Here is a 71,135-nt window from a genome sequence, read left to right as displayed (position 1 = left end):
CTCTATAAACCTATCAAAAACCACCAGGAAATTTCCAAAATAATCAAATATAAATTGGAAACAAGATACTGTGTCTTGTTCCCTTCATATTCTGCCTCTATAATACGTATGACACAACATCCCCCCCCACCCCCCAGGGCCCCTTTCTCTCCTTCCCCTAAACCCAAATTAAAAGAGAAAAGCAAACAGAACAGAGAAAGAGAATGACCATTTATTAAGCATCTACTACTCCAAATCTCATGTTATTAAAGGCTAAACACACTAGCACAAAATTTTGCTAGGTGCAAAGCAAAGTGAAGCTTATTTTCATAGATATGGAGAATGGTCGTATTTGCATGAGAAAGAGTAATTACATCAGATTAAAAAAATGAGAAATCAAAGTTGAGAGAGAGAGAGAGATGTCTAACGCATGCCCCTTTGATCTTTCCAGCTCCAAAGGGATCTCCTTTGGATGTAGCTATATCAAGAAGATTGCCTTTTTGTTTCTCATTACCAATAGATTTCATGAAATATTACAACAATACAGTAACGGTAATATTTAAAAACAATGATTTTATTTAACAATGAATGATCTCAAATTTTTTTTTAATAAAATAATGCGATAGTTCAATGGGGGAGGGGGCCCTGGTTCAATGGTCATTTGTTTGCTAGAATAAAAAAGAAAGTGCCTATAACAATACCTCAAATCCACTCCCCCCCCCCCCCCCAAACCCCCCCTAAAAAAAAGGAAAGAAACGAAGCAAAAACAAAAAAGAAGCTGGCTTACATACATAACTCATTAAAACAATTACAACAATGGTCATGTGGCAGTTGAACAAAAGGCAGAGCAACTTTGATATTTGAGAAAATTATACTTTGGCTTTCTTACCTTGGAACGTTTATCTTTTGCACCAAATGGCTTCATGAGATTGTATGGTGGCCGTTGGTTGGCCCTTAAAATGCCATTTTGAATAGCTGAAAGTGAATAGGTGGACCCACCAACAACATACTTAAAGTCTCCAAACAACTTCCTTCGTTCTAGTGGCCCAGCTGGATGACCCAACACCAGTATCGCATGGATGGCCATCATATTATAGAGATTTATAAAGAAAGCAAGCTTCTCTTCCCTTAGCATATCCTGGACTTCCACTCTTTGGAGCTCCTCAACTATTCTCAAATACCTAGAGAATTATACAGAAGACTTATCAATAAAAACTCAGATATGCCGACTACAATGAGTTTTCCTCAAAAGTTAAAGGCGTCAACAAACCTTGCATATTCTTCACTGCCATGAATACTTCTGTAATCCACGTGCTTTCCATCTTCTGATGTGTAGGCTTCAAGAATTGCATGGGACAAAAATCTCAGCCTTGAAGCAATTTCTATAATAGGCTTTGGCTTCACATCAATTATACCCCTTGGGATGTTGTGGCATTGAGATGACACAATAGGATCATTGTCCAAGAAGCGATACAAGTGGTTACCATCCTCAAACAGATTCTCTCTAGAGCAAAGTAAACATTGAGAACAAACATAAAAGAATGGTCAATTATGGATTTTAAAAATAATAATAATAATTAAAAGAGTGACCCAGAGCCAGATAAAGATCAATGGAACTTCAAGAGACTCACTCAATAACATGTTCAAAAAAGAGTTTGCTTGCAAGTTTTCGTCCAAATTCAATAGCCTGTCCAGAAACACAAGAACAAGAGATAAAAGGTAAAATGTTAACAATGATATAAACAAGCTAGAACATGGATGAACTGAGAAAGCGCCTCTAGTTTCATTTTTAATTATAAGTTATTGGTCAGCTAATATATTCAAGAAGGCCCTTCAATGGGTGATAGATTAAATGGGTTAAAGAAAACCCTCCACAACCTTTTATCCAGGAAAAAAAGGAGAGGGATGAGGAGAAGATGTAATAGTAAATAAATATATTTTCTAGTCCTGTGAAACAATGCAGACATAAAGGCTCAGGATCCACAATATACATAGTCCACATTAAATGCCATATGGATTTCTCATTTACCTAATGTATGGTAAATTTGGTTGATTAAAGGGTACTTTAGATTTTTATAAGTCCAGAAAGAGAGAACATTGTACAATGATGCAAGAGCACAACCAGAACTATTTTAGAATTTATTGTTTTAGATTTTCTTTATTTCATAGGAGATTGAATTATTTTAGACTTTTATTTTTAGTTCAAATAGGGATTAAAATTCATGTCTTTTAGATAGGGATTAGTTCTTGGATGAGTTTCAATTTTTTATAAGATTGTCTTTTGTTCCTGGAAGCTCTATAAAAAGGCTCCTGGTGGTTTTATTGTAGAGGAGAGATGTTTGATGAATAAAATTTCAGATTAGAGATTTTCCAAACTGTTGGGTGCTAATTCCCAACAGCTTAGGTCCTAATTCCTAAGTTTCTTTGGTGTTGATTCCAGGCAACCCCAAAGTGCTGATTCTTAGGGTTATCTTTAAAATTTTTTTTTTTTCTTTTATTTCCCTGTTGAAATTGTCCTGCATCATACAACTGCATGATAAGGCTGGAAATAGGCTACTATATAAGACCACTAAGAAATACAGTCACAATGCTACAAAAAAAAATACTATATTATTTTGCTGTATCCGAACTAATACCAATCCAACCATTTAATAAAATGTGACAAATTAACCAATCAACAAAACTAGTTCCAAATAATATCTTTTTGTTGCATCGAAACATATAAATGTCAATTAATCTGACTAACATTGAACTTGGTAAAATGAAAGATCCACCAACTTTAACTAGTAATCTTTGACCATAATTTGAGTTCTTGAGACGCTGAAACATTACATTAGCTAAAAAGATCAATAATTCTTTGGTGCAACTCCAGAATTATTTAAGATTAGCACAATGAAAGAATAGCACAATTGAAATATGAAGTAAGATAATTTCCCTAAAGAATGCCAAAGAGCCAAGTAACCAACATAGAAACATCTGGGGGCTGCTTATGCTTTGTTTATGTTATAATAACAGATACCAAAATAGTCACAGTATCCATACAGACATATCTGGGTAAAAATCTAACATGAAGAGCATCTGATGGCAATTGTTATCTGATGTGTAGTAAAATTTTGAAAATGGTAGCAGTGCAATAAAGTAAATACATTAGCTACAAGGTAGATCATCAATATGCACATCATTCATAAGTTCAATGGAAGTAACATCTAGCCGTTACCCACCCAAAACCAAGAGCATAACTTCTTGTGCTCAAATTCGTGACCATGGCCTTAAAAATGCATAAATTACAACAACTAACAACTTCCTGGTATATCAGAGTTCAACTTGAAATTAAGGTTTAATAATTATTTTATTTTTGAGTCATCAAAAGTTTACAAAGTTTCATAAGTAAAACATCAATGCTATGTGACTTTGTGTTTGCATGCATGCTTGTTATTTTATACTCAATCTCAACAATATGAAGGGATCAGTCTTTGAGACTCAAAAAAATGCAAAGTGAGATCCATTCTTTTATATTAATAAAATAAATAAATTAGTGATCATTTTTTTTTACAACAAATGCAGTAGAATGAGATTGACAGGGAAGTTAAAGTCTTACAATGGTCTAGGTATGCTTTATGAGTTAAAGACTCAGACTACTAAACTCAGACTGTGAGCCAATACCAGAAAGTAGACTGACTTTCTCCAAAACTCAAAATAAAATTTAACTAACCTCTTCCCTTTCCAAATACTGATCTTCTGATAAGAAATCGACAGCTTCTGAACCTAGGAAACAGTTGGTGATCCTTCGCATTTTATAAAACCGGTCCTTAACAACAATAGATTCTTTCATTTTTCGGACAATTAAAGCTAGTTCATCAATAGCCCCACTACTGGAGAGGTCATCTTCACCAGAAAGAGGCGGTAAAGGAGCTTCAAATGATGGTTCTTCATTGATCAGATAATCAATCTTTTCATTGAGCATTCCAGACTCATTTAAGGCTTTTAGCTCATTCAATCCACCAATAAGGATTTCATTGAAGAACACCTTTGGAACAGCAGAAGACCCAGAAATTTTTTCTAGCTCTAGCTTTCTACTGGGGTAGATATCAATGTTAATTTCAATATAACTAAGCTTTTTCCAGTACAGAAATAACCTAGCCTCTTTGCAATCTTGGCACCCTAACCTTGTGTAAAGTAAAATTCTTCCTTTCATGGCTATAGGTTGTGCAGATTCTTCAACAACTTCTTCCCTCAACTCAGCTTTGTTGTCTGCATCAGCATCACGTGACATCGTTATATAGCTTAATGGATTCCATGCAGATTTCTCAGTTGTTTTCTGAGAGACTTCTTTGGCATCACTGTTCTCGGTGGAATCTGGTGCATCCCTATTTTCATCCTCAAAAACATCCTGTCCATTTTCATCTTTTTTTCCAGAAAGGCGACGCAGAACGCTGGAAACTGCAACTACACCCTTCTCCTTAACAAAATTTTTAAGTGCCACTGCTTTCTCAACTACACCCTGAGTCTCTGGATAAAGATCCAATGAACGGGTAGATGCGCTTCGGCTAGCTTCCATCCCAGGAACCTCTGTTCCATCAAAGACAGGCTCCTGTTCATTCTCCTCACCAAGAACCTCCTCCGTTGTTTGGTCCATAGCCTCTCGAGATTTAGACTCCAAAACCCTATTCTCATCCATCTTGTCAACTAAATTCCTACTCTCATTTATCTTGTCACTAGAGTCATTGTCCAATTTTTGTTCAGTTTTAGACTGCAAATCCCTGCTCCCATCCTTCTTTTCAACCAAATCATTCAGTCCAACATTATCATCTACCTTTTCTTCTTGAGCTTCAGACTGCAAATCCCTACTCACATCCATCTTATCACCCAATCCATCATGCCCATTATCATTTTTTAATTTAGGAGTATCCTCACTGATGTTTAAAGATTCCATCTCCTTTGATAGTTCCCCTTGATCTTCTTTTTGAACAACAAGTTCTCCCTCCAACTTTACAATGGTTAGAGAATTCGTCTATTCTTCCCAGTTGAGTGTTCCTTTTCCGTCAGGCCAGCAAGAAATAAAGTTTGGGATCCAACTCATCAAAATGTGCACTAAAATTTTTATTAATCTTGCACATGTAGATTGTGAGGATTCAAGGAGTTGATGCAGGCTGCACAGCAAGTTCAAAAAAGAGCTTTAAAATATCATTATTTAGCACTCATATCTGAATATTTAAAATAACAAATTACACCACTAAAAGATATAATTGCAAACTCTTAATGCATAAATTGATATTTGCATCCAACCTCATGTGATGTAGCATAATAATGAAAAGAAGGCCTCTAAATATCACACCAGACACTTGAAATGCAGTAACAGGGAGGGGGGAGGAGAAGGACCAAAGACTAATCCATTTTGGGTTCTAGATTGCCATAAGTTTTTTATTAATTAGTGCCTGCCCTCATGCAGTACCAATGCAAATACTTATCTAAGTCACATGTTATAGGCTTATAGCAGCATCTAAAATGAAAAGATGGACGTAAAACTAAGAGACCCTGAATTTCTAAAACAGCTTGACAGCTATTAATAAAGGAGCCATCAGCCATCAAAATCCAAGCAAATTCAAGAACAAATCCTAGGATTCTTGAGATACCCGACAATTGTTTATGTTTTTATAACAGCAACATCGGTAGCGGGCACTCCTAGTCCAAACACAAAGAGGAGATGTTAAATATTATCAAATTACACAAGCACTTATCAAAAAGAAAATATCAAATTACACAAGCTAAAACCAGAAACTAGCAACACACCGTGCCAAAATTCGAATGATATACAGTCAAAATACAACATTTAAAAGCATATGTTCATCCATGATTGAAGTAAGAAACATTTGTACTCGTACCACACCTAGACTCATAATGCATTCATGATACTGTGATTTCTGCAAAAGACCCTCAAACAAGAACACTCTTCAAAAAATTAAACCCAAACATTTTGTTGCACACAGGGCCCACTTATACAATTGTCAACAAATGACCAAATCAATACCTGATATAAACCTAGTCAATATAGTGGATATAAACCTAAGAATACTTCAATCCTATATTCAAATTTGAACAATGAGAATTTTTTTAGATTCAAACTTTGAACTAATGGGTCAAAAAATCAACTACCCCAAAAGTAAAAAAGCAAAACACAGACCAGGACAAATGCGTACAGCAACAAATAAATATATATATATATATATATATATATAAAACTAAAGCCACACGAATTCAAAGATTAGGTGGATATTTATGTTTTATAAAATAAAATTTAAGGAAAAAAAAAAAAAAAACTGTTTTCTTTAAATTTAAATCATCCATTTACAGCTCAAAAAACCCAGAAAACAAAACCTCCCGCCATCTTCAACGAATCAATCAATGATCTCATTATCATTTCCATCTTTCTCAGCAACCAAACAGAGGGCAAATATGAACCACTAATGCCCATTATCCACAAACACAAACAAAATCCAAAAAAAGGAAACAAATTTTCGATTTTCAGGAACTGGGGTGCAGCAATAATATCAAATGAAATAGAAAAAACAAAAACCCATTACAGAGTTTGTGGAAATGAGAATAGAAACCTTACAGATCTGAGAGAAGCTAATCGGTCGTAATGGAAAATGGAGGAGCAGTAAGAAATGGTGAAGAAGATCTAAGAAGTTACAAAAGAAATCTTATCTGGGTATGAATAAATAAATTGAAAGTTACCATTTTTGGTTGACGTTGAGATTGAAATGAAACGTTGAAAGTGGGAAATTTTCAGAGGGAAGAGGAGTCAGAAGCGAGAGAAGCGGGAAATCCGTGGGCATGAGAGAAAAATGAGAAAAAAACATGTGAGTATTTATGTTTATAACAAATTAAATATTATTACTTTAAAAAATAATAGATTGAGGTTTCAAAATCTAACAAAATAAGAATTATTAGTTTGGAGTTTGATTTTTTTTTTTTTTTTTAATCTCAAGGTTTAAATAGTTACTTAAGAGTTATGAGTTTTAATTGCTACTTTGAAACTACATTTTTTTTATTTTATTGTTTAAATGAATTATCCTTCTTCTTCTTCTTCCCCTTTCTTTTTCTTTTTTTTTTTTTTTGTTGTTGTTGTTGTTGTTGATTGGGTAAGAGGAAAGATAGAAAAGTGAAAGAAAATAACATGGAGAATATTTTCCTCCAATCCAGTACATTATAGTTTATGAGATTATTCACATATATTATTTAAATAAATTTTAATGTGTCATGTAACTAACTATATTTGAATTATCTCTTTATTTACCACATAATGAGTTGGAACTTTGGATAAAATTTTCTTCCAAATCTATTTGTAGGTCAAGTTTTTCCTACTAGTTGTAACTTAATTTAGCAGCCTAGCAGGTCATGCTTGTAAATGTGTGTGTGTGTGTGTTTTTTTTTTTTTTGATAACATGCTTGTAAATGTTTTTTTAAATGTTTTTCTTTGAGAGACTTTATTTTTCTGAGAAGTTGTTTTAAGCTGAGTTTGGATGGTGTTTTAGGCCCGGTGTCCAATGTCTGCGTTTCATTTCTGTGGGTCTCGTGCACTGTTCACGGGACCCGCAAATACGGATTTCAACAAATTTTTCTTTAAAATTGGATCCCACAGTACTATTCACACATTTAAAAATTATTTTACTATAATGTTTTCAGTTTTTAGTAATAAGCGGTATCCAAACAGACTCTTGGAGCATTCACAGCAGATGTTGCAAAAAAAATGTCATTTTGCCACACCAAATACCTACTTTATTATTTTACCACATCATTTTACAACATCCCATTTATCAAATTTTTTATCATTCAATTCTATAAATTAAAATAATATTTACTACACATTAAAATAATATAAACAACACAATAAAATAATATATCTAACACAATAAATAACAACCATAACACTGTTGCCGCCGCCACCACCACCACCACCGTGGCAGCCATAATCCATTGCAAAACAAAAAACTAAAAACAAAACCACCACCACAACCACCATCATCAACAACCCACCATAAAACCCATTAAAAACAGAGCAACACCCACTAGCACAACAACTCAAACCCAGAAAACACGACCAAAACCAACTAGCATTGGCAACCCAAACCCACGAAACTACTAGCACCGCCAACCCAAAGCCACGAATCCACTTGCACCAGCAACCAAAACCCACTAGCACCGGCAACCCACGATCAAGATCTCACCTCACCTCAACGTTGATGCCCACGATCGTGACGAACACTCCGATCTCACCTTAACTTCGATGCCCACGTCGATAACGATGACAATGCCCGAAGAGAATGGCGATGACGATGCAAAATGCAACCGGTGAGAGATCCGCGATGATGGATCCGCAATGACGGATCAAGATCAACAATTTATAAGAGAGAAGGAATCGATGAGAGAGAACAAAGGTGAGAGAGAAGAGAAAATAATAAAGTGAAGAGAGAGGAGGGAGAAAAGAGAATAAAAAATGATTAAAACTTATACCATTCTGATTCCGTACCGTTGCAAATTTGTAACGGTACTGTAGCATGTTGCAAAAAATATGGCATTTAGAACATCTGATAAATTGGTCAAATGGTGTTTAGTGTGCATTTGGCACATATCCCACATCTGCTATGGATGCTCTTAGAGACTTAATGCTCCACTACCATGTGTCTCTCTCACTTTATACAGGAGCATATTTGAATTCTAATATAATATTTTTCGGTTATTTTATAAAAAAGAAGAAAAATAGATAAATGAGCTTGTCAAATCACTTATGTGAAATTCTCTCTCTCTCTTTTATTATTATTATTATTTTATAATTTAATAGTTAGAGAATAAAATATTTAAACTTTAAATGCGTCCATTAAAAATAACAGAAGATACCAACTAATTAAATTACTCTGAATTATTTTTTCTTTTCATTTTGGAAGTTTAAAAATGATGGACCAGCGCAAGGAAATAATCATCCCTCTCTTTTTACTTCCTTCCATTTTCTAGTCTACATAATAAATACATTCTCCATGTTCACTCCACCATCCTCCCCCACTTGGAAAATTGTGTTTTGTTTAAGTGTGAGATTATACCTTCACTGGATAAAGATCATAGACAATGATTTTATTTTATTTTATTTTTTCTGTTTTCTTTTCTTTTTTTGGGGCGAAAGCAATTAATTATTAAGGTATTAGGTAAAAAGTAAAAGATTTTACTATAATCCTTCTCCATAAATTATAGGGATATTAAAAATGTGTAATATAGACTACAAAATTTTGCAATCACTCTTTTTTTTTTTTTTTTTTTTTAGAAACAAACACACGTAAGGGTGAGGGAATAAAATTTTACGTTCTAACACAAAATCCACTCAAATTGTAATGTTAATTATCTTAACTTGCAATGGCTCCCTCAAAAAAAAAAAAAAAAAAACTTGCAATGTCTACCCTAATGTCAAAAAACAAAAGCACACCACAAACTCCACTCAAATTACAATTTATTCTGAAAATAATAATAATAATAATAATAAAATAAATAATGTTAACTTGCAATGCCTACCGGTCTATCCTAATGTCAATTGATAATAATAATTTAGTGGATAACTATCCATCCTAAACTATGAGAGTATTTAAATATTTGTATTGTGTAGCATAAATTATTACTTTATAATTTGGGAGTCCTAGGCCATGGCAATTTCAATATGTGACGTATGCTCCACGATGATTGTTTTTAATAATTAGAATTAAATGCCAATTAATTTTTGATATAAGTAATGTGGGTGCCCGAGGATTGAGGATGAAGTTGAAGGGTTGCAGTATTGGTGTGGGGATGCCATGGGCCTGAGAAGGAAGGTCGCTTGAGGAGAGGAAGGGGTGAGTCAAAGGACTCTAGGGCACTCCAAGTGGGAAAAAGAATATAGAGAAAGAGAATCAAATATCATAGGGGAAGTTTCCAATTTGAAGTAACTTGTTGCCTCCGCATTAAATGGTGGACAATAACTTTATCAGCTACATTAATGAGGAAGTGACCTGAACAGTATAAGTCACAGCTAAGCGAACTCCTTCTACCACCTTCTTCAGATGTGAAAAGAGACAAATGCCATGAGGGGAGATATATTAGGAAAAGATGGAAGGTTGAGATGTGAGGAAGATAGGAGTATATAAGAAAAAGAGGATTTACAAATAAAGGGATCGAGACACAAGTATCAAGGGATAGAAAAGAAACCAGAAAAGCACTGAGAGCAGAGAGTGAACAGTAACATTTCTTGTATAATTGTGGCCTCCTCGGGCCAGCTTGTATTGAGAAATCAACTCATCTATTTATTTACATCTTCTTTTTTCTTCCTTATTTTTATCCTCGGGCAGAGCCTCCCTCTTGTTGTTTGTTTCCCTCTCTTACAAATTCATTGTTTTAGGTCGCGGTTGAACTAATCCCACCACTATTCTAAGTGGGTTTGGGCCGCTAGTTTTCCTGGTCCTTACAGGTAAGATTTGAACTCAAATCTTTTACTCAATGACAAGAGAATTAAAAAAATAATAATAATAATAATGTATACCCTTATGAAAGCATTTACAAAATGCACCATTATTTTGGACTTTAATTTGGAAGGTAGATCGTAAATTATCTTTGAAATAGAGTGTTGATTGAAAATTTGCAAGATTGCTATTAAATCGTTTTAAAAAAATGCATAGTCTTCCTCACATGCTTCGCATGGCTTCTCAAAATGAGTGATATCTTAGAAAGAAGGGGAGCAAATTTTTTATTTGGTCGAGTATCATAATATTTTATCAGAAATTCTAGCATGTCATAACTCTTTTTTAATGTCTTGTTAAAGTAACAAGATGCGAGAAATGAATCTATAGTCAATAATAGATACATATGAAAATAATTGTTATTGTCTATCACTCAGAAGTCAAAATTAGGCACTTCAATAAGTTGTGAAATAATTGTAAAATACTGCTGGATTCACTATCGGTATGGAGGCAAAGTGGTTTTTTTTTTTTTTTTTTGGGGGGGGGGGGGGGGGGGGGTGTGGGCGGAGTTATGTCGCCAAAGATGGGCTGCAACTAATTCAGGATAAGGGGATCAAGAATCAGGTTGTAGAATTGGATTCAAGTGTAATGGTTTAGCATAAGGACAGTTCTGGCAACAATAGTACAATATGCAGTGTTGTTGATGATTGCAAGGCTTTAACACGGTTGAAAACAAGCATTGCTTCAGGAAAGCTAAGTGCCTGTTTGGATTGAGGGGTGAGGGAGGAGAAGTGAAGGGGAATAGAGTAGAGTTAGCTGAAAATAAGCTAATTGTGGGCCAATTCTACTCTACTCCCCCTCCCTCCCCCTCAATCCAAATGAACCATAATTGTTGCGTAGATTATATGGCAAAGCACAATAAAGAACTCTTGTAACCTTTTGTGATCTTTTGTAATGCTCCTATGGTTATGTTAAATCTATTTAATTTAATGCATACACAGTTAGCAGTGTTTATTTTCGTACATTTTCATCACAGTGTCTAAACTCAAAACCAAGAATTTTCAGCGAAGGCATGTCAAGTTTGGAAGACCTTCGTAGATACTACACCCCTTTAAATTTTACCCATCAAGATAAGTGTACATTTACAAGACTAGTATACAGTACATGTCTACAACACATTGTTCCAGAGAAACGCCACAGGGGAGGTCACCTGGATTAATGAAGATAATTGGAACAGAAATACCGAACCATTTTTCTTTCTTCCTCACCTACTTCATACCTATAAGAGACACGGGCAGAGTTCAAACTGGAAGTCGGGGGAAAACACTCCTTTCCAAGACATTTTGCCATACAATGATCCAATGTTTATGTTTCCCCTCTCATCGGCTAATATCTGCTCTACGTTACTGGATATATACATGAAATGAACAGTACAGAGTTCAAACTTCGAAATCTCTGTAGGCAAAAGATTAACTAGACAACAAGCTATACTTAGAAGAAGGCTCCATATAAAACTCAACGTCTCCACATGCAGTGAGAACTGTAGAAGAAATGTAATCATCCACCTCAATACCTTCTGCTTTCATCCGATACATAAGCTTCAAAGCCTCTTGGCAGAGCCCATTCTTTGCATAACCCACAATCATAGCCTTCCACGAAACCAAATTCCTTTCTGGCATGCTGTCAAAAACTTGGAACGCCTCTGATACATACCCACATTTTGAATACATATATATTAATGCACTACCCACAAATACATTAGACATGGCTGGGGTCTTGTTTGCATAGGAATGAATCAACTTCCCCTGAAGGATAGAATCCATATTGGCACATGCTTTCAAAGCTGATGAAAAAGTAAACGAGTTAGGATCTACACCTTCCTCCATCATTTCTTTCAAGAACTCAAGAGCTTCAGACTCCTGCCCAAGACGTGCACAACCAGAAATAATTGCAGTCCATGATACAACATCTCTAAGAGGCATCTGCTGGAGGACCTTGAAGGCATGAAGGTACTCTCCACATTTACAGTAGAACCATATTAGAGTGCTTCCCATGTATATACTGGGTTCCAAAGAATTCTTGATTATTTGTGCATGAAGCTCCCTACCCAATAGTGAAGCCTCAATTAAGCCACAAGCCCTGAGGATGCTTACAATTGTCAAGTTGTTAGCATGTATACGCCGTCTCTTCATTACTTGAAACAGTCTAATGGCCTCCTCACCAAGCCCTTTCCGAGCATATCCAGCTATAAGTGATGTCCATGTAACCGTGTTTCTCTTCCTCATTCGATTAAAGACTTTTCTAGAATCTGTCATCTCCCCACATTTTGCATACATATCTACAAGGGAGGTCCCTACAAAAATATCATTCTTATATACTTTCTTCACTATGGCACCGTGTAACTGTCTCCCAAATTTTAATACCTTCTCCTCTCCACAAGCCTTCAGAACACCACATACTGTAAACTCATTAGGCAAAAACCCTTTACTTAACATTCGTGAGAACAGTGAAAATGCCTCCTGTCCACACCCTTGTTGTGAACAGGCAGTGACCATCGTTGTCCAACAAACCACATCCCACTCTGGCATCCGATCAAATACACAAAATGCACTTTGTAACTCCCCACATTGTGCATAGAAGTAAACAACAGCACTATCTACGATCAAGTTCCTCCAACCACCTTTCACAATACAAGCATGAATCTGACTCCCAAGTTCAAAATCCGGTCTCCTACGACACAAATTCAAAACACACACAAACATGTTACCATTCGCTCGAACCCTATTATTAATAGAGTCCTGAAATAACCTTAAAGCCTCATCATCCAAACCAAATTTCAAGTACCCATCAATAATAGCAGTCCAAGTAACCACATTCTTCTTCGGCATTTTATCGAACACTTTACGAGCCTCAGCTAATTTCCCAAAACCCAAGTAAGTACTAATCAAATTATTTCCAACATACGTAGCCGAATCCCACAAACATTTCAAAACAATCGCGTGAATTCTTCTGACCTCTTTCAAACTACGACTGGACCGAAGCCAGACCGCGAGCAAGTCAGGATTTGGCCACTGATTATTATCGGAAAATCCGACATCTGGGTTTTGTTGGGAGCTGGAGATATCAATTGGGTCCTCGCTACAAAAGCAGCAATGGAAATTGGAGGTGGTCCTGTAATAATGGTCATGATTATCATTGTTGTTGTTGCTATTAATATTCCTTGATTTTGAGTTCTTGGTTTGTGTTGAGGATTTGGATTTGGGTTTGGGTTTAGAATTGGATTGCTGAGTAGAGAGAAGTGGAGGTGGTTGTGAAAGGAAGAATCGTGGTAAGAGCAAAGTTGCTGAGAGCATTTGTCTAATTTTGGTTTCGATTTGCCGCGAAGAAATGAAATATAAAGTTCAGTTTGACTTCGGCAGCTGGGCACAGTAGTAAATGTATAGTACCAAATAGGAAATAGCCGTTGTTGTTGGTCTTAATGGCTCGAGAAGCGATCACGAGAGAGCTAGCCATTTCCGGGAAATATTTTATTTATTTTAGGGCAAAATCTTGGACACCGTACCCTTTAAAATCTTTCTATATTTTTTTAATTTTTTTTTTTTTGCTAAAACTATATTTTTTTAATTTGATATGAATTTTATTTTATGTTTTTAATACGTTTGTTAAATTTCATACAAATTGAATATTATTTACTATTCGATTAATTAACTTATTTTTATGCATAGTTTTATATTACAAAAACTTGAAATATAATTATTTAATTGATGACATAGTTATTAATTTTTTATATTCTTGACATTTTACAAGCTCGATATAATAAAATCATATAATCCGATTGTTAGATTTTTCAAAATTCATAACTAATAAAAAGATATAAGAAGTGTTTAGAGATAAAATTTTCCCCTAAACTTTAAGTATATAGAGTTATTTTAGTTCCTAATGTTTAAAATGGTTGTTTTTAGTCCAAAAAACTTAAATGATCAATTTGAATCCTTAAACATCTTAAGTGGTCAATTTTAGTCCTTAACAACTAAGAACAATTGCTATTAGTCTATATGGAGTTATGACGCGTCAGTTCTTAGTTTAACCATATCATCTAAAGAGCTAGAATTGATCATGGACTAAAGTTACTAAACATTAGGAACCAACATCATATGTATTATATTTAAGCCCTTTTTTTATTTAGAGAATTTTTCAGGTTTAATGTACCACATTATTTAAAATTTAAATGATATGGTACTTAGTACATCTTTAAATTTGTAATATTTAATATTTTGAATATTAAAATGGAACCATTTCAAATAAAGAGAATCCTAATATCCAAGGTAGATAAATCTAATCTCTTTTTTTCTCAAGTTTTTGCTAGTAAGTGTCCCAAAGGCACAAGTTAAGATGCATTCAATACTTCGTCAAATAAAATCAAACTATGCACACTTATCAACAAGAGCACAATGAATCAATGCCTCAAACTTAATGAATTATTAGGGTACATTATAGCTCATAATTAAATATTTATTATTATATTTTTATAGAAAATATTTATTATTCTATAACACATACCTATAAAAAATGGTGGTTACATATAAGAGTAATAATGCGGGTATTATAGGCAAGGAGAAACATGCCAACGAAAAATTAAAGGCCAATTATTATTGGAAAATAGTGGAGCTCATACCCATTAGGCTTAAGTTTTTTGGTTAAGTGGTGTCTCTATGATTTATCTTAACTAATCACAGACACACGCGATGTGTGAGAATATACAACTACTTTGTAACGTGATATAATGTATGATTTATTCTATAAAACGTACTGGAGACATTACTTCTAAAATTATTTTTCATCTCTCCATCTCTACAAATATATCATTTTATTATTTTGAGTTAAAAAAAAATAAAAATAAAAACCTTAGGTGCATTTGATTGATATTATTCCATTACTTTAAAAAAAAAAAAAAAAAAAAAAAAAGATAGAAACAGTATTCATTTTTCAAGTGATCTATATTATTCAAACTTTTGTATAGTGTGTTATATATATATATATATTTATTTATTTATTTTACAATTAAAATTTTTAAGTTCCAAAATTAATTATTTGAATTTTTCTTTCTCTTAAGAAAATTATCATGATAACCAAACCTCATCACAAATTTATAATTGATATTACTCAAATAATTTATAGACAATCAAATACATAATCATCTCACTTCTAAAATATCTAAAAATTAACTCAAACCAAAACTATAAGAGGGATAGAGCGTACATGTGACAAATAACTCAAAAAACACACCACCAAAGTGTATCATCCAAAAGTAGAAACACAAAAAAAAAAATTAATAATAAATAAATAAAATCATCAATCCAAAATAGAGTTACAAGAAAGAATATTTAATGTGAGAGAGAGAGAGAGAGGGAGGGCAATCACCTTTTTTGGAAGAGAATGTGAGACAAATGGCAAAATTATATAAAATGTATAGTTGTAAACACCAAATTATCCAAGTAATACTATATAATAGAATAACATTAAATCATTCTTTAATTTCATAGGATAACATGTAACAAACAAAAAATAAATAAAATTAAAAAGATAAAAAAAATTAAAATATAACCAAATCATATCTACCTGAAGTAGAGTTAAACATAAAAATTCATCAATCTAAAGAATTAAACATCCACCAAAAGAAAGAATATATATATATATATATATATATAGAGAGAGAGAGAGAGAGAGAGAGAGAGAGAGAGAGAGTATTCACCTTCTTGTGTGAGCAAAATATGGATTGAATGGAATAAAAAATAACAATTTTTTATAGTAAAAAAATTGGGAAGAAGAAGAGTCAAAATAAAAGGAAGATGAAGGGGTGGAGAAATTGTAAGGTTAAGGTATAGAGTAGTGGGGAGATAAAAAGGTAAAAGCAAGTAAATGTTGAAGAAGGTGTAATTGTAAAATGGCAAATTATAAGGAGAAAAATAATTGAAAAAGAGAGAGAAAATATTAAAAATAAGTTGATGATGTGGCTCAACAGGAGTGCAACAACATTAAACTTTACATTTCAGCTTTTAGATATGAATAATACTAGAGATACAAATTATTTATAACAAATTTTACAAACTACTGATGTAGTGAGTAATTATTAGTAAATGAAAAAAATGATATTAATGGTGGGTCTAGATAAAAACCAATAAGAGGTTGGTTGTATCAACATTTTGTAAAAATACTGTAAAATAGTTTGTGACTGTAGCATTACTCTTTAGATATATATATATATATATATAGATATATAGATTACTCAAGGAGTCTCCCTAATTGACTATTTGAAACAATTAACTCTATGCATATTTTAGTTTATAATAAATCAAACATTTGATTAGGACACAATAAGAAAGAATGACATGATACGAACTTACGAAGTAGAAGCATTGCATGCGTGAAAGTGAAAGATATCAATATGGAGAATGACTTCGGGCTATTACTGGTCAAAAATGGAAGCAGCACCATGGCAAAACAACTAGAAAGGAGTGGTGCTGCAAGTGTGGGTATTTCTCATAGAACGTTACATAACAGGGCATTGATGGAAAAATGGCTAGCAAAATGCATAAATGAGTTCAGGGAAAATATTGGTTACATAAAAGAGTAATAATGTGGGTATTATAGGCAAGTAGAAACATGCCAACGAAAAATTAAAGGCCAGCTATTATGAGAAAATAGTTGAGCTCATATCCATTGGACTTTAAGTCTTTTGGTTATGTGGTGTCTCTATATGTTATATAATTACTCAAGGAGTCTCTCGAAGGTGTTTATCTCCCCTAGCAAGTGGTATCAAAGCCAATGATTTGAGGGAAAGTGTTTGTTAATGGGTCCTACTAGGTAGAACAAGGAAGACCCCATGTTCTTTCACCTATGGTTAAGTGTGGGTTTTACTAGTGGTGAGTCAAGGTGATTGTGTGTTGGTGAATCTCATAGTTGTGCAAAGAAGACTCTCATTTCCACCTCAAGCATAGTTGAGCAAAGGGCACACTATTAGTGCTGATGATGCAGGACATTTGGGTTGTCAAGAAAAAGGTTTTTGTTCAAGGAGGAGACCAACCAAAGTGCTACAAGTGACTTCGTAGGAGGCTTCCACGTGAAGGGGGAGATTTGTTAGAATATTCTCATGTGAGTAGTGTTAGTGTGGTTCATTATATAGTGAAGTCCCACATTAAATACTAATGAAAAGAAATAATAGTTAATATAACATACTTGAGCTCATACCCATTGGGTTTAAACCTTTTGGGTTAAGTAATGTTCTTATTTGTTAGATTAACACTTAAGGAGTCTCCCCAAAGTGTTTCTCTCCCCACAATAAACATAGCACAATTAAAAATACTACCCAAAAATGACATTCAATGATATTGATAGGTTTGGTGAGGTGGGTGCCTAATACCTGTTCACTTGATTACTTAGCCCTTGAAACCTAGTTTTAGGATGTGAATTAGGTTTTTCATGCAATTTTTTTTATTAGTGATTGGAATGTAACTAGGAAATAAAGTATTGTACTTTTCTTATTATAGATAGTAGTCAGGATCAAAGCCCTGTAATTATTCAACCAATTCATATTGTTTTCATTTATTAATGTTATGATTAGTGGCTTGAATAGTGCACGTGAGAGTGCATAGTCCTTGTCTTGGAAGGATTTGTAAACCAAGTCCTAGTTATATTAGGACTTGTATAACCGGCTTTACAATATGCTCTCCAATAATATACCCTAGCCGACTTATACTTTGTATATAATATGTTTGTCATGCGGCAATTGATTGATAAGTGATCAAAGGCAGCCGCATATTATTTAGATCCTTTGGGTGTATTTGGGGTTTGGGTTTTGTGAGAGTGTTCTGGTACCATCTTTGTAATCTCTTTCTTTTGTTAGTGAAACTTTCTCCTTGACGCCGCCCGTGGATGTAGGCCAAAAACCGAACCACGTAAATTTTTGTGTTCCTGTGTGATTGTTTCTTTTGTCGTTCTATTTCTATTTTGCATAAACCCACTGTTATTTGGATACACACACAACAAATAGATATTCATGCTTCTGCTATTCTCAAAAATTGGTATTAAAGCTTCCGCTTTTATAACAATTAATAATGAGAAAGTTATGCCACTAAGCTACTAGGCTCTTGTGAACTTCCTTCTTAAAAATAAGGCTTCTGAGAACTAGCCTCAACTAATGTTTTAATGTAGAAGAAATAAATGTATAAAGATATGTTTATTTATATATTAAGATGACTAATGTTAATCTTGTTATGTTGTGATCATTATTGTTATACAAATATAATTGCAATTGATTATTTACAAAATTAGTTTGATGGTTAAGAAACTCAAAATCAATTATAATATATATATATATATATATATATTTATTTATAAATGCTTTATGCAATTTTATTATGAAAATGATGAAAACTATGTAAATTTGTCCGTGTCTACAATACTTGGTGCCGCCATTGAACAAGAATAAGTGATGAATTTAGGAGGAAAAAAATGGCATTCTCTATCAAACATTTTTTTGTTATTGGGATTTTCTTCGATTTTAATACATCGAAATCCAATTCTAGCACGTAGTAACAATGGGGTAGCCTAGCCCTCCCCTCTTGTAGGCTACTTGAGATGGACAATGAAGAATGGGGAGGCAGTGAATATGTGGATGAATTTTTGGCTGCCTAATGGGAGGTTGAGGGAGCTTATAGAAGGACCCCTTACCCGTGGGGAAGATGAGTTATTTGTCAAGCAATGCTTTGATGAAAACAATGTTTGGAACCTAGCTAGTATCTCCTTTGAGATTCCAAAATGTATACTAAACTCTAGGGTTATTTCTCCCTCAAATCAGTTTACCTCCTTGCTAGGGGATTAAATCCTTTGAACCTGGGCAATATGTCATTCAAGTGGGTTTGGCAAACTGAAACTCCCCCTAAGGTTCAGTTTCTCTTATGGCTTTGTCTCCATGATAGCTTACCCACGACTGAAGTGCTAAGTTCAAGGGGTTTAATTCTTGATCCTATGTGCAAGATGTGCAATAGAGATTATGAAACTATTGAACACCTTCTTAAAGGCTGTGAAGTTACCCACAATTTCTGGCAGCAACTACAAACACCTTACTACACTAGAAATTCCTTTACACTCCCTCTCAAAGAATGGATTGAAGCCAATTGTAAAGATGAATTGAATGCCACTGTCAAAGGCATGCCGTGGAAGATCCTATTTCCTATGGCATTGTGGCAATTGTGGTTGCACAGAAACAACTTTGTGTTTAGGACAGGAACGGTGGACCACCAGTTATGGAAAGAATGTTTGCAGTACAGCACAGAATTCTACTCCATTGGACTTGAAGCAAAGATCAAGCAACCTAAAACAAGTGTTCCATTGGGATGGAAGAAACCACCAAGGGGTTGGATGAAGCTCAACTCAGATGGCTCGGTGTTGAGGAACCTATGAGGGGCAGGTGGGGGTGGCTTAATACGGGATCATGATGGGAGTTAGGTAAAAGGCTATGCCAAAGGGCTCGAGCACACAAACAGTATCATGGTTGAATTGTGGGCCCTAAGGAATGGATTGGTCTTAGCCAAGGAGATGGGATTGAACAATTTAGTTATTGAACTTGATCCATTAAGTGTTGTAATCCTTATGAATAATGGCTCTGAAAATTTGTTGATCGAACCACTCTTAACTAATTGCAGGAACCTCTTAGAGGAGATCCCAAATAAGCACATGATCCACACTTACCGTGAAGCCAATCAATGTGTTGATGCATTGGCTAAGGAGGCGCAGTCCTTAGCTAATTTTGTTGTATTTTGTAACCCACCGCCTATGGTGGAGCCTATTCTAGCTTGGGATAAAACTAATATGTGTTGTAATAGACTTGTGAATTCTTAGTTTAATGTCATCTCATGGTTTACCAAAAAAAAAAAAAAAACAATGGGGTAGCCATGTATATCTACCTTCACTTATCCAGCTTGCATTTTAGAAGAATCTCCAGTTAATATTCGGATAATTCTCATAGGTTTGATGACTAAACGGATGAATGCAAATGTGAGTGTTTTTGTATTTTTTTTCATCAATATCAATTCTAATGTATTAGTACTATTGCAATGACAGTTAAAATCAATTGCAATTATATTATCACTTTTGCAATCTATTCCTTTATAAGACTTTTCCTGGTCAATAGGTTAGACATAAAGCGCAAAATTTTAATATCGTTTTCCTTGCTTGTAATAAGTATTACTCTTTGAAATTCAACAATTTGGTGGCTCTGATATGCAGAAATATTATAGCTACATTATCACCAATTCTATACAATACATACAAATTACTATTCACGATATTGTTAAATGCATTACGGTATTATGTTGATCTACTCATTTGAGCCTTAACATAGAGACGATGTCGTGGATATTCAGTGTGGAAATCCATCCACAATTTTTAATGTATGATTGATAAATGTATAAACTAATTATTTTATAGTACCCCTACTATTTAAAAAAATTTAATGATATTGAGAAACAAGAAAAAAAAAATTAACCTTGTATAATGTTTGAATGTATAATTGATAAATATATAAACATATGTTTATTAATTTGTAAAGAAGAACTAGGATAACCAGCCTCAAGCAGTATTTTAATTTGTGATACTTAAATGCATAAACATATGTTTGTTCATATATTAAGAGAACAAATTTAAATCTTGTCATGTTGAACTGAAATTTTCTATTTTTTCTTCTTTTGTTGTCACGTTACTTCACGCGGTGTCAAAAGCGAGATTGACAAGTTTAATTGGTTGCTTTTTTTCCATTTGATATGGAATCCAGCGCTCTGTTACAGCTATATCATTTATAGAGTTGTACAGCTATCTTATAAGGGTTGTGTTAACGGACACCGTTAAGCACACCTTTTTCTGAAAAAAAAAATTATGTATTCTTTCTCAATTTATGTTACTTTTTCAGTTTATACTTACTATTTTAGGATATTTTTTACTTTTTTTGACAAATATTTTTTGTTTTTTCTGCCCTTAACCAGCACCAAGCGATGTTGGTTAACATTCTCCATCTTATAATATCTCAGTTTAAACTCTGTTTACAATTCAAATTAAAGGCTGAAATATCTATCTACAGCTGCTATACAGATCTGATTTGAATTTGAATTTTATGCAGCTACGCAACACCATTATGCAGGAACATCACAGCTACACTACTGTAGCTTTACACACATCTTTACCAAACGAAGCCAAGTATAGTATACAATTAGTTAAAAGCCAGCTATAATATAAACTAAATAAATGAAATATCCAAAGAGACGCCACAGAAAGTTAATTTGGGACTTGGGAGTAAAAAAGTTACTCTGTTCTGTGAAAAAAACAGAACTGTTTCCCTTTTTTTTTTTTTTTTTTTTGTCACGTTACTCATGCGGTGTCAAAAGCAAGATTGACAGCTTGAATTGGTTGCTTTTTTTCCATTTGATATGGAATCCAGCGCTCTGCTCATGGAGTTGCTTTTGGGTGCATATTTACTCTTTTGTGAAAATCCATTTTGTAGCTACTACCAAGTTTAGTGTAAACGACGAATAAGATTAGGTTAGTATTCACGTTTCTCAAAGAATTGAATACATGTGGTTAGCATGAACTAAAAAGCTTTAGCCCAGTCTTTAGTGAGATTACTTATTTTGGCTGTGATTAGCAAAGACATTTGAGAAGGTCAGCCTCTTGGAGTTCTTCTAAGTTGCAAAGAAATACTAGCAATTGATGTCCTGAATGCAGGTTGGAAAACAAAGGTGCCCATTTTACACACATCTTTTATTTGAATTTCAATATGTAACTAGGTGTGTATAATAGAAATTATATAGCACGTATAATAACTTTAGTTTGTGAATTAATAATATTATGAAAGTCTTTTTGGACAAATGTTGAGTAAGGAGGACTATTCAATTTTATTTCTCTTATTGATTATTGAAACCAACGTTGCGGCACCAATACTGACCTTCTATTACCCAAACCAATGATACCCTAAGACTTAGAGTAAACACGTATTTCCACTTATGTGGTGCATGACTTTGGGTCCATTGATGAAGAACTTACTTTAGTTGAAAAGTTGAATTACAACTAGAGAGTTGCATATGAGACAATCATAGGAGTTATTGATTATAAGGAAATCATGATATTCTTTGTCGATGCGCTGAGGGGAACTGGAAAAGTATTTTTGTTTCATACAATATTGGCAACCTTAAGAAAAGCAGGTTATATTGCAATTGCTATAGCTACATCTGGCATTGCAACAACATTAATTCCTGCGTGGATGAATATCACATTCCATTTTTAAGGTAATTTATCTTTCTAATCATGTTTTTAGTCATGGCCAATTATATGTGGCTTTGTCAAGGGGAGTCTCCCAATCTACCACAAAAATATTGGTGCAAAAAGGAAGAATGCCTCAAGAGGAAGGTATTCACACAAGAAATATTGTATATAAAGATGTTTTGTTCCCTTCATCATAGGTACTAATTAAAAATTTGTAAGAACTATCTTAGATATTGATTTATTTTAATACTTTAGAAATTTTAATGGTTATGGTGTCTTCCTTTTAATATTTCATTTTTTGATATTATTTATGTGTGAAATTAATTAGTAACAAGAAGGATGCACAACTCAAACGTGAAGATTGAGTCCACTATGTTGAATAAGGATGATCAATCAATATCGAACATGAAGACCATTGATAACAAGATATATTTCTTTTTAATGTTATCTTTAACCAACATCCCTATCTATTGTTTTTATCAAAATTAATATAAAAAGGTCATGCCGCGTATGGGCTAAGTTCAAAAATTGCTAATTTATTCACCTAGTTGAGGATTTACTGTTCAGCTTACAAAAAAGAGCTTTGGAAATTAGGGAAACGAGTTTTAGAGTCACAAGAAATGGAAATGTGTGTTATGTTATTTTTTTTAAAGGATAATAACTAATTGATAATCTTAATATACAAACAATTTTTTTTTCTTCATTTTCAAGTTCTAAGAACAAAGACAAACAACAAACTGATGGCGTAGATTAAGATTTCTAACTTAGCTTAAAAAAAAAAAAAAAAAAAAAAAGAAAAAAGAAAAATGATTGTATGATATTTTATGTGTTTTCCTCAAACAATGGAGAGCAAACTTTGGAATGCCTTTAGAAATACATGCATAAACATATTGTAGGGTCACGATTCGTGGCGGACCGTAACAGTGTCGGGTTCGCACGTAAAACGGCCCTAACAATATCATTTGTAGAGCGTGGGTTTGAAAGGCTAGGCCTTGATCGATAGGCGATGGGTTTTTCGTGGTGTTCATACAAGGTTAAACGATCGTCACCCTTAGAGTACTTCTCCTGGAGGTGGGCTGGGAGGCTCTCGTTTTTGGCCCTTTTTCCCAGCCCCCCCCCCTTTAGGTTACTGATTTTTCCTTTTTATCTTCCCCTGTGCCCGCTGTCCTTCATCCACGTATAAGGTCAATCTTTCCAAGGCTGATACTTGTCACATCAGTCCATACCCAAAGTCGTTGGGGGTGGTTGTAAAAGCTGGAGAGTGTGGCTCTGCCAAGTGCAGAGCATTAAATGGCAGTAACAACAGCTTTCCCTGGATATTTTAGATCTTTCTTCCATGTTCCAATCCTATACCGTTTTTACCCTTCCCTTTGGGGGTACTGTGGGTCTGCTGAGGACTGAACTACCCTCGGCGGTACCCAAAGGCTATTTCGTTGAACTTGGGCCATAATCCTCCTCGGCTTGGGCCTTTGGACTCTCCCTGGGTAGATGGGCCTGGCCCATAAATCATTTGCGCCCCACATTAGCCCCTCAAAACCCGGCTGTCCAACCTCTGGGCTGGACAGGGGGGTTTTGGTGACGCCAAACTTCTTCCTACGGCCCAATCCATTCGGCCTATTAAACATGCTGGCGGCTCCTCATATGCCCAAGAGGTGCACCGGTCTACGAGACAGTTTTTAATTCCGCGCTTGATGCGTTCTTATCGCTTGGGGTATCCAAAACGCGCTTTGAATGATCACTATTTACGAGACTACTTTAGTTCGACGGTTTATTTTGATGGGGTGGAGAAACGGAACCGGCATGTTTGTGTTGACAGATCCCTTTGGAGATCTGAACCTATTAAATGCCTCCCGCTCCCCCCTCTGTATAAGAAGGAAGAGAGGAGGTTATTGTTTTTATCAAGAATCCCTTTTCATCTCCCTGAGACTCTGAAATACTTAGCCTCCCTTAGGATTCAGTTTACCCACTGGTTTATCCACTTAATCGTAAAACACTTTACCGTAACAACAAGGGATGCAAAAGCCCCACCCCTCCCAAAAACGCCACGTTCCGATAAAGCTCATCATGGCTCGATCGGGACAAGGATGGCGAAGACTCAAAATCAACCTCATCCTTCTTTCAGTCCAAATCCGAAGCAGGGACTCGTCACGTCAAACTTTCGACGTGACTGAGTCGAGAACACCCAAGATCATTACCATCCGGCTCCTCACGAGTGTACCTAATATGGCACCGGCGTGTTAGGAGTCAGGGCTGAGGCAGGGGCTAAGTGCTTCTGTTTCTCCCTCTTTTGCTCCCTGGTGCCCTCCCCCGCCCTCTCCTTATAGTCTTCCCAGCACCAGTTCCGACCTGGTGCTTTCTCTTCTCCCTCTTTTGCTCCTTTTCTTTCTTTTCATTTCTTCTCTCCTCTTCTCCTCCTTCTTTACTCATGTCTTCCATCTTCTTTATTCATCCCCTCCATCTTCGTCATTGATTTCTTCCTTACTATTTCCTTCTTCTTCATTCATTTTCTTTTTTAAAGTGAGTCCCTCTCTTAGTATGAGCAGCAATGAGGCGGAGATTGGAGAAACTTTGAAGACGAGTTTAAAAGACGCTTGACAGTTTACTTTTTTGTACTACAGATGTAATGGTTGCTTAGGCAGTTCACATTTTGTATAGGCTCGTTTGATCCCCTTTTTGTATGTTGTAGCAATTTTTCATATTAATAAAGATTGTTATCTACCTTATTTCGCATATTATGTCTTTACGTTTTCATAAATTTGCAAGCACTGCTCGGCACAATGATATAGCATCTAAATCAATGACGACTAAAACCAAAATACTTGATAATAAATAGATATCGCCATAACTTTGATAGAAGTGCTTAGCACAATAAGGCCGACCCGTAAAAAATAGTACTTACCCGGAACTAGCCGAGGAGAGAACCGAAGGCTTGATGCCGTGTGAGAAATAACCATCCGAGGACATATCACCTGCCAAATGAATAGCCCTCGTATACGACTGAATGCTGGGGCGTTCCACCACCTTCCTTACACCCTTATTGGCCTTAACCTTCTATGGTGTTTAAGCCGTGGACGAAATGACTTGACGTTTTTATCAAGTAGCCCATCTTACTAAATTCAAACCCCTTTTTTTTTTTATCCAAGTATTTGGTTTCCCCATTGGCTTGGGTCCGAGGACCATACAAGGCCTTGGAACTGTCCAACACTTGTAATTTTTATTTATTTTTATTATTTTTATTATTTATTTATTTATTTATTATTATTATTTTTTTTTATACTTGGTTTCCCCATAGGCTTGAGTCCGAGGACCATGGAAGGCCTTGGCTCTGTCCCTGGGCCCTTGTGCTGAATCGGGCTTGGGCTGCGAATTTATTGGACCCAAAAACTAGAGGGTATTTCCGTAGTCTTAGGTCACGCGGTACTTTCTGGGCGTCCCAGTGTTCGAGGCGCGCCTTCTCGAGACTCCTTTGTCCTCAGAGTTGCAGACGACGTTGGAAATCGAGCCAGAGACATTTTGTCCATAGCGTTCCTTGGGACGCTGCGTGAATTAAATGCCACCACTTTATCTTTTAACATAAATAGGCGAGAAAGTTGCTCTATCCACACACAAATCCTTCAGTTTCCTCCCTTAGTACATCATGCTTGAGGCGAGGGTTGGGAAAAAAGAACTCTCTCCGCCACAGAGGCGCCGTGTCCCTCTGACACTCAGAGTAGTGAGGTACGGGCCAAGGAGGCGCAAATTCAAGGGAGCATTCCGTTTCGTCATAGGGGAGAGGATCTTTTTCCCTCTTTTAGTCAAAATCCGAAGCAGATTCTGGTCATGCCAGACTTTTGGTATGTTCGAAGAAGGAGTTTCCGCTATCAGCGCCGTCTGCCTTGTAGCAGACAAATTTTTGTGAGGGCTTCCCAACCTCAAGCTCCTAGCACCTTTTCTGTAGATGGTGTTAGCCTGAGGTCAGGTTCTTTGGCTGCCTGAGTTATGGGCATGCAGAAGTGTCGAGGAATAGTTTCCTCTCATCTGAGCTGTCCCCACGGCCTTATCTCCACTCGCTTGTATTTTCCATTACTTATGTAGTCAGCTTTAGTGTAAGCTTGTTTCAGCTTTTCATTGTACACTGTACTGTTCCTTTGTCTTAATAAAATATGTGTCTATTTCTCTATACATATCTTTCTTCTCTGTAACAACTACTTTATGCATGAATATTAAATGCAAGCTTGCCCTTAAGGATATTCCAGGCAGAAAAAATGCTTTAACACAGGTTCCTACTAATTTAAACTCACAAATATTATCAAGCATGACAATGGTAACTTTCAATAAATTAAATTCTTGGAACTAACCGGAATAAGCGCTGAGTACTACGCGATGCATGCTAGACCAATGTCCGAGAACGATAATCTCTAAATAATTCGTCTGAAAGGGTGGCTAAGTAGCGAGGGACTTTGATTGTGCTTTTGGGTAATGAATTGCGTCGTACCGGATCAACCCCTTTGACACTAGGGACCCGAGGGCAGACCGTGGAATCCGTGCATTCAAGGTATTAACCCATTTGTGAACTAGGAGTCCTCCTCGGATGGATTTTGAGGTTTACGTGCCATAGTTTTTTTTTTTTTTTTTTAATAGTTGGTTCCTCATCCAAGTAGTTGGTTTTCCCATAGGCTTGAGTCCGAGGACTATGCAATGCCTTGGTTCTGTCCAAAACCTAGTTTTCCACATCCAGGTAGTTGGTTTTCCCATAGGCTTGAGTCCGAGGACTATGCAATGCCTTGGTTCTGTCCAAAACCTAGTTTTCCACATCCAGGTAGTTGGTTTTCCCATAGGCTTGAGTCCGAGGACTATGCAATGCCTTGGTTCTGTCCAAAACCTAGTTTTCCACATCCAGGTAGTTGGTTTTCCCATAGGCTTGAGTCGAGGACCATGCAATGCCTTGGTTCTGTCCAACTAGTTTTCCACATCCAGTAGTTGGTTTCCCCATAGGCTTGAGTCCGAGGACTGCAATGCCTGGTTCTGTCCAAAACCTAGTTTTCCTCATCCAGGTAGTTGGTTTCCCATAGGCTTGAGTCCGAGGACTATGCAATGCCTTGGTTCTGTCCAAAACCTAGTTTTCCTCATCCAGGTAGTTGGTTTCCCCATAGGCTTGAGTCCGAGGACTATGCAATGCCTTGGTTCTGTCCAAAACCTAGTTTTCCACATCCAGGTAGTTGGTTTCCCCATAGGCTTGAGTCCGAGGACTATGCAATGCCTTGGTTCTGTCCAAAACCTAGTTTTCCACATCCAGGTAGTTGGTTTTCCCATAGGCTTGAGTCCGAGGACTATGCAATGCCTTGGTTCTGTCCAAAACCTAGTTTTCCACATCCAGGTAGTTGGTTTTCCCACAGGCTAGGGACCAAGGTACCATAGGCTTGAGTCTGCAATGCCAAAAACCTAGTTTTCCACATCCAGGTAGTTGGTTTCCCATAGGCTTGAGTCCGAGGACATGCAATGCCTTGGTCCAAAACCTAGTTTTCCATCCAGGTAGTTGGTTTTCCCACTTGAGTCCGAGGACTATGCAATGCCTTGGTTCTGTCCAAAACCTAGTTTTCCATCCAGGTAGTCCCCATAGGCTTGAGTTATGCCCTTGGTTCTGTCCAAAACCTAGTTTTCCACATCCAGGTAGTTGGTTTTCCCATAGGCTTGAGTCCGAGGACTATGCAATGCCTTGGTTCTGTCCAAAACCTAGTTTTCCACATCCAGGTAGTTGGTTTTCCCATAGGCTTGAGTCCGAGGACTATGCAATGCCTTGGTTCTGTCCAAAACCTAGTTTTCTCTTCGCACGGGGCCTTGGCTGGCCTTTAGCTCTAGGAGAGTTAGCTACTCAGCCAAGCCCCTTGAGTTTATCTATACGGTTAACGTTACCAAGCGCCTAGTTTGTTCTTTACGAGGAGCTTTAGCTTTTAGGGGAATTAGCTCCTCAGCCAAGCCCCTCGTCAAGAAACGTAGCCCCTAGTGAGATTTTATACCTGAACTCTATAACCAACGGTTAGAAATAACAGAGGAACTGTTTCAACCTACCACTTGCGCCAACACGCAAGCCTTTCCCACAGACGGCGCCAATTGTAGGGTCACGATTCGTGGCGGACCGTAACAGTGTCGGGTTCGCACGTAAAACGGCCCTAACAATATCATTTGTAGAGCGTGGGTTTGAAAGGCTAGGCCTTGATTGATAGGCGATGGGTTTTTCGTGGCGTTCATACAAGGTTAAACGATCGTCACCCCTAGAGTACTTCTCCTGGAGGTGGGCTGGGAGGCTCTCGTTTTTGGCCCTTTTTCCCAGCCCCCCCCCTTTAGGTTACTGATTTTTCCTTTTTATCTTCCCCTGTGCCCGCTGTCCTTCATCCACGTATAAGGTCAATCTTTCCAAGGCTGATACTTGTCACATCAGTCCATACCCAAAGTCGTTGGGGGTGGTTGTAAAAGCTGGAGAGTGTGGCTCTGCCAAGTGCAGAGCATTAAATGGCAGTAACAGCAGCTTTCCCTGGATATTTTAGATCTTTCTTCCATGTTCCAGTCCTATACCGTTTTTACCCTTCCCTTTGGGGGTACTGTGGGTCTGCCGAGGACTGAACTACCCTCGGCGGTACCCAAAGGCTATTTCGTTGAACTTGGGCCATAATCCTCCTCGGCTTGGGCCTTTGGACTGTCCCTGGGTAGATGGGCCTGGCCCATAAATCATTTGCGCCCCACACATATGTTTATTGATATGTTAAGAAAACCAATATTAAACTTGTTATGTTGTGATCGTTATTGATTTAAAAATATAATTGTACTTTATTATTTTCAAAACTATTTTTTGATGGTTAAGAAACTCAAAATCAGTTTTAATTATTTTAGTTTACTTGCAATCAACTCCTTGGTAAACCTTTTCCTTGTCAACAGGTTAGGCAGAAGACACCTAATTATAATATCAATTTCGTATTGGTAAATGTGTCTTGCTTTTCGGAAACCAACAATCTTGTATTAATTGGTATACATAAATAAACATAATACTTTTGTTCATTATGTTACATATGTTCGCTAAAATGTTCTAAACATAGGGTAAGTTGGATGCATTAATGTAGATTATTAAAGTTTTATGAGTGATTTGTTTGACACTCTTGTGTCAAGAAAGTGAGATTCTATTTTTTTAAAAATAATAAATTAGGAACGAACATAATATAATAAAAAACTGTAGGTGAACAATTTGGTAACCCAATCCTTGTCGCTCAAGTCTTGGTCCAAAAGGTCTCACACAATGAATTTTTGTAGAGTATGGGCTAAAGAACTCGTTTTCAGTTAGTTTCAACGGTTTGATGCATGGGTTATGGGAATACACAAACAAGAATGAAAATGCCATTGTAGAAAAGTCTCCAGGAATGATAAGGCTAAAAACTTGATTAATAGATCAATGCAATCAGGCTTCTCTATAGTCTTCTCTCCTCCTTTTTCTTTTTCACCGTCCCCTCTCTTGGGGGACTTTTACATATTATATAAGCCCTTTCATATCATCTGGGCTTTACACTTGTTAATCATCCAAATCCCCACTTGAGCACCTGTCCCATCAGACACCCCTCTAAATTCTGTGAGTTGCGGTAGCCAAGGTAGCACTGTTCAGGGGTCTTTTCCTCATTAATGCGGTCAGGAGAGTAGTTGTAATGCATTTAATGTGGTGGTGGCAGCCTTTGCTGAGATATTTCGGGTTTCCTTCCTTTTTACATATTGGGAAGATGGACTATAGTGGTTAGAATGTACCTTTACTCCGTAATTTGCAGTATCTGAGGAGAAATTACTCCTCGGACATGTTCTCTTTGCCCCAGTGGGCCTGAATAAGGATTGCTTGGGCCACGCCGACTCCTCGGACGGGCTGGGTCCTCAAACGGGCCTAAGGCCCAGCCAGCTTGTTATTTTGGGCCGGTCCCACAAAAACATTATGCAAAAATCTCACAAATGAATAATAAAATTTTCACAAATAGTTATAAAATAAAAAAGATAAAAAACTCACAAATGAACAATAAATTCATTAAAAAATGCATCTAAACAAATTAGAAGGATAAATTTTTAGTAAAAAAATGTAATTTAATTAAATTTTAATATATATAGGCCCCAATTTAAATGTTGTCTGACCCTGAGAAATAAAGAAATATAATTGCCATGAAGTTGAACATTATGAAAAACCTACGCTGGCTATTTTCTGCCAATATCAATGTTAATAAAAATAATAAACAAATAAGAAACATTAAACACAAATTTCAAATTTAATAACCAGACAATGTGAAACTTCCACACGGGCTTAGTATTGTACATTCACCCAAATATGGTCAAGCTCTTTTAATCTTATTAAAAAAAAATTCATAGTCAAACCACAAGACAAACATTTTATCAAACATGTAAAAGACTCACAGGTGATTTGCGAAATCAATTAAACCAAACAAAAATTTAGAAAAAATTATAATACTAAAGAGTCATAAATTTGTTAAATATTAAACTAAATTCCAAAATCAACCCCAAATTGAACACCCAAATTAGTGTGTGTGGAAACAGGTGACATAGATCATGGGGAAATTAAGTTAGACAGTTACCTCAAGCTATCCCATTAAAAGAAGGGCATGTGAGTGGCATTAGGGGGATAGTAGTTGCTGTAATGGATACAATTCAAGTCATCACTAAAGAAAAATGTGGGGAGTAGAACGTGGATACCTCGAGCAATAACAAGAGGTTACCAAATCCTCACAAATATGGGACACATGGCATGGTAAACACACCAAAGAAAGACGTGGCATAATAATCGTCAATACTTCAAGTACAAACAGAGGTCTTAATCAACATAAGAGGACCACCACGAACCAAAGAACTTAATTAGATTCTTAAGAAGCAGTCTATAGCTTGGTACCAAGTAGTTCTTTAGCCATGTACAAAGATCTTCATTGTCTTATGCTTATAAATTTATGTCTCCTTGTATATGTACTTGTGGTTTCAATCATATATTTTAGTTTGATGTAATTTGTTATTGTTAATCTTGGTTCAATATGATTTATTGTTCAACTCGAAGTAATTTAGTGTTAGTACAATCCAATAGGCTTGAATCAAATTAACTTTGCTTAATTCAATTTCAATCAAGATGAATTGTTAAAGCATGCTTTAAATCAAGGTAGCTTATGTCACAATATTCTATTTCAAACACTCATTAACTTAATCATCTTAGGAGTTAGGTCACTTAGGATTTCACTCTATCTCTCTCTTTTTTTTTTTTTTTTAGTTGTTAACTTGTGGATATTTCAAAAGTCCTATTAAGTTAGGCGTTTTCAATCCCCATACCCTAATCCACAAAGTCATATAATCATTTCAATCTAACACCAGAAGCATAATAGGAACGTGTAAGCAACAAAATTTAATTTTTGGTTCAATCATTATGTCACAATATTCTATTTCAAACACTCATTAACTTAATCATCTTAGGAGTTAGGTCACTTAGGATTTCACTCTATCTCTCTCTCTCTCTTTTTTTTTTTTTTTTTTTTAGTTGTTAACTTGTGGATATTTCAAAAGTCCTATTAAGTTAGGCGTTTTCAATCCCCATACCCTAATCCACAAAGTCATATAATCATTTCAAGCTAACACCAGAAGCATAATAGGAACGTGTAAGCAACAAAATTTAATTTTTGGTTCAATCATTATCAAAAGCTCTGAAAAAATTGTTCCCTCGTTTGGGGAAAAAAAAAGCATTGTAAAACTGTTGTTTGAACACAATAATGTTAATACCACACACTTTCACACTCTTTGTCATAGTTGTGCTATGTGGAAGACTGTGATTAATTGTCTATTATTATCACATGAACCCATCATCCAATTAGCCTTTCTATAGTCATCTATGAATGATTCTATAGCCATAAAATTTTCCCAACTTATGCATTTTTTTCATCATCTTCTACAAATTCCATTTCTATTATCGTTCATAGATGACTATAGTACATAAAAACACACACACACACACACAAACCTAGTTGCTAAAATTTATGGTCATGGATACTGAGATGAGGAGGAGAGGATTTACGGTGATTTGTGGCGAAACACTTCAGGCAAGGAGAGCAAAAGGAGGAGGAGACACCATCTCCACTGATCGCCGTTGAAGATGGTGGATTTGGGGTGGGTGGGCAAAGGACCCATCCAAGAAAGCATAATAGCAGATTGCCCAACCCTATTCAGAACTCAGAAGACCAACAAACATTTTTTTTGAAGAGTTTTTATATTCCTAAATTTTTTAAGGACCCGCCATTCATGTCTAAATTTTGAAAAAAATTGAATCTGATTAATTTAATGGGGTTAACAAATGTTATGAAGGGACCGATTTATTGGGTTGACTTGGCAGGAATGATAATGTATTCTCATTTTAATGACATGACTTACTCTTATTGCCTTGGACTACAAGGAATGATGATGCATCACTTTTGCATTCCATTCCTTTATAAGGCTTTTCCTGGTCAATAGGTTAGACATTAAGGGCAAAATTCTAATATCGTTTTCCTTGCTAGTAATAAGTATTACTCTTTGAAATTCAACAATTTGGTGGCTCTGATATGCAAAAATATTATGGTCACATTACCATCAGTTTTATACAATACCTACACATTACTAGTCACGACCTTATTAAATTCATTACGGTTTTATGTTGATCTACTTGTTTGAGTCCTAGCATAGAGATGGTGTCATAGATATTTAATGTGGAAATCCATCCACAGTTTTTAATGTATGATTGATAAATGTATAAATTAATTGTTTTATGGTACCACTGCTATTAAAAAAAAATTAATAATACTGAGAAACAAGAAAAAAAAAATAGCCTCAAGTAATATTTGAATGTATGATTGATAAATGTTTAAACATATGTTTATTAATTTGATAAGAACTAGGATAACTAGCCTCAAGTAATATTTTAACTTGTAAGATTTAAATGCATAAAGATATGTTTGTTCATATATTAAGAGAACAAATATTAATCTTGTTATGTTGTGAAATCCATTTTATAGCTTCTACCAAGTTTAGTGCAAAAGACGAAAGCTTAGTTTGGTATTCACATTTCTTAGAGAGTTGAATATGTGTGATTAGCACAAACTACAAAACTATAGCCTAGTCCTTAGTGAGATTACTTATTTTGGTTGTGATTAGCCAATTTTTGGGGAGTCGGTTGATGAAAAAGATTTACAGTTTAAAGGAAAAACACATTGATTCTTTCCATTTTTTTTATGATGTCTAGGGCACTGATATACGGTTGGATAAGTGATAAATTTGGTTGTCATTTAATAAGGACTTTTATTTTTGGTCTTACGCTACAGAAAGAGAAATTTACACAAAAGCTTTTTTGTAAGTTGGATACCTTATAATAGATTTGTTTTATTTTTATTTTTTAAGTAACAGAAAATTGGTGAATTATTTTGTGCTTCACTACAATACTACTATTTTGCAAAATGGTTAATTACATAAAATTCTATTAGAATCCCCCAAATGGTTCGCACATCAAGTAAAGTTCTTTTTTTTAAAAGAAAAAACAAATCATGTGATTCTTACTCAACAATTGAAATAAACAGTTTATGCTTATTTTAATTTGAAAATGAGGTGGGGGAGGGAGGATCATAGGTTCAAACTCCACGGGAAGCATTATAGGGTAGATGGGGTATATTAGGATTTCTAACTTAGTTAAAAAAAAGAAAAAAGAAAATGATTACATGATATTGTATGTGTTTTCCTTAATGGAGAGCCAATTTTGGAATGCCTTTAGAAATACATGCATAAACATATGTTTATTGATATGTTTTACCATTATTAATCTTGTTATGTTGTGATTATTATTGATTTAAAAATATTATTGCACTTGATTATTTTTAAAACTATTGTTTGATGGTTAAGAAATTCAAAATCAATTCTAATATATTAGTGCTCTTGCATTGACACTTAAAAATCAATTATAATCATATTAGTGTACTTGCAATCAACTTCTTGGTAAGCCTCTTCCTAGTCAATAGGTTAGGCAGAAGACACCTAATCCTAATATCAATTTCGTATTGGTAAATGTGTCTTGCTCTTTGGAATCTAGCAATCTTGTATTAATTGGCATACAAAAATAAACGTAATGCTTTTGTTTATTGAGAGGTGCTACGTCCACAATATTTTTACAACAAATCATAGGTGGTTGGTTGTTATTAGTTCAAATTTAAACCTAACACTAAGATTATTTTTTTGCTCAACAATAACAACTAGTAATAACCTGAGACTTAGGATTTGTTGTAAAAATGTTGTAAAAACGTTGTGGATATATCATTTCTCTTTGTTCATTATGTTACATATGTTCACTAAAGTGTTCTAAACATGGGGTAAGTTCGAAGCATTAATGTAGGTTATTAGAGTTCTATTAGTGGTTCGTTTGACACTCTTGTATCAAGAAAGTGAGATTCTATTTTTTTAATAATAAATTAGCAACAAACATAATATAATAAAAAAATTAGGCAAAAATCTCACAAATGAATAATAAAATTTTCACAAATAGTAATAAAAAAATGGATAAACAGCTCACAAATGAACAATAAATTCATAAAAAAAAATGCATTTAACAAATTAGAAGGATAAATTTTAAGTTGTTTAATTAAAGTTTAATATATATATAGGCCCCATTTTATATGTCATCCGACCCGGAGAAATAAAAAGCCCATGCTGGCTATTTTCTACCAACATCAATATCAATAAAAGTAATAAAAAAAAAAACATTAAACACAAATTTCATATTTAAATACCAGACAATGTGAGACTTGGTTATAATAAGCCACATGGGGCTTAGCATTGTATAACCACCTAAATATGGTCAAACTCTTTTGATCTTATTACAAAAAAATAAAAATAAAAATAAATTCATAGTCAAACCACAAGAAAAATATTTCATCAAACATGTAAAAGACTCACAGGTGATTTGCAAAATTAATTAAACCAAATAGAAATTTAGAGAAAATTATAATACTAAAAAGTCATAAATTTGTTGAATATTAAACTAAATTCCAAAACAACCCCAAATTGAACACTAAAATTAGTGAGTGTGGAAATAAGGTGACATAGATCATGGGAAATTTAAGTTAGATAGTTACCTCAAGCTATCTCATTAAAATAAGGGCATGTGAGTGGCTCAAGGGGGATAACAATTGCTATAATGGTTACAATTCAAGTCATCACTAAAGAAAAACGGGGGAGTAGAACGTGGATACCTTGAGCAATAACAAGAGGTTAACAAATCCTCACAAACATGGGACACGTGGCATAGTAAACACACCAAAGAAAGATGTGGCATAATAACCGTCAATATTTCAAGTACAAACAGAGGTCTTAATCAACATAAAAGACCATCACAAATATGACAAACAAACCAGAGAACTTATTAAGACCACAAACATAGGACTTTCAGAGATCACTAGTTGGATTCTTAAGAAGTAGTCTATAACTTGGGATTAAGTAGTTCTTTAGGCGTGTACAAGATCTTCACTATCTTATGCTTATAAATTTATATCTCCTTGTACATGCACTTGAGGTTTGTATCATATATTTTAGTTTTATGCAATCTGTTATTGTTAATCTTGGGTCGATATGATTTATTTTTCAACTCGAAGTAATTTAGTGTTAGTACAATCCAATAGGCGTGAATCAAATAACTTTGCTTAATTCTTTTTCAATCAAGATGAATTGTTACAGTTGGCCTTAAATCGAGGTAGCTTATGTCACAATATTCTATTTCAAGATATAACATGTTGACTCAAATAAACTTTAAGTAGGCATTTAGTTTAACTTAATTGCTTATGTCACAATATTCTATTTCAAGATATAACTTGTTGACTCAATAAACTTTAAGTAGGCATTTGGTTTAACTTAATCATCTTAGGACACTGGCGGCTCTACTTGTATGTGAGGGTGGTCCTAGGACCCCTCTCACTTGTCAAAAAAAAAAAAAAAAAAAAAATTATACATGCAAATTTTTTTATATAAATAAAAAATTAAAATTAATATGTTATGTGACCACCCTGACTTGAAAAAAATGTGTATATATATATATACTTAAAAAAAAATATTATATACTAAATTAACCTATTTTGACCTCCTAATAAAAATATTAAACACCTTTACTTGAGAATCATAAGAATTTGAGTTCAATAAATTTAAGAGTAATTCTACATTCACAACATTTTCACAATAATATCACAATAAATCTTATATGGTAAGCTGTTACTAATTCTAATTTGGATTCAATATTGACATGTTGTACCCACCAATGATAGGCTAACAACTTGTTGCATAAGATTTGTTATGAAATTGTTGTGGTCACTTTATTATTCTCATATCAGCATTTTCAATTTATCTTTTATTAGTCTATTTTTTTTTTCTTATTCTCTTTGTTAGTACAAAAAAAATTGTAATATTTCATGTATTTGCGTGTTTTTTTGTTTGTTACGTTGATATATTCAAATTGTCTTTTTATTAAATTTTGTATAATTTAAGCTTAGTGACCATCCTAAAAAATATTCCTAGTCGCCACTGTCTTAGGAGTTAGGTTACTTAGAATTTTTCATTCTCTTCAACTGTTAACTTGTGGATATTTCAAAAATCCTATTAAGTTAGGCATTTCTAATCCCCATACCCCAATACACGAAGTCATATAATCATTTCGAGCTAACACCAGAAGCATAATAATAAAATGTAAGCACATAATTTATTTTTTACTTCAATCATTATCAAAAGCGCTTACACTATTCCCTTGTTTGCAAAAATAATCTGCATTATAAAACCATCTTTAGAACACAATAACATCAGTATCACATAGTTTATCACAATTGTTCTATGTGGTAGATTGTAATTAGCTGTCTGTTATCATCACACGGAATCATGATTTTTTTCTGTATGACAGTTGTGGTAAAATTTGTGTGAAAGTTTATGGAACTAAAATTGCCTTGCAACATCACCACCCCACCCTTTGTGACTAACACTGTGTTTGGTTGGGGTGAATTTAGAGAGGATGCAAAACATAGGAAGGAAAATAGGGAGGAAGGAAAACCCGGGAGAAAATTTTCTCTCCCGGGCCCACAAAATTCATCCTCTCAAATCAGGAGGAAAATGCTGAAGAGAAAAGTGCTCTCATAGCACTTTTACAAAAATACCCCGTTCTGGAATCAAGGAAAAAAAAAAAAAAATAGAGAGAGCGCTGGAGAAAATGCTAGAGAGAATGAGAGCTGGAGTTGCGCCTAGAACTTTCTTGAATGAGGAAGACAAAGAAAATAAAAGAAGGGTGATGGAGATAAGGAGAAAGTGTGTGGAAAAAAAAAGTATGGATGAAATGATGGTCAAGAAAGGAGAAATAATATAATAAATAAAAAATCCTAATTGAGAAATGTTATTGTAATATTTTTATAATAAATTTTAAGTAATAGATTGTTATTAGTTAATATTGGTAAGTAAAAAAAATAATTTCAGTAGTGGGTTCAAATTAGAACTAATAATAACTTTCTATATAAATTTTGTTGTGAAAGTATTGCGAAAAATATTGTGGACGTAACACTTCTCATTAAAAAATATAATTATTGGTAAATTTTATATTATTTAATGAGTATAAATAAACCTATTTCTTATCTATTATGTAACAAGGATATAATAGTCAATTTATATAAACTATATTTTCTATCCTCCCACTTTTATTTTCAACTAAATAAAAGAGTTTTTCACCCTCTCACTTTTCCATCTCTCCAACCAAATACATACGAGAAAAAACTAAATATTTTTCATCCTCCTATTAATTTTTCATCCTCTCACTTTCTCACTCCTCCATCCAAACATACCCTAACTATTCCTACAATTGAACCGTCTAGTTGATTATTTGAAACCCTAAACCCCACCCAAAAACCCCAGATAATTTTCACAGCAAAATTTTGAATAATATCAATGGAATTCTGTTCTACGACTCTCCAAGCCCAACCCTCTTGCTCTTTCCCAGTAAGAACTTCTATCATCACCTCCAAAACCCCATCTCTCTCTTCCACCGTCACATATTCTCCAATTTCTTCTTCCAGATTCAACAGTAAGAAACTCTACCTCAGAACTTTCTTACCATTTTTTTTTTGCGACGAAACCAGAGGGTAGAGTGTTTGTGTAATTAACGTTGCAATTTGCTTTTTTATGCTTTGCCCAGGTTGTCGTTTTTCGATTAATCCGCTAAGGCGGCGTCATCGGTGGCTAAGTCCCACTCTTGCTGCTGCTGTTAGTGAAGAAGAGTTATCAGTTTCTGATTCGTCGTTGATTAACGACGAGTCTGGAAGGAATGGTGAGGAGGAGGATGGTGTTGTTGAGGGCTTGGATGACAACAAAATGGTCCGAGTATGCGATAAGCTTATCGATGTTTTCTTGGTTGACAAGCCCACCCCAACTGACTGGAGAAGGTTGTTAGCTTTCAGCAAGGAATGGGACAATATACGGCCTCATTTCTATAAACGGTGTCAGGATCGAGCTGATAGCGAGGATGCTGATCCTGGTATGAAGCACAAGCTACTCAGGCTTGCAAGGAAGCTCAAGGAGGTATATCATTGATTTTAATTAACATTTATTGTGTGTTAGTAAATATAATATATGTGGTCTGACTATGATTAATCTGTTGAGAATTCATAGCTGGCCGCGTTGTTGATGATACTATGATTAGTGGGTTTGAGTTTTATGTGTTATGTGGGAATTTTATTGGAAATTTTTTTTTTTTGTATAGGTTGATGAGGATGTGCAGAGGCACAATGAACTTCTTGAAGTGATTAGAGGTTCACCATCGGAGATTAGTGAAGTTGTTGCTAGGCGTCGTAAAGACTTCACAAAAGAATTTTTTGTGCATCTTCACACAGTAGCTGAATCCTATTATGACAACCCAACCGAGCAAAATGGTGAGGATAAACGAATTCTATTTCTATGAATTCTATTTTTTGTTTGGTTTACAGATGAAGAAATGTAGGGATAACTACTAGAATTTCTTTGTCCTCTTCTTTGGTTCTGATCAGATGTTATTTATGGCAGTCTTATCTGGAACACCCATTTGGCTTAATATGCATAATAGATTATATTACCCAATGCATATTTCAATGCTTAGTAAGTTCGGGACTGTTACTTGTATGATGATTAGCCCAGGCAATTGCCTTATGTAGCCACCTACTCAACCATGTCATAATGTCCTATCCTCTGATTAATGAGACTGTCACATCCCTTATTTTTTCTTATACTATTGCTAATTCAAGTCGCATAATGTACATATTTATTTTCTCTGTAATTTAGCATAAATAAACTTGAGTTATGTGACTGGACTGTGGGCTAGTCTAGCAGGCCAGACCCAGAACTTTCGATCTTAGATATATGTTTACCACATTGTGGACGGCACTGATGGTGTTTATTTATTTCTGTATGACTAGCTCTTGCAAAGCTTGGTAACACCTGCTTGGCTGCTGTACAAGCCTGTGACTCTGCAACTGAAAGCATTGAAGCACTACATGCTGCAGAGTTGAAATTCCAAGATATTATCAACTCTCCTACTATAGATGCTGCTTGCAGGAAGATAGACAATTTGGCTGAGAAAAATGAACTTGATTCAACATTGGTGATGATGATCACAAAAGCTTGGTCTGCCGCCAAGGAATCAAACATGACTAAAGATGAGGTGAAGTGATACTGGTTTCAGAAAATGGTTATCGCTGTTTATATTCTTGCTCTAATCTGGTACATATAGTGATGCCTTTATGATGCTTGGAACATAAAAAGATCCCAATCTAGTCAAACTGTTTAATTATAGCTTTTTTCAGCCTTCTATTAGAATATGGCAAAATTGAAAAAAGCTGATAGACCAAAGGGATTTTTATCTTTGTTCTTGTGTTCAAGACAAGTGACAGAGGACAAGATATCACATTGTATAGGGAAGAGATTATTGTTCTCTGCTTATGGGGACTTGGGAGAAAGTGAGAAGAAAAGATCAATTTTGTTCTTGTCCTTGTCCAAATGTCTGTTGAAATCCAGCACACACACATATATTTCACAAAAGAAGAAAAGAAAGATGGTATCAAATTAAGCAAATATAGCCTTTGGAAAGAATAATTTTATACAAATACCAAAAAGACTTTTTAACTCTACATTTTAATTTCCTGAAAAAGAGCTCTACATTTTAATTGCTACTTTAAACAACAGACATGCTTTTGTTTGTGTGGTGTCAAAATGCTGCTTAGTATGAATGAATTATTATTTTTTCCTTCATTGCAGGTAAAAGATATATTGTATCATTTGTATGTGACTGCCAGAGGTAATCTTCAGAGACTTATGCCTAAAGAGATTCGGATAGTTAAGTATCTTCTCTCTATTGAGGACCCTGATGAGCGGCTGTGTGCCCTAAATGATGCCTTTACCCCAGGAGAAGAACTTGAAGGAAAGGATGTGGACTGCTTGTACACGTATGCATTTGAAACTTAATTGCTTTAATTAGTTTTCGTTCGAACTTTAGAGATTGTTCAGCTAGATTATAGTTCACTGACTTTCCATGGTTGCCTCATGCCCCTTTGTTGCTCTTTTTAAACTTTTTCTCAGAACACCAGAGAAGCTGCATGACTGGATAAAGACTGTGGTGGATGCTTATCATTTAAGCAGGGAAGGAACTCTCATCAGGGAAGCTAGGGACCTAATGAATCCAAGGATTATTGAAAAAATGGAGGTCATTATGAAGATAGTTAAAGATAAATTCATGTGACTAAGAGCCTGAATTATTCTTCTCAGAAGCTTTTTCCTTATGTTCCATACTCTAGCTAATTTGAAGCATGAAATCCAAACCTCAATTTCGGGTTACTTTTAGCTTTGCTAGCATATCCTAGACATTATACGTTGGGGTTAACAGTTAGAGATCAATAGCATGTGAATCTGAAAGTGTGACGTTTATTGCATAGAAATTTAGGAAAAATCACAGAGTGGCTACTATGAAGCTTCAGATACCGGACAGGAATTCATGATCATTTGTTAGGTTGATTGTGCTGTAGTTTTCCTTTGTGTAATTCTGTGTTCTAATGTATAGTGGGACACTCCAGTGTAGACCAAATTTTGTAAATTATTTTTGTTACGAGTGGTGATGTTCATTGATGACGAGTCTTTTACTTAGAAACCTCTCTCTAAATGGAGGAAGTTTCCTATTTTGTAAATTTGCGGCTACTTAGAAATCTCTCTCCAAATGGAGGAAGTTTAACTTAGAAAACTTACAACTATCATTGTACATTGTTAACTCCTAGAATTTGACCAATGGAATATAGCCACAGTTCTGGAGAACTGATATTTCACTTTCAAGCTTTGTATGTAAGTCGCTTTCCCAGAATTTGAATCCATATATTGAAGTGATAATTGTGATTAATGAAACATTATTTTTATATGGAGTTATTACTAACACAATTTTTATTATATACCATTCACAATATACCACCTCAATATTTGTACAAAATTTTCGTATTTCCAGATTTATTGGAAAGATATACCTACATCCTCGTTCACATGGGCACGATAATCTTATCTTTACATGTTCTATAACTTTTGTTATTGAAATAAATCTAGATCTAACTTCACTGGTTTGCACAAAAGCATCTGCTGTGTAATCATGCCATTATTTTTATATTGAAATAATTTATACTAAAACAACTCATTTATTTTGATTTCTTTCTATGATAAGTAAATTTAAAGTGACCCATCAAATATGATCCAAGTTCATTTCAAAGGAATCCTCTGAGGGTATTTTCAGGATGATGGTGCGGATTGGCCATTGCACGGTGCAATCCGTCCAAACAAAACTTTAACTTTTTCAAAAGCTTTAACTTTTATAAACTCTTTTAACTTTTTCAACTTTTTTTAATCCAATAGCTCATATCAAAAGCAAACTTTTTAAAATTCCCTTGTCCTTATATGCTTAAATTGGTCAAATCGTTCATACTTGAGAACAATAATTTTTTATCTGATGTCGGCTTTTAGATGATTTCTATTTAGCATCAAGATATTGGTATATATATATATATATATATTTTGGTGTAGATAGGATTCAATATATATTATTTATTTGATGACAAAAATCTTTATTTTATTGAAATCATAAACAATATTTTGTAATCAAGACAAAGTGAAACTATATAGACTTTTTAGTTGGTTATTGAAATGAAACCCGATCCTTGTTATCTTTATTATTCCTGTTCTTTTTCTTCTATTTATTATTTAATTTGACATAACTTATTTTTTAAGATTCTTATATCAAATTAATGGAGGATATGGTTATGAGTTATATTTTGCTTGTTGTTGTTGGGTGCATGAGAAGTATTTAAAAAATAAAGAAAAAAAAATCGACAATGATATTGAAACGTATCCAAAGTAACTTTGTTTGAAACCGTCCTTAATATATTAATGTTAAATCTAAATACTAAAATTAATAGTCTAAATAAAGAGTAGAATCCTTCTTTAAAAATAAAATAAACAGTAGAATGAATACTAATTATAAGAGATTAGTCTACTAGTTCGGAAAGCTACATGAGATCATGTGTTAAAGCAGGCTTAACAGGAGTCTCCTAAAAAACTCTTCCCTATAACTATCTGTGTGTATGGGATAGAGACTACACGTACAAGATCTCAAGCTCAAAGAGCTCTCGATACTTTCATCATTTAAAAATAAATAAATTTAATTAGTAATCTATATTTTACAATTTACCTCCTTCAAGTATCTAAAATAATAGGGTAAATTACGTACTTGGTCCATATCTTATACACCATATTTCAATTTGATTCTTAACCTTTCAATTGTGTCAATTTCACCCCTAACCTTTCAATATTGTATCAATTTAGTTTTTACCGTTATCTTTTGGATGAAAATTAATGATGTAAGGACTCGATTTCGTAACGAACCGTAACAGTTTGGGGTCGCACGTAAAAATGCCCAAACAATATCATTTGTAGAGCGTGGGTTTGAAAGGCTAGACCTTGGTCACCAGATGGTGGGTTTTTCATGGTGTTCATACAAGGTTAAGTTTTCTTCACCCCTGGAGTCCTTCTCCTGGAGGTGGGCTGGGAGGCTCTGGTTTTTGGCCATTTTTCCCTTTTATATTGGCCTGTGTTCGCTGTCCTTCGTCCACGTGTAGGGTCTAACTTTCCAAGACTGATACTTGTCCCATCAGCCCATACCCAAAGTCATTGGGGGTGGTTGTAAAAGCCAAAGAATGCGGCTATGTCAGGTGCAGAGCATTGAATGGCAGTAAGGGCAGCTTTCCCCGGATATTTTAGATTTTCTTTCAAATTTAGTCCTATACCGTTTTTGCCCCTCCCTTCGGTGGGACTTTGGGTTTGCCGAGGACTGAGCGGTCCTCGGCAATATCTTAAGGCTATCCTATGCTTTACGTTATTGGGCTTGGGCCATAACTCTCTTCGGCTTGGGCCTTTGGACTCCCTACGAGTAAACGGGCCTGGCCCATAAACTATTGGGCCCCACAAATGATATGTCTATTGGCCAAAATAAAAAAATTAGCTTTCGTTGATGTGACAATAAACTAAAATTTTATTTTGGTCAATTGCCATGTCAACAATTTTCATCTAATATATAATGGCATGGACTAAATTGACGTGATACTAAAACGTTAAGGACTAAATTGATACAATTGAAAAGTTAGGGACCAAATTGAAATATGGTGTAAAATATAGGGACCAAATATGTCCAAAATAATATTAACTCTTAACATTTTGCAAAAATTACTCTCTTTCTTACATACAATAAACACATTAGATATAATGAAATTCTTATTTTGTCCTTGAGTTACCTTATTTATGTGAACTAAAATACTTTGATTAAAGGAAATCTATATATCTAAATATATAATAATAGATGAAACTGAGAGAAACTCAAATTATAATTTCAAATTATAGTTCCAATTTTATGCCATGTGTCCTAAATTATTTATTCTTAAAGAGTTTTATTTCTTAATTTTATAATCAAATATGAGATCACATCATAAATATTCATCCAAATGAGTTATTAAGTACAAAAACCAAAGAATCTATAATAAATGAATCGTAAAAAAAAAAAAAAAAAAAGTGCTTCACAATAATAAATAAATAAATAAGTATGGACAATTTATATTTTATACCTAATAATATCCTTACAAATTTTTTAAAGAGTTAACAAAATATAAAAATGACTATCAATAGTATTTAAATTTTATATATATAAATATATATATATATATATTTTTGAGAAGCCAACCTAAAAGTTCAGCAAGGAACTTTATTAGACAAACAAAATTTAAGGAACATCAGAAGCAACTAGAGGGGCAATGTCTCTAGATATGTCTTCTAACCAGACCTTAAAATCTTCCCCCTCTTTTGCTTTATTTGCCAAAGCATCAGCAACCTTATTACAAGAACAATTAACAAAACAAAAATCACACCAATTCAATTGAGAAGACGAATGGTAAATATTATCAATGATATGACTGAAAGAAGAATGTTCAATCGTTCCAGGCTTGATAGCATTGATAACCCCAACAGCATCACCTTCGAAAACCACCTCATGAAGACTCAATTCCAAAGCGAAAATAACTGCCCTGCGGCATGCAAGGATTTCGACCTCAGCTACTATTTGTGGGAGGGAAATACGCATTGACAGAGCACCAATGACAGCACCTCACCAGTCTCGTATCACCACGCCAAGACTTGCAAAATTTGTGCTCTGGAAAACTGCACCATCAAAGTTAGCTTTATACTAATTTGGCTCAGGAGGGCACCACTGAACTAAAGTCAGCAGCTGGGTGGAAATTGGATTCGAATCCTAGGTATTGAGGAAGTCCTGTAAGAGACCACCAGCTTTTTGTACAATCTGATTCAGGGGAATGGATTGGAGGCCGAATCGGATGCAATTACGCCTGTTCCACAAAAGCCAAGAGATGATTATAAAAACTTCTGCTTTAAGATCATCAGATACCTGTAAAAAATGAGCAAACATATTAGAAAAATCCCCTGGGGGGATTGCAATTGAGCTACGGTCCCAACTTAGTTGGCTCCACACATTCTCCAGTGCCTCGCATCCCCACACAGCATGGAGAATATCTTTGGGTTGGGCATTACAGATCGTGCATCTGTCAGTATCAGCTATAAGGCAACGGAACAAGTTAACCATGGTGGGTAAAGCCTCATTGCAAGCACGCCACGCAAAATGCTTCATCTTGGGAAGGATCTATAGCATCCATAAGCCTCTCCAAAATGACTTCTAGGGGTTAGGATTTGAGCTATTAGTGTTGTTGGCTGAAGCATCACAAGCCCGCAACTTATATATAGGAATTATATCATGCATCTTATTGTATATTTTTAAGTGTATTCATGCATATACATAGGGTTACAAGCTAGTATTTCTTAATTTGTTATTAGCTTATTAATTAATGAAAAAAAAAAAAAAAGACTCAATTTTAGCGTTATCCAATTAAAAAAAAGTTTAATGGGATAATTAAATGGCAAACAAAATAAAGAATATTGTAATTTTCTCTAATTATTGTAATTCTAATTTAACACGACTTTCAAAAATTTGGCTTCAAATAAAAACAAAACTTTCAAATAATGCTTTCCACCGAAGCTAGCTGCCATACAAAATGTCAGCAGTTAGCTTCGTTCCCATAAAAACAAAACAAAACAGAACAAAAGTGAGCTCCGTTCCGCGGGACCCTTATTAAGCCAATGCCCAATATATATGAACATTCCTCAACATCTTAAATTCCTCAAAATCCTTCCGTCTTGAAAATTTCAAAATTTATTGCGCGCACATATTAATCAAAAAAAAGAAAAACCCTAAGCCTAGATTTTCAAGTTTTCCGACGAGATTGATTTTCCGGCGACTCTCCGATCGTCGTTGTCGATTTCTGGTGAGCGTTTTTTTTTCTTTCTCGAATTAGATTCGAATATCATATGCTGGTGTGCTTTAATTTGCTCGATTCTGGATGAAAATTTCAGATGTGTATATATAGAATTTATACCTGGTTTTTGGTTTTGCCGAGATGGCGATGGATAACTGAATTTTAAAAAGAAATTAATTATTTTCTCAGCAACCAAACACTGTGCATTAAGAATTTTTGTTTTGTTGGTACCAGATGACGACCAGAAAAACCAGTAGCTGCTGCGCTATTTGTGAGAATTCAAATCAAGCTTCTATTTGCGCCGTTTGTGTCAATTTCAGGTCTGATCTCTAAAATTACGAATTATTATTGTGGAATTTTATATTGTATTTAAATATTTGTAATCTGATCTTTATGTAGGAAACTTTATATGGTTTTTTCTTTATTTCAGATATGTAATATGAGATTTGTGTACGAATATAATATGAGAAAATTTGTATGTTGGGCTATTCTTTGTAGGTTAAATGAGTACCACAATTTGTTAAAGTTGCAGAAGAGTCGCCGGGATTATTTGTATGCAAGATTGAGTGAAGTGGTTGTGGCAAAGGTTTGATTTTTATGTCTTGTGAATGCTCTTTCCGTTCCCTTGTTTTGTTTTATTTTTGCTTGAATGTCAATTGTTTATATTTTACACCTCACCCTTAAGCAAATAAGCTAACAAAACATAAGCCTCTCCAAATGCATACTTTAAAAGGATTTGGTGATTGGGGAGCATGGAAAATTTTTATTTATGCGAGAGCTGTACCGCCCGAGAAATGCATATGGGTGACAGTGACACTATCAAGGCAACAAACCTAGGACCTTAAAAACTATAACAATCTCTACGGACCATCTTTATTACAGAAGTATCCATCCTGAGATTACAAGAATTAATTTTTGGTGTGGTAATGGCTGAAGACTGTGATTCTGCAACCGTGTATGAAAAGACATCTAATCTTGGATTGGATTCATATTTAAAACAAATTCAGTTATAGATCCTTATGACATATGTTGTCTCCATGAGACACTGCATTATGGGTCCTGGAGAATAAACCTGAAAAGGCCAAAATTCTAAGTTACACACAACAGCAGTGAAACCTATTTCTACATGCTTGTGTTGTAAAAGCTTCAAAATAATGAAGCTGAGGAGCTATGAATGGAAAGATGGTTAACAGTGCTATGTAAAGTTGCATCATTCGGACAGGGTAATTGGTTATACAAGGTGGAATAATGGAATAACCATAATTGTGACCAGAGTAATGCTAATAAAAAAAAAAAATTGCTTGTTAAAATCATAGAATAGCGTATCTCAAATGCATATTGGGAAAGCAAATAGATTGGTTTCTATGTTGTTGAATTATTTCCAATTATTGTAAAAATTTGATGGATGATCCAATTTCACTTATAATGTACATATGTGGCTGCCGTTTCTATTGTTCTGTTCTGTCACCCATTATTTTCTTGATTCATTCTCTTTTATGTTTCTTCTGTATTTGCATAATTTGACATCTACTGTTTGTATTATATACCATTGTTAGTATTTTGTAAAAGTGATCAAACTTGGCGTTTGAATCATCTCAGGCCATTTCTTAATTTATTGTATGTAATATTTACTAGGGAAAGGCAGACGATCAAACAAATTGGAGAGTGCTTCACAATGACAAGCGCTCAAAGTTGAAGGAGAAGCTCCGTAGTAATAAACGACATCTTGAGCAAGGTTGGTTGCCCCTTAATGATTTTCAAATGCAATTTAGGTTGAAAATTGTACACATTTCTGTTTAGAAACCTCTTGGCTAATACTTACATTTACAGGGAAGGTTAGGATTGAGAGGATGTCTGATGATTTAAAAGATAAATATGGTGTGCTCGAATCAGCCCTTTCTATGGTATTACAGATTATTTATTTATTTATTTATAAATTAATTAATTTTTTTAGTTATCATGCTTTAAGTTTTGGTTTTAGTCACTTTTACTAGTTATATTGTGATTTTCTGAAAGTATAAATGAATATGTATCATGCATTGGTTTTAATCTCTGCAGTTGGAAAAGTATCGTGTGGAACAACTGGGAAAGTACTATCCTAACCTAATTTCCACTCAGACCTTAGGGCATGTGAGTGGTATTTTACTTATTCAGTTATTCCTTTTGATTTTTGATACTTGTTTTGTGCCTAAATTCCGTATATTTGTCTCAACAGAGTGACAAATGAATATACTTATAATGGGCTGAGTTTAAGTTACACTACTCAAAATCTCTACATTAAGTTAATTTTTTTTCAATGCCATTTTTAGATCACATGTTCTTCCTTAAAAAAAAAAAATTTTCTGTTTAATTTCATATTCGAATGTTGTTTACTATTCAATGCATAAATTGCATTTATTATATTCTAAAATAGCAAATGCTCCTCTAACTTCAAATAAAAAAAGTACATTTAAAATGATAAAAAAAAATTAAAATTTTGAACAATTTAGAGATGAGATGGTTTTTAATCTCTAATTACGAGGAAAACATATAATCTAATGGTGGACTTAAAGAAACACATAGCCAATCTTTGCTATGCCTTGCTAATGTAGCCAATATATTGGAGAAGCTTCAATAGGATTTCTTGTGGGAAGGATTGGGAGAGGAGTAGATTCATCTTGTAGAATGGAGCATTGTTAGTATGTCTTTACATTTAGGAAGGTTGTGGGTTTGGAATTTGGCCACATTTAATTAAGTGAACGTTTGGATCCCACGTCCAGCGTCCATGTTTTGCGTTTTTTTTTTTTTTTTTTGACCAGTGCCTCTTGCTCTGTTCATGGGACATGAACAATGCATTAAGGCAAATGAACAGTGTTTTGTGTGCGTGAACACTAACCGGAAATTATTATTTTTTATTGTTTTTAGTTTTTAGCAAAATATGTAGTATCCAAACGCACCCTAAGTGTTATTGGGGAAGTGCTTTTGGCGTTTTAGTTAGGAGCATGATTCTTTATGAGGGAGCTGGGGGTTTTTGTTGTTGTGAGGCTAGTGGTGGTAAAATATGTTGAGTTAGCGGGGGGTTGGACTTCACAGCCGCGATGATTCTCTTGGTTGTGGTCTTTGGAAGGCAATTGGAGCAAGATGGGATTATTTCTCTAGATTTGTGGGCTTTGGTTTTGGTGATGGTAGAAAAATTAGATTTTGGGAGGATGTGTGGCTCTCCAACAGGAGATTAGCATCTTTATATCTTGTGTTGTTTCAGTTAGCTCTTAATAAAGAGGCAATAGTGTCAGATTGCTTGGAGTGTAGAAATGGAGTGTAATCCATTGAAATCCTACATTTGTGCAATCTGCTCATGATTGGGAGTTAGAAATGTTTGCTTGTTTCTTCCAATCTCTCCATTCAATCTGGTCCAAACAGAGTATACATTGTTTTGGAGTTTGAGGAAGAATGGATGTTTTTGTGGCAATCCCTTCTATGGCCGTTGGGAGGTACTAGCAGCTTGGAGTTTTGTTGGAAGGCTATATGGCAGGTGAAAATCCTTACTTAGTGAAAGAGGTATGATGTTGGTAAATCAGTGTGACAAGTGTACACATAGTGAGGAAACTGTTGATTACTTGCCACTTCATTTTCCAGTGGCAATGGAGTTGTGGAACTTTATAATTGTAGTTTTTGGAGTTAGCTAGGTGATGCCTAGGACGATTAAAGGAATGATGTGAGGATGGCGACAAAGACCTATTTCTTTCAGAAATAGAGTATTGAATGCAGTTCCTAGGTGTTTAATGTGTCATATTTGAAGGGAGAGGAATAGGAAGATCTTTGAAGATCAAGGAGTTTCTACCTTGGGGTAAAATCACATTTTGTAGGCACATTATTCAATTTTTTTTGGATCCAAGTAGACCTTCTTTGCTTTTTGATTTTATCGAGGACTTGGCTATGTAATTTTGTAAAGAATCTTAGGGTATATACCTTAGATTCTTCCCTTTTAAAGCTGTTTTATTTCAAATGAGACATTTTTCCTTATATAAAAATGAATAAAAATTGAAGAGAAAAGAAAAGATATTGGGTGGTGTAACATTAATAAAAATTTATAACATGTGTAACTTGAACTAATCATATTTATAAGTTGGTTTATTTTGTATTTATATATTACAATGCTTGAGGGTAAAAATATAGGTGTTGTGTATTTTTGTTCCTCTCTTCTATATGAATATATATTTTTCATCTAAACACTGATGTTGATTTGTTAAATGACAGATGGCAATCACTGCTGAACGTCTTCATAAGCAGTCCGTGGTCATAAAACAAATATGCAAATTGTTCCCCCTACGTCAGGTAAGCTCTTAAAAAATATCTTGATTTCTGCAAGTTAGTAAGTGTTGTAAATTTTGGTTTACTAATTTACTGAACATATTTTGTTGATAACTTATGATCAACATGTTGTTTGCATATCTGTTTATTATTTATCCAAAAAAAAAAGTATGTTATTTGCATATGACTTTTAATTGCATTTTAAATATATGTACAATGTGGGATGCCTTATTTTTTTTAAAAAGAGTCCTTTTTAGTTCAAATACTCGACTACAGTCTTCCTGGCAAGAACTATATATTTCAAAATCAATTAGCATTTGTAATATCTTAACAGAAATGTTTAGGCTGGTGACTCAAAAATTTATTTTGCAATTCCAAGCTTCCAATCTCATGAAAAAGAAAAAGAAAACATTTTTAAGCTTCTAATCTATTATGAATCAAATTGAGTATTGGAGCTTATATTGCGTATGGTTAAAGATGCATGATTATCATATAATCACAAATTAGCTAGAATGAAGGCTGCATGAAACTGATTGAACATGGTTTTCAAATAACATGTTTTTCAAATGAACAACTTCAAGGAGCCTTAGATTTCAACTACTTGTTGGCAGTAGTCATTATTATATAGTAGGAAACATGATATTGTTGAAATAAAGATAAAAACTAGTGTTAGGTCACAAGAGGCATACAGTCAAAAGGTGTACATTTTCAGAAGCCTTGGCTTGTGGGTCATGTGCCTTGTAAATATATCACTTCTAATTTTTAATCCTCAAGTCATTTTGTAACTGGCTTGCCCCTGAAGCCTGCAAAAAAAGAAAAGAAAAGAAAAAAGAAATAAAGATATTCTGAGTTTGCACTTATTGTTAATGTGTGTGTCCTTTGCACAGCCTTCAGCTTTCTTACTTGTTATTTAAAAACATCAGTTAGAAGTACTGATTTTTAAGCAATTTACATTGGAATTAGAAGGTTAATGTAGATACAAATGTAAAATCCTTGGGGATTTGATTAGAATTTTTTGATCCAATCGTTCCCGGCAATGGAAAATTAATTTTTCTCATTGGAATATGGGATTTTGATATTTTGCCACTATAGTACATTTCCAGTGTACTTGGGTTGGCTATTTATTTTAATAAAAGTTGTTATGTTACCTTTTAAAAAAAAAAAATTTATGACCCAATTGAACAAATTAGGAGAAAAATATCCCACTGAAAACATGAAAAGGATAAGAGAAAATAAAAGAAAGTAATACTTGTTTGTTTTCTTGGTCCATTTTTGGTCCAAAATGATATAATTTCCCAAAAGTAGCTTTTCAATGAAACATGAGATGATGTTTTGGTTTATAATTATTTTCATCAAATATGTGGTAAAATATGAGCTCCACATTGCCTTTGGTGTTTTCTCAACTCCAGGCATATTCTTTTTATGTTTTAGGTGATTGTAGATGGTGAAAGAAAAGATGGGTCTACAGTTCAATATGATCAAATTTGCAATGCACGCTTACCAAGAGGACTTGATCCTCACTCTGTTCCATCAGAAGAGCTTGCTGCATCTTTGGGGTAAATTTTTCTCTTGAGGCTATATTTGCATGCATATTTAGAAGCAGATTTTTGCAGTGGTATTGCATATCTTATGATCACCATATAATGCTGCTATTCTTTTATGTACTCATATTTTGGGGTTAATTTATATGTATCCTGCTAATACAGTTATTCGTATTGTTAAAGGAGTCTGTTCAGTTGGATTTTGCATAGCTAAATTGTTATTGTCTTTTACACTAATTAGTAATTACCATGGTTGTTAAACAGATACATGGTGCAACTTCTAAATCTTGTTGCTCAGAACTTGGCATCTCCTGTGCTTCATAACTCTGGTTTTGCAGTAAGCACTGTTACCCTTCATATGATAGTTTTAAATTGTTTTACATACAAACTGTGATTTTGGGTTCTTTTTTTCTCTATGTTTTTTGTGGAGATGGAGCTTTACTTTTGAACATAGATGACATGGCTATCTTGAAGTTGAACTCAGTTGAAGTGTTTTGTAAAATATTTATGAGGTTTTCTAAGTTTAGGATTAACATTCTTTCATTATTGTTTCTGTGAGGTTTGGTTGATTTATATAGCTTACATTTTAGGGATAGTTTGCAATTTGCTGAAAATATCGGGTTTAAAGCTTTACATTTTTTTAGTTGAAATTGGAAACTCCTTATATATGCCTCTGTCAACTAGCTTCCATGCTCCCTATTCTAGCCTATAATTATTGTTAATGGAAATATTTTTAGATTCCTTATATATGTTTTTTCTTAGATCCAAGATAAAAACAATTCTGGCTTTGTACTCTTGAAGTTCCAGCATTTTCCTATCGGTCACCAATGTACCCTCTATAATGTGCTTTTTCTTTAGATGGGACATATGAAGCTTCAAAAAGCCAATGAATATGATTTTTCATGTTGTATATTTGGATTCTTTTACATATATTATTTGTTGCTATGTGTATTATAAATTTATTTCAGGGTTCTTGCTCTAGAATATGGCAACGAGCTTCTTATTGGGATGCACGTCCATCATCTCGAAGGTACTTGTCTGGCAAAATTATTGACTTGTCTTACTTGGGTTTATCAGCATGTTGAACTGAATATACTTTCTGATGTGCAGCAATGAATACCCCCTTTTTATACCACGCCAAAATTATTGCTCCACTAGCGGGGAAAATTCATGGTCTGATAGAAGCTCATGTAATTTTGGCGTTGCTTCAATGGAATCTGAGAGGAAGCCACGCCTGGAATCTTCTGGAAGTAGTAGCTTTAATTTTTCTTCTGCTTCTCTACATTCTGTTGAAACACACAAGGACTTGCAGAAAGGGATTTCACTTCTCAAGAAAAGTGTGGCATGCATAACTGCATACTATTTTAACTCGCTATGTTTGGATGTCCCTTCCGAGGCATCTACTTTTGAAGCATTTGCAAAGTTATTGGCCAAACTATCTTCGTCCAAGGAAGTTCGATCTGTTTTCTCTGTGAGAATGGCTTGTTCAAGGTATGTTGTCCCATGTTTCCCCATATTACATGATTTATGTTTTGGGCATCATCATTTCTGTTTTATCATGTATAAATGAAGAAGAATTGTCTTGATATATTTTTGGACAATGCGTTCTCAAGGAGTATAACAAAATAAATAATTGTGAAATTTGTTAGTAATACATCCTAATTGTAGCATCTGACTAAGGCAGTACTTATTTCAGAGTTGGGCTTACAAATGAGCCCTCTGGCTTGCTACAATGAGTAGAGGATTATGCATTGGAATGGTTCAGGTGTTATATTATTTGTCTTTCCAACGAAAGGTCTCTCCTTTATGCAATTTATTAGTCAACCTATCTGTTATGTTAAGCCAAACTTTCAGAAAATGCTTTTATGATTATGAGTGAATTCACAATTATTTCAAACAAAATTCCTCGATGGAAAACATTAGGGTTCCCTGCAACCAAGAAATGAAAATGAGGGATTGATGGACAGAGATAGGTGTATGCCTAATGTACTTGTATTTTGAAAATGTTAATATTGGAAAATTTTTGAAGTAGGAGGGATCAAGTCCTAGAATCTGGATCATGAAGAAAGTGTAATAACATTTCCTTAGATCATGGAGCTTTTGAGATGGTGGATCAATGCAGTCTGTTGTGTAGATCTTTGATACGATGTTTGGTGAGTTTGGTCTAGGTTTAAATGGAAATTTCCTTTATATATATATTTAGCAGAAATTATTTGAGTGCATGTTTCTTTTTGTCACTTCTATATGAATCAATATTTCTTTCAACAATTGAAATTTTCCAAAAGAACAGGCCTATAAAATCCTCTGTGCTGGGGTCAAAGAATGATTTTGTACAAAAATTTGTTACGAAGGTTGGTTATGCCAAAAACTTTAACAATTGCCTATTGGAGAACTGTATTTACTAACATGTCATCAATGACCCAAAGTCATTAGCAATATTGTATTTGTAATACCAAGTATAGATAAAACTTTTTTCTCTATTGTGCATGACATTTGCTCTTAATCTTCAGGTCAAGTAAACAAGTTGAGCAAATGAACAAATCTGTATGGAATGTGGATTCTGCCATGTCGTCAATCACTCTACTGGAAAGTGCACATGCATTGCCTACAATGGTATAAGTCAGGGAGTCAAACGTTGTTTTAGTAGAATTTTTGAATGATCAACTGAAGACTTTTTTGCTTCATTACATTTGGCATTTGTTTGTGCTTTCTTGGCTGTGGCTTACCAAAAGACCTACTTTTTTGTTGTTGAAACTATTCATAACCATCATATTATAATTTTATTTTATTTTAGAGGTGGGGCCTTGGCGCAATGACAAGTGCCTTCCACCGAAAACGACAAGTCAAGAGTTTGGGAATTAGCCTCTCCAAAAAATTGGGGGTAAGGCTACCTACCATGACCTCTCCCAAACCCTACAAAGGTGGGAGCTTTTTACATTGGGTACAGCCTTTTTTATTCCTTGTCCCCCCCCCCTCCCAAAACCAGGAAAAAAAAAAAAAAAAAACCCTCCCATTCTGCCTGTCCACACATCCAAGAGGGGTTGGATCACTAGGAATGGAAAACTCAGGAAGCTATGATTGTGAAATCTCATTTCTCACCTGTTTCTTTTTTCTTTTTCTTAATTATTATTATTATTATTATTATTATTATTATTTTGCTGTAATTTTCTCCGCTGTTGCTATGTGCGGAAAGATGGAGTTGTCAAGAGCATCGTAGCTCAACCGACACCTTCTAGTGTCTCTAACGGAGACATCCAGGGTTCAAAACCCCCCTCCCTCATTGTAATTATCGAATCATCAAAAAGAATATGAGGAAAGATTGAGTGAATAACAATTACATAATATGGTGCTCGAGACAGGGACCTTAAAACAAAATCTATTGTGAGTGGGTTGGATCATCTGGAATGGGAAACTGAGGTAGCAATGGCTGTGAAACATCATTTCTCACTCGTTTTTGTTTTTATTTTTTATTTTTTTGGGGGTGGGGTGGGGTTAAGTTTCTCCGCTGTTGCTATGTGCGGAAAGATGGAGTGAATAACAATTAAATGATTTGGTGCTCTAGACGGGAACCTTAAAACAAAATCAATCTTGGCTCTTCGACACACATGTTGGTTCCTTAAGCATATAGTGTACATATGGGACATAACATGGCTAGGAAGGGACATTTAGCATAGCTCTTATGTTACTTTGTCAAGAGGGATCTGGTGGGGAGAGAAATTGTATTTCCATTTATGCCTTTTTTTTCTAAAGAAGCCAATGAGCTTTAGCTCAAATGGCACTCCGCCCTGTAAGAGTTGGGATGAGGGCTAGGTCATGGGGTCAAAACCCACATGCATGTATAATTGCTGACAAATCATTAAAGAACTAAACATTATGGCTACTTTGGGATATTGTATTTTTCTGTAGGTATATTGTATTTGATGTTCATCTATTTTCTTTTGCCTTCCAGAAAAACATTTGTGAGAACCTTCGAAATTCTGCTCCCAGTTTTCTTTATGCCACTGAATTGTCTGATAATGGAAAGAATGAATGCATCATTGAAGGATGGGATATTGTGGAGCATCCCACTTTTCCTCCTCCCCCATCACAATCGGAGGATGTTGAGCATTGGACTCGAGCCATGTTCATTGATGCCACAAAGAAATGATCTTGTGAGTCTTATACTTTTTCCATTCAGTAGTTGTTCATCTTGACAGTTGTTCATCTTGACAGTTGTTTAGCACTTGTGATTTCACCTTTGTCTAAAATCTTTCTTAACATGGTTAGGATCCACTCCATTTACCTTAAAACTGACGAAAGCTAATCCTATGTTAAGATTTAAATTAGACAAATCTAAGATGTAAATGTTGCCACATTATTTAAAATCTCATACCAGCAAATACATTGTTTAAAGGGATGGTAACTGATTTTAAATAATGTGGTGCTTTGCGCACCTTAAAATTTTTCAAAATTAAATCTTTGATGTGAATTGGCATCAGTCCATTTCAAAAGAAAATGGAAAAGGATCCTTATCTGTCGGACATCTACGCAAAAGTGAACCTTAATCGCTTTAAATGTATACTGAAGAACTTTGTTAGAATAAGTTTTTGAATCTATTTTGCTCTTAAGTTTTACATGCTGTGGTTGTTTTACACATGCATAGACATATCTTTCTATGTTTGAAGTTGGCCATCTATGTAAACATCAATACATCATGCCCATGTTTATGTCCAGAAATTGAGGTTTAATGCCAAAAAAAAGCCAATACAAAAATCTGTTCCTAACTATTGCTTCTCTAAGATGTGATTCTTCTCAATTACTTATACGGATGGAACATGTTTTGGAGATTGGAAAGAGTGAATTTCCTCGTATGTTTATGTATAATCTGCATCAGGAAGTCAATGGTGTATGGTAACATGCAGTATAAGCTTAAAAAGATTTTGTTTCTTTTGGTTTGAATTGTTATGTCTGTAGTGTCTATGAATTTCTTTTTTCCAATCATGACTCCTGATAATTTAGATGCCTTATCAGAGTATAACATTTGAATGGAGATATGGCTGTGTACTTGATTCACATGTTTCAAATTTGTTATTAAGGTATCAAGGCCTTTTCTGTTCTTACTAATTGATTTCTTTTTGTTCCTGTTTTATTTGATAGGCTCATGGAAGAAGGCACTTAACAAGAGATAAAGATTGCATGGAGGATTAACATGTTTGGCCTTTACCTCTTACTTGTATATAGAGATGATATCAAAAGGTGTGCAATTGCGCATAACTGTATGTACATATCTGTAAAGATAGTAGTTTTAGGATTTTTATTCCCCCAATCATAGCTTTTCTTTTTAGATACAAGCAATATTTAGATTCATCATTCGTCCAAGAAAGAAGATACACATCTGTTGCCAACAATACTTTGCATTGATTTTAAGGAGAAATATATAGCTTTAATTTTATATGTTCATCAAGTTCTCTTTAATTAGAGATATTCTGAAGATGAATCTATTTATATTATGTACTTCCTAATATGAATTGATTCATTAATTTTTCATCCTTCAAAAGTGGAAAGAATAGGGTCCTAACGTATTGAGAGCTTCTCTTGGGAGAAAGGAATCCTCCCAATTTGACGGAGTGAGACAGATTTTATGCAAGGGAAGCCAAGTGTGCAGTGCAATGTTACACACAGGTTTAGGAGCTTCTCTTTCTTCAGCCCTCTAACTGATACAAAGTTACGGGATTTCTCAATGAAATAATGGTACATAAACTTGTGCCACAACCTTGAAGTTAGTTTTTAGGTTCAACCATAGCTACAAATGCTGAGAGTTGCTGCATCTGGCTTCTCTCACCATACAGTAAACTATTTCTAAATGAATAACGCACCTTGCATACCCGATTTAGGCCTAGACAAATTTGTCAACGGGGATATTGGAGAGCTTCATTTTCTGAAGGATTGGTGAGATTGACGGATTCAAATATCTAGAATCTGGATGAGTTTAGCTGTGTTGTTGTCTTATAATAGGCAGCCAAATATTATTTTCAGACTTCTGAAACCCTCACAGTAACTTCTCGTCCACTTTGATATAGTTGTTCATATTGGATTTCAAATCAAGACAGCTGATTGAAAAATTTTCCTTTGCAGACACATTTAGAACATCTCTCAATAGCTTGTTACAATAAGCTTATGTTAAATGGGATTGTACTGGGTCTAGTGCTGTTTGTGAGAAAACATCTCCACAAGTTGTGAGAAAAGCTCTCAACAAAATTTGATATAAATCACAGGAGTAATTCACTAATTAAGAGTTTGGTAAAAAGAAAATTATTTGGTTGTGCCCTCAAAATTAAAACAACTTTTTTAATAGTTAGACGTCAATATTGTGGCATAAAATGGAAATATGATTAATCTAGTTGACATCCAACATGAGAATTAACTTAAAAAAAAAGATATGAGATCAAACAAGGCCACAATATCCTCAATTCAAATTAGTCTTTTAAAAACTAACCTAATAACTACCCCCATTTCCCCATTGAAGATTCGCCCTTACTTTGGAGAGCTATGTGGCATAGTTGTGCAACTACATAAAACCTTGAACTTCTTACTTCTTCCTCTTCTTTGGGGGTGGAAGGGCCTCTTCTTCATCCTCTTCAGCATCCTCTGGCTCCTCTTCCTCAACAGTTTCTTCCTCATCCTCGCCCCCAGCTTCATCATCATCATTGTCTTCATCTTCTTCATTATCGTCATTGTTGTCGTCGTCGTCGTCATCATCGTCATCATTATGTTCATTGTCATTCCCCTCGTCCTCCCCTTCTGCATTCTCTTCCCCAGCTCCACCAGCCTGTCCTTCAGACCCCTTCTTAGAATTGCTCCCATTGTTGTTGGGACTTTTTCCATAACCCCCTCCCTCTTCAGAAGACAGCTCTTCTTCACCTTCTCCGAAGCCACCATCCCCATCATCATTGTCATTGCCTTCACCACCATCTTCCTCACCATCAACTACTTCCGGGTGACACTTACTGTCATAGTTGCCCTCACTTTTGGGTCTAGTACTAAGTAACATCCCAAAAGGATCCTGAAATGGTTATAATTAAAAAAGTAATGAAGTCAATGAATACTGGAAATGAACTTGCAGAGTTGTAGTAGGAACAAAGCTACAAAGCAATCAAACCCATGAACCAACACGGTTCTATTGATCACCATCTCCAACCCCTTTTTGGAGAGGCAATCTGTGGATCACCAAGTCCATAATAATTGAAGTAAAATGGCAATGAAAATTCACAAAGGCCAAGGTACGTTGGTGATTTTACATTGAAATTCGAAGGGTGATAAACTTCGCTTAAATGGGTGTCGATTTAGATTGTTATAATGCTTTATATTACTAGGTATGGCATGGATCCACACGGTCATCAGAATCCCGGAAATTATCATATGCATCTAGCGCAACCAATGCACAAAATACTGCCTTCAGTATGAGGGTCACTATGTGCTGTGAGAGTCACACAGTATGAATGATCATTTTTCTTCCAAATGACCAACCTATGCCTATTTCCACATAATTTTATGAACATGTCGCTAGCGAAAGTGTAATTAAAATAGTGCCATACTATGGTGAAGTTTAGAAAGGTATATTTATTTACATTTTACAATGCCAGAGATGTCATTTTTCATCAAACCAGCACCTAATTTTCGATTAGAGGGTGGGCCTAAATGCTACGGGCAATTAAAAGCCCAAACAAGAATTGTATTTGTACCCTAAGGTACTGAGAGGCCTGACAGTCCATAACAAAATTTGTCATTTTTAAAAAAAAGATTTTTATGGAAAAGAAGACTTTATTGAAAAGAGAAACAAAATTGGAGCATATCAAAATCAATAACTTCACCGTCAAAAAAAAAAAAAAAAAAAATCAATAACTTCTCTAAGACACTAACGAACAAAATTGCAACGAATATTCGAATATTTTACCTACCTCAAATAAATAAATCTTACTAAATTAATTGCCAGTCACAGACGAGCCCAAAAAAGGAATAGATTTTTTGAGCTTTGACTTTAAAATTACTTTATTTTTGAATTTCGATATTCGTTAGAAAAGAGGACCACAGTAAGAAATAACCGGAACCCAGTGACTTTATAGTTTATACAACAAAAATCTAGGGTTTCCCTTTCAGTTCCGGACAATATTTTCTATTTTGAAAGATCAGAAACTGCACCCAAGCCCTATCAAAAAAAAAAAAAAAACCTGTACCAAAGGGCCTACCTTAGCCAAAAAGCCCATACCATAAAGGTTAATTTTTAGAATAATAATAATAATAAAAACAAACAACAAGAAACTCATCTTGGAAAATCAAATTTACCACAAAAAAGAGAGTAGATTTATCTTTCTTTCTATTTTTTATAAAAATTTATAAGAAATCACAGGTTTAACTTTGATTTACATGAAAAACAAAAACAAAAACATAGGAGAAGCGAACTGACTTGAGAGATTAGATGAGTCGTAAGCAAAGCTGAGGTAAGCAGAGTAGCTACAGTTCCCAAAGCGCACGTTAGCAACGAACCCTCCTCGTTAACAAACTTGACGTCAACGAAACCCTTTTTACTCTCCATTTGTCTGTGCTGTGCACTGTCTGAACAACAACATAAAAACCGTCAGATCTGTTTTCAAGGTCAGGACCCACCGTCCGATCCCCGCATAAACTTACAATTATCCAAACAGAACAGAACCCAAAAAAAAAGACAACAAAAGTACAGAACTTTCTCACAGAAAATTGAGGAAACAGCACAAAGAAGGTGCAAAGATATTAATTTTAGTCAATACCCAGATCTGAGAATTGAACAAAATTAACAAATAAACAAACTTTTTTCATAAATGAGCAGAAAATAAAAAAATGAAGGAGAATAAGACAAAAGATTATATACAAGAAGAAGAAGAAGAAGAAGAAGAAGAAGAAAGAAAGAGGCGTTGGGAAAGTTACCTGAAAAGGAAAAGGGCTATTATGGTTTAGATGTGGAAGGAAACTGAGAATTAAAAGTGGGGAATTGAAAGGTACAGAAAAACAAGCATGGAAATTTGAAGGTGTTGTTGTGTTGTCTTGTTGTTGTTGCAAATTATATGAAAAAAAAAAAAAAAAAACTAAAAAGAAAAAGAAAGAAAGTTCAAAAGGTTAAAACAAAAGGAATCGAATTCAAATTATGTGTGGTGGAGGTGGAGCAAAAGCTAACTAGCTAGCGTACCTGAGTTTTTGAGAGAGAAAGAGATAGTGCCCGTAAAGTTTCGGTCAGTGTTTGGATGTCCAATGCGCAGCTTGGGCAGTCACAGTACCATGCTAATTCGGCTGCCCAAGATATATTAGTAATACTACTATAGAAGAGAGAGAGAGAGAGAGAGAGACAGAGAGGTGTTGGAATAGTCTTGGTCTGTGTGCGTATATAGTATGTATGTATGGGCTGTTAATGCACTCTACAGTCTACACATACAAATTAGGTGCAGTGTGTTCAGTGCATCCGTTGCATTGAACTAGGCTGCCGACACACGTGTGCACTAAGAACACAAGTCGTGTTTCAAAAAAAATACTCACAGACCAATTCAGTAATGACAATAAAAGTTGGATATGGTTTTTGATTAGTTACTTTTAGTTTTTTGGAATGGTTACTTTGAGTTAAGCATGCATGGAAATGACATTGGAATCGATTGCGGAGAATAGAGACTTTTACCAATTTAATAATTAATTAACTACTTCAATTTTTTAAGCATTATTTGACCATTCAAACCCAAACCAATAACTTGGTTATATCTTACTCCTGTTCTAGTTGATCACAGCTGTTTCTACTCTCAACAATATTTTTAATTTTAGTTGGGTGTTGTTAATAGATATGGTTTGGACATTTATTAATAGATTATTTGAAATTTGAGAAAAGTTTTAATACTATTTTATGATAAATATAAAAGTAGTAAAAAAAATCATTTATCTTTTTCTTTTTTCAAAAGAAGTTTCTAAAAATATTTTACGTGAAGTTGACCAATTCGTTCTCCCAATATTGTAAGTTAAGTAATGTTAAGGTTATTATAAATTTCACACAAAAGAATCAAATAGTAATTTATTATGTTATATAAGTGATATCAAGCATATTTTGTTACATCAATTTGTAAGTATTTTGTAGAAAAATATATTGTAATAGTGAACTAGTAATTTTAACATTTTTCTTAAAAGTTTAATTCGATTTTTTTACAAATAAAATAATATAAAAATTTATTTCCATTAAATAATTAAATTAAATTATTTGATTTATTCACTAATGCAAATCACATAATTAATTAATAACTTAGTTTTATCTAATCCGATCACCTATGGTCATCAAGTTGTCTTCAAACTTCTCCCTTAAGTTTGAGGATGGATGTTAAAGATTTCAAGTCAAATTCTACCTGAGGCCAAAGTTAGTTGTCCATCCTACTTTGTGTGCAATCAAAGAAATACTAATTGTTCCCATCAAAAAAGAAAAAGAAATACTAATTGTAGTGCACATTTTTTAATTTGATTAGTTTAAAGTTTGGCCCACTATAAATGCTCTACAATAGGTTTATTGTAATACAAAAAATTTCGCAGCAAAGATGTAGCCATCAAGAGTTTTCATCCGTAAACATAATCAATCAGGTTGAACCACATATTTCTCTCTCTTAATTCCACTTTGTCTCTTTAAATCCTTTTATTTTCTTCTTTCTTTTTTCACATAACAAAAGCTTTCATTGCTGAAAACATATTCACATGGGAAACCGTTTTCTAATTTTTTTTGGGGCTATTGGGAGGTCTTAAATGGGAGAATAGAACTCAAATTCAGAACTTACATAAAAAAATTAAGTAGGAAAACAGCTAATTTAACTATTTGAGTAAAAAAAAAAAATCATTTAAAAAAAGTCAACAATTGGTCAACTGTCATCAAAGGTTAATCTATTAAATAAAGTAAGCATAGAGATAGAAGTTACCACCCCGCTCCCCTTGTGTGTGTATTAAAATAGTATTAAAATACTTAGTATTCTAAAAAAGAAAAAAAGAAAAAAAAAAGGATAGAAGTTACCATTGGAAATTTTTGTGTGGTGTGAAGTTACATTCTAGAAAACACTTTTTGTTTTTAAATTTCAAAATCCTTTTCTTTTTCTACAAAACATGTTTTCCGTTGAACACTAAAAACATTTCCTTTTGATTTGCATATTTTGCTGTATTAAACACCAGAAAATAATAAAAATAAATTACATATATATAAAAAGATTTCCATCTAACCAAGCGTAATTATGTGTGTATCAATGTTGAATGACAGAACTTCACTATGTTTGATAGTTTAATGATTTGGTTTTTATTGAATTTCTTGGCACTGAGACCATGTTTTAAAAAGAGTATAGGAAATTAAGAATGTTGACCCAAATGCTCCTTTGATTATTTCTCTCCACCAAAAAAAAAAAAAAAAAAAAATGCTTTGATTATTTGGATGGTTGTCACAGTGAACATATAAACTTTGATACCTTTACGGTTTCATGTTTAGTTGTTTTGAAATCATTTGAAATAGACAATTATGAAAACCATTTCAAGCTTTCAACATGCTATAATAGTGATTTAGGTGCATTTCCTATTAATTTTAGTGTCAACTGTCAATGTCAGGACCTTTTGCAATTGATGTTTTTCATTTCTTTCTTTGGTTTGATTGTTTCTTCCCAAGCAATAGCATTAATTAAGAAAAACAAGAAAGAAAGAAAAAAAAAAGGGTTAGGAATATATCCTGTGCTGCCTAGGCATATATACATAAAATATAAGAAGTGTCAAAATTCGACAGCATTTGTTCTAAAGGCACCATAACTAAATGTTATGATTCGTTCTTTGGCTCCACCACTAATGCGTCACATATAATGACATAATCTACACCTTTGCTTGTTGTGATCAACAATCATCTACAAGCTTCGTACATATTCTTCAGAAATATTATACTCCTGGTTTTCTTGTAAACAAGAGAGAGAGAGAGAGAGAGAGAGAGACTTGTAAGTTTAAAAACAATCTGTACCACTTGACGGTAAATTAATTCTGACAGAAAAGCATAACATGACCCAGGTTATTCTCCAGCAGGATCAAATTTATAATACATTATTAAAGTTTAAAGAATATTATATATAAAAAAGAGTCAAAAGAACATTAATAGTGACATGATTAGAATTTTTTTAGAGTTATTAAGGTTAATAACACCGTGTACGTAGTTCTTAACCTCCAATACAATTTCATGATGTGCAAAACTTGAGATTAGTTTCATCATATTGTGCCAAAAAAAGAGAGTAAATGAATCTTTTATTTTTTTGGCTAACTAACTTTAAGATAAGAAGAGTAGACGAGTCCTTTAATAGGATAAGCCTCAAAGATTAATGGAGCATACATCTAACACCATGGTGCAATTTAATTGAAGCTGCAATCACAGCTGCACCAGTACTTCTCTTGGAGTTAAATGTAGTGAGTCCTTATTTAAGAGTAGGTTTGAATCAGCCAATCAACACTTGGGGTAGGTTTCAATTGTCCAGTGTTGCAGTCTAGATGTGGGGGTGAGGGAGGCTTCCATCCACCGCACAGGAGAACTTGATAAGACACCATATTGATAAATGATTATTTTAAGACACATGTTGTATCTGTATGGCTTTCAACGCATAGAAGTACTAGAAAAAATTCAAACCTTATATACCATATGTTCTTACATTTATTTTGGTTTTTTAGATGAGAATGACTTTAATTAATTTGTTAAAAATACATAACCAACTCCGCAAATTTTAGAATTAAGACTAGATATTATTCTTCAAATTCTTATTTTCCTGCTCTTCTTAATATGGTGATGCATGCTTACAGCTACTCAATATAGTGACACGTTGATGATTAATTAATTAGGGAATCTTAACCAGGCCAATTAATTACCTGATCTGAGCAATGGCTGTGGGAGTCAAGTCAGCTGACAGACATAATATATTAGAGTCTCTAGCTTATCTGCAGGACTGATTAAGTTTTGTAGAATAATAGATTTGAGTTTGAATGTTGAACTGATTAAATTTCCCAAGAATGCCGGAGGATCATTCTTGGTGCCCAAAAGTTTCAAAAATGTTTTTTTTTTTTTTTCATTGGTAACGTGAAAATTATTGATGTGTGGTTTTCTTCAAAACTCAAAAGCCTATACACCAACTAATAAGTTCCTCCTTATGAAACATCAAACCAGTCTCAACAATGCAAATGAAAATTTATAGGCTGGATAATGAATGAATAGAATGTGCATATAGAAAAGATGCTAGAATTAAACCGAGCTAGTCCGTCGCAATTGGTATTTGGGCATGGGAGTTGAAATTGAAGATAAGAGTATATCCACTTCCTGCAACAAAAACATTAATAAGATAGAAGACCAACAATAATTAGCAAACTCTTTTTGTTGAAATCATGGTTCCTAACAAATTTCTAAGATAAATATTTCTATTAGAATGAGAAGTATTGACCTACTAATATAAGAACTCATGGCAAATGTTTCTTTTTGCCAACTTATTTTTACTACTATTCATTACTATTCAGGAGTCTCATTGCACTTTTGATATTATTTATGGGTCTTACTGTACTATTTCAGCTAACTTTTACCTTTATTATTTATAATACTTTCAGAAAAAAGTTTTCAATTTCAGCAAAATAAACGGATCTCAAACAGACACTAAATATGAGTTATTATGTACTTGCACAAGGAGCATCATCTATGGCCAAGAAAGAAAAGTTGTCAACCAAGAATAATGACCCTGATCAAATACAGAAAAAAAATAAATAAATAAATACATGGCTCTTGGACATTAGCTTTAGACTTTTAGTTCATTGCTTCAAATTCCAAGGAGATTTTAAGGAACAATATATTATGGACTAGAATTCACCATTGAATGGCATTCAAAGAGATGATTGAGCTGCAATGAAATTTTATTAGTGTCATAAAAAAAAATTATAATTACTACAAATTTTACTATATAAATCTTATCAATAATATAATAATGAGTGTAATATGTAGATTTTAATTAACTAATAAATAAATATTTAAACGCTTTTTATTAAAATTTGCAGTATCCTCCATTAAAAAAAAAAAAAAAACTTTTGGGGCAGATGGGCAACCAAGTCCCGCATGCCTATCTCCTATACCTTCTCTACCAAAAAATACTTTTTCAATTTTTTTTTTTTTTGAGAAACCAAATACTTTTTCAATTGATTGTGTCGGCTAACGTGTCCTATAATGGAGACAAACTTGAATATGGTTTTTCCTATCTTGCCTTTGGTGACTGAGGTACCTACTCCGGTAAATAATGCTACCCCTAGGACAGTCTTAACGTGTCCCCTGGTGAACCCAGCTAATTTCACAGCAACATTGAAGAATGCTACCCCTAGGACAGTCTTAGGACATAACCATAGCAGAGCCAAACTATTCCACTAGGATACTCACACTGCAAAAAACAATGGCTTCCCTACAGTTCAGAAACTGAGTTCTGGTTTTAGAAAGATCCTCTCCACTGAAACCTAATAACTTCTTGCATTCATGTTGGTTGGATATTTTGGGCCCTGTCCTTGGCCTGCTCTTAACTACCCTAGGCTGGGTACTTCCATTTTTGGGCTATCTTTAGTCTCGTAATAAGTGTTATAATTTATAGAAAACCACAAGAACAATACAGACCAATCTTTGCAAAAGAAAGTTACATCCTTTCATCTTTGAATGTTACCTGCCAATCAATTAGCAAAAGAATTGATGCTGTTCAGATTTATTTTTTTTGTAAAATCTCAGCAAAGGGGGGCTACCCAACATTTTAAAGCAAAAGGGATCCAAACCCGTAGATTTATGTCAGAATGTGATTAAGCAAACTCTATCCTATCTTTAGTAGAAATCTCATGATTTAAGGTACAACATTTGTCCCTACTTTCTAGAACATTAACACACATGCACATGTCCACACAAAAAGACTAGGGCACACATGTATGAATATACATATATATGTATCAAGTTGGGATGACAACAAGGTGGAGCAAGACCGGATCATGGGTGCTCCGCCCTCCCTGACATGGTTATTGCCCTGCCTTGCAAGACCGACTTTGTGTGAACGTGCTCTGCCCCACATCTATTATAATAATATAAAATTATTCTTAAATTTGAAATTAAATTAATCACACCAAATCAAATTATTTTTTATTAATGAACTATATAATATAAACCAAAGTTTTTAACAACTATAAAAAAAGTCTAAACCCAAGAAGCTTGCCCTCAAACCTCTCGAACCTAATACTGAATGAACAATTTCATTGCTTTTTTTTTTTTTTTTTTTTTTTTTTTTTTTTTTTTTTTTTTTTTCTTTCTCCCCCTGGTTTTATTTCCCCAAAAATTGTATTAAAGCTCAGGTTCACTACCTAAGCTTTTGAATTTGTTTATTAGAGTCAAGGTTCACTACCTAGGCATTTGGATTTGTTCTTCAAAACCCAGGTGCACTACCTAGACGTTTGAATTTGTTCTTCAAAGCCCAAGTTTGCTACATAGGCGTTTAAATTTGTTCTCTTTCAAGATTTTGTTGATTGGTTCGTGGATCTTAGTATTGGGAGAGAAGGATGCCACGGATAGACTTGGAGAAGATCAATAGACAAACTTTTGGCACCATCTTTAGGAGATTTGGCATCTATTAGCACAATTGGAGGTAGCTTGGGGTGATATGCACTTTTTTTTTTTGTTGGGCATGACACATTTGTTACTTGAGAGGAGATTTATTGAAAATCTGTATTTGGTGGTTTGTCATGCTAAGGTAGACAGGATTTTTTTTTTTTGATAAATAAGGTAGAGAGGAATTTGATTAAATTGGTGCTTTGGAAATTTTGCCAAGGTGGAGAATTGTTGTAGAGTTTGGTTTAATTTGTGATTTTTGCCTTTTGGATGATGATCCTAATTTGATTTGGTTTGGAAAATTTTTTGATGGAATTTGAGTCAAGGTGGAGATTTATTAGATATTGTCTCAAATTCCTATTTCAACTTGTGTAGATTTTGTTTTGTATGGAAGAAAAATCTATTTCTTTTTAAATAAGTAATAAGACTCATTGTCTACGAAATGTATACATTGGCCATCAAGAAAACTATTCTATATCCATCAAATGGTATGTATTCAAGTCTAATAAATAGGCAATAGCACAAAGGGTTTGGGGGCTTTAGCCCATAGGTCCTTTCATATGGAGAGAGGTTTGCATTAGTTTGAGAGAGCTTTAGTGTTTGAGTGTCTTTGAGTGCCTAAACACTTTGTAATCTCTCTTTATTATAATGAATTCATTCATTGCTATTCGTGAGCGTAGGCTATTGCTAAAACCACGTAAATCTTATGTTTTTTTGTAGTTGTGTCTATTTTTTTTCAAGAATTCTTCATTCCTATTATTTGCTTTTGAGATTTTTCTGAAGTTCATATAATATCTCACAATCAATCTTCGTATTTGAGCTTCTATTATAGCAGCGAATTAGTATTAAAGCTTCTGTTCTTACAGCATCAATTCATCATGTCTCAGGTGAACTATAGTTTTTAAAAATGTAAATACAACCTTGGAAACTCGTATTTGACAAATATCTACCGAGAAACAAAGTTTAAACAAGATAGAAGAGAATGCATGTGCCTATGAATTCAGTTAAACACTCTTGGTAAACATTGGTATAGTTGAAACTACTGCAATTCATGCAATGATTAATGTGTGCATTGCCAGTTTTAGTAGAAATATGAAAATGAATTTAATTGGTATAAATATTTACCTTTCGCTTTTTGATCAAGCTATTTGTTTCCCTTAGGTTAACCACAGCAGTCTCCAACTCAATGGTATAAGCCTTGGATCACCAAAACAAAAAGCATACTCATAACCATAGATTCTAATTGATGCTAAAATCAAGAAAATCATAAATCCTCTCCACTAAGACAATCAGAAAATGTATATAATCTCCAATATTAACCTGCTTCCTTGCCCTTGACCTAGCAGCCGACTCACGGTTCTTGATCATCCTCTTCTGTCTCCTCTCAATAGCCTTTTCCATCATCTCATTTGAACATCTTCGCTTCCTTTCAGCAGCTACATGAGAATCTGAAGATGCTGATGATATTGCTGGCATTGGCATCGACAAAGCCAATTGGTTCTCAGAGTAACCAACATCCACAACTGGGTTCTCATACACTGATTCAGAAACATTAAAACTTGAATCCAGAACTGTCATCTGTTGCTGCTGCTGCTGCTGATGATGATGTTGTTGCTGCACAGCTGCCATTTGAAATTGCAACCAGTCTGCTTGCTGAGACACCATAACCATTGGATCGATTGCCATTATTGGCTGAGGAATAATAACACCAGCACGAATTAGAAACTCCTCGAGAGTTGTTTCTCCAAGAGTTGATTGTTCCTTTTCCATCTCATTCACATGCTGTTTGTGAACAATTTCCTTCCATAACTCATCGACCGTCTTCTTCCTCAAAGTTCCATTCAAATTTAAATTCTTAAGAAACAAAAATGCGGACGATGAGGAAGAAGTGTTTTGCACTAGCTGGCCTTCTTCCACTGACATCACATTCCTTAGTAACTCATCCAAATTCATAGTATTCAAAGGTTTACATATGTTATTTCCCAGATGGCTCTGAACCTCATCAAAAGTGAGATTATACAGAGACCCCTGACCTCTATTTGGAGACACCACCATTGTTCTATCACCCATGTAGGAGATTCCAATGGAAACACTACTCCCAAGATCAAATTTTCACAATGCAAGCTATCAGGGTAGCTAAATTTAGAGCTAACCCAATACAGTGAAATTTTATTCAAAGTAGAAAACTTTGTTAAAAAAGTAAATATCTAAGGTATTAAGAAAATAAACCTTATTGAATGATGGGTATCAAGGAAAAAGGTTGGAGGAAAAGAAGTCACATTGTAGAGAGTGAAACGCTGAGAGCAAATAGGTGAAGACTGAAGACTGAATTGTTAAGGAATTTTCTCAAAAGCTAGGAACCCACAAAAAACGATCTGGCAGGTGCTGAATGGTTGAAAACAATCCTATCTCTGAGAGAGAGAGAGAGAGTTGTACATCTCAACAGCCACTCCTGATTGTCATGCTATTTTGTTGGGATATAGAGCTGATTTTCATGACCAACAACCAAACAATATGAAACGGCCCTACTCATCTGTAAATGTGCATGTGTGTGTCTGTCATTGTAGCAGTTTCTCGCTTCCTCTTGATTTGGTTTTGGATTTCATGATCTTACAGTCACTTTCAGTTCCACATGATATGAGAGAGGAAAAATAGGACAGAAGAACTGACCGTTGAGACAGTTCTTTCTGGTATTTCCTGGCGGGTGTGGATCCTAGGGTCGGAGCTATAGCATGGCTTGGGGGCCATGGCCCCCCAAAATTTTAAAAAATTATTTTATATTATGTATAAATATTAAAACTTTAAATATTTAGTTATAAAAAAATCAAAAATAGAACTTGGCCGCCAAATGTTTGAGTTAGTATAATTGTGCTCTTAAAAACCAATAGAATTTGTCAATTGGTCAAGTAATTATAGAAACAAAATAGTTTTTGTTTTTTCTAATTCG

The 71,135-nt window shown here is 34.5% G+C and overlaps 6 protein-coding genes across 12 annotated transcripts in view; 2 read left to right on the top strand and 4 right to left on the bottom strand.

Moving 5' to 3' along the window:
• Positions 1–6,815, bottom strand: part of LOC115971393 — an 8,292-nt gene extending 1,477 nt beyond the window's left edge. The window contains exons 1-5 of one of the 3 annotated variants that reach the window (XM_031091289.1): positions 6,715–6,815; positions 3,692–5,129; positions 1,611–1,666; positions 1,250–1,483; positions 869–1,160 (exon numbers count right to left, since the gene is read on the bottom strand). In XM_031091289.1, coding sequence (XP_030947149.1) covers positions 869–1,160; positions 1,250–1,483; positions 1,611–1,666; positions 3,692–4,912 — 1,803 coding nt within the window. In that variant the 5' untranslated portion in view covers positions 4,913–5,129; positions 6,715–6,815. Of the gene's footprint in view, positions 1–868; positions 1,161–1,249; positions 1,484–1,610; positions 1,667–3,691; positions 5,130–6,587 lie in introns of all 3 variants that reach the window. The other 2 variants (XM_031091288.1, XM_031091287.1) reach the window with 2 other exon arrangements.
• A 4,719-nt stretch (positions 6,816–11,534) lies between these two features.
• Positions 11,535–13,925, bottom strand: LOC115972604 (pentatricopeptide repeat-containing protein At4g18520, chloroplastic). The gene has a single exon (XM_031092935.1). It carries the CDS (start codon positions 13,805–13,807, stop codon positions 11,924–11,926), a length of 1,884 nt encoding a protein of 627 aa, XP_030948795.1. The 5' UTR covers positions 13,808–13,925; the 3' UTR covers positions 11,535–11,923.
• A 24,686-nt stretch (positions 13,926–38,611) lies between these two features.
• On the top strand, positions 38,612–42,119 carry LOC115972382 (uncharacterized protein At4g37920). The gene is made up of 6 exons (XM_031092652.1): positions 38,612–38,874; positions 38,986–39,368; positions 39,550–39,718; positions 40,238–40,482; positions 41,076–41,263; positions 41,397–42,119. The coding sequence occupies exons 1-6, from the start codon at positions 38,739–38,741 to the stop codon at positions 41,554–41,556; spliced, it is 1,281 nt and encodes a 426-aa protein (XP_030948512.1). The 5' UTR covers positions 38,612–38,738; the 3' UTR covers positions 41,557–42,119.
• Positions 42,120–46,446: 4,327 nt separating this feature from the next.
• LOC115971459 lies at positions 46,447–57,986 on the top strand. 3 transcript variants are annotated; one of them, XM_031091389.1, is made up of 14 exons: positions 46,447–46,726; positions 46,952–47,037; positions 47,216–47,303; positions 48,353–48,452; positions 48,548–48,621; positions 48,776–48,847; positions 50,954–51,031; positions 52,439–52,563; positions 52,813–52,885; positions 53,517–53,578; positions 53,659–54,039; positions 55,059–55,161; positions 56,498–56,699; positions 57,685–57,986. In XM_031091389.1, exons 2-13 carry the CDS (start codon positions 46,952–46,954, stop codon positions 56,693–56,695), a joined length of 1,440 nt encoding a protein of 479 aa, XP_030947249.1. In that variant the 5' UTR covers positions 46,447–46,726; the 3' UTR covers positions 56,696–56,699; positions 57,685–57,986. The 3 variants fall into 3 exon arrangements, 2 of the variants coding, with proteins under 2 accessions (XP_030947249.1, XP_030947250.1); XR_004087321.1 differs by lacking the exons at positions 56,498–56,699; positions 57,685–57,986 and adding an exon at positions 54,578–54,701 and having other exon boundaries at positions 55,059–55,146; XM_031091390.1 differs by lacking the exons at positions 55,059–55,161; positions 56,498–56,699; positions 57,685–57,986 and adding an exon at positions 54,245–54,562.
• An 875-nt stretch (positions 57,987–58,861) lies between these two features.
• LOC115972400 (phosphopantothenoylcysteine decarboxylase subunit VHS3-like) lies at positions 58,862–61,933 on the bottom strand. 3 transcript variants are annotated; one of them, XM_031092681.1, is made up of 3 exons: positions 61,748–61,933; positions 60,992–61,136; positions 58,862–59,590 (listed from the first exon to the last, which is right to left on the bottom strand). In XM_031092681.1, exons 2-3 carry the CDS (start codon positions 61,118–61,120, stop codon positions 59,117–59,119), a joined length of 603 nt encoding a protein of 200 aa, XP_030948541.1. In that variant the 5' UTR covers positions 61,121–61,136; positions 61,748–61,933; the 3' UTR covers positions 58,862–59,116. The 3 variants fall into 3 exon arrangements, with proteins under 3 accessions (XP_030948541.1, XP_030948539.1, XP_030948540.1); XM_031092679.1 differs by having other exon boundaries at positions 60,992–61,140; positions 61,748–61,932; XM_031092680.1 differs by lacking the exon at positions 61,748–61,933 and adding an exon at positions 61,489–61,640 and having other exon boundaries at positions 60,992–61,140.
• Positions 61,934–65,665: 3,732 nt separating this feature from the next.
• On the bottom strand, positions 65,666–70,587 carry LOC115972412 (ABSCISIC ACID-INSENSITIVE 5-like protein 3). The gene is made up of 3 exons (XM_031092694.1): positions 69,509–70,587; positions 69,314–69,385; positions 65,666–65,896 (listed from the first exon to the last, which is right to left on the bottom strand). The coding sequence occupies exons 1-3, from the start codon at positions 70,256–70,258 to the stop codon at positions 65,822–65,824; spliced, it is 897 nt and encodes a 298-aa protein (XP_030948554.1). The 5' UTR covers positions 70,259–70,587; the 3' UTR covers positions 65,666–65,821.
• Positions 70,588–71,135: the final 548 nt, after the last annotated feature.

Source organism: Quercus lobata, chromosome 12, assembly GCF_001633185.2.
Source record: "Quercus lobata isolate SW786 chromosome 12, ValleyOak3.0 Primary Assembly, whole genome shotgun sequence".
NCBI lineage: Eukaryota > Viridiplantae > Streptophyta > Magnoliopsida > Fagales > Fagaceae > Quercus > Quercus lobata.
The sequence above is the reverse complement of the archived record's forward strand: the minus strand, read 5'-3'. Positions and strand labels throughout refer to the sequence as shown.

Excerpts from the sequence above, each read along its gene's own strand:
- LOC115972604 (XM_031092935.1), bottom strand. The coding sequence starts at position 13,807 with ATGCTCTCAGCAACTTTGCTCTTACCACGATTCTTCCTTTCACAACCA.
- LOC115972382 (XM_031092652.1), top strand. The coding sequence starts at position 38,739 with ATGGAATTCTGTTCTACGACTCTCCAAGCCCAACCCTCTTGCTCTTTC. Across the intron at positions 39,369-39,549 it reads TTGCAAGGAAGCTCAAGGAG|GTTGATGAGGATGTGCAGAG; the intron begins GTATATCATTGA and ends TTTTTTGTATAG. Across the intron at positions 41,264-41,396 it reads GATGTGGACTGCTTGTACAC|AACACCAGAGAAGCTGCATG; the intron begins GTATGCATTTGA and ends ACTTTTTCTCAG.
- LOC115971459 (XM_031091389.1), top strand. The coding sequence starts at position 46,952 with ATGACGACCAGAAAAACCAGTAGCTGCTGCGCTATTTGTGAGAATTCA. Across the intron at positions 51,032-52,438 it reads AATTGTTCCCCCTACGTCAG|GTGATTGTAGATGGTGAAAG; the intron begins GTAAGCTCTTAA and ends TTTATGTTTTAG. Across the intron at positions 55,162-56,497 it reads CACATGCATTGCCTACAATG|AAAAACATTTGTGAGAACCT; the intron begins GTATAAGTCAGG and ends TTTGCCTTCCAG.
- LOC115972400 (XM_031092681.1), bottom strand. The coding sequence starts at position 61,120 with ATGGAGAGTAAAAAGGGTTTCGTTGACGTCAAGTTTGTTAACGAGGAG. Across the intron at positions 59,591-60,991 it reads CGACTCATCTAATCTCTCAA|GATCCTTTTGGGATGTTACT; the intron begins GTCAGTTCGCTT and ends TAACCATTTCAG.
- LOC115972412 (XM_031092694.1), bottom strand. The coding sequence starts at position 70,258 with ATGGGTGATAGAACAATGGTGGTGTCTCCAAATAGAGGTCAGGGGTCT. Across the intron at positions 69,386-69,508 it reads GGTCAAGGGCAAGGAAGCAG|GCTTATACCATTGAGTTGGA; the intron begins GTTAATATTGGA and ends TGGTGATCCAAG. Across the intron at positions 65,897-69,313 it reads GCTTGATCAAAAAGCGAAAG|GAAGTGGATATACTCTTATC; the intron begins GTAAATATTTAT and ends TTTTTGTTGCAG.